Genomic DNA, 72,089 nt, shown 5'->3' on the forward strand with positions numbered 1-72,089 from the left:
TCTGCTCTCAGTCCGTAAGTTCGTGCGCTTTCTCCATTTTTCTATTTTAGCGTATTGAATTCAATTTGTAGATGCGTCGTACTCTTTTTACTCGCATAGCAGACCTCTAATTCATTTTTTAATTGTGCGAAGTCTCGAATTTTTCGCGTTTGGAAATCTAGCATCGCTCTGCCTTTTAATTTCGTGCATAATACTGCTCCTAATAGCGTTACTTCATCTAACGGGTCGATGTATTCTACTGCATATGTAGTCGCGCTCAAAAATTCTTGTAATTTATTGGGTGATCCGTCGAATTCCGGAATCATTCCACGAGCCTCTTTTAATGGTAAAAATCCGCGTCCTCTTCGATGTCGTACATCCTCGGGTATGAACTCGTATACGGTCTCGGTTCTTTCTCCCGGCGAAGTTCTATGCCCGTTGTTTTGTCGGGGTTGCGGTCTTCTAATTTTCAATTCGTATATCTCGGCATGCATACTTCTAATTTCTCGTCTAATTTCCTCTCTCATTTCCTGCAATATTTCCCTAAAGTCGTCGGCTGCTTCGTCCGTTTTTTTCTGCGGTTTGTGTTGAGCTCGCGCGTTTGATTGTGTCGCGTTTCTAATTGCTTCTTCTTGTAATCGCTTAATTCCCTCATCGATATCTTCCGATGTGATGGGTTGCGATGCGGAAGCGTTTGAGTTATACATGTCTCGAATGCGATAGATTTCGTCGGGGTCAAAGATACTTGAATCGTATGACGTTAATGAGAATTCGCGGCGGTGTATTAGTCTACTAGACGCGCTTATTGATGATTCGACCTCAACATCTAGTTCTATATTGTTCGCTATTAAACTGTTATCTAATTCGCCAAATGGAAATTCCGCTCTTGCCGGCGGCAATAGGCCGGGGTGGGCCCCATGGACCCACCGCAACAGCCGGCCGCCCGCCTGGAGGGGCCTTCCCACCTCTCCCCCCCACCGGCGCTGTAGCACCGGGTCGGGGGGGGGAAGAGGAGGAAGAAGAAAAAAGGGCGTAGCACGGGGGAGGGGGAAGGGGGCTCTAAGCCCCCCCACTGCCCCGCGAGGCCCGCCGGCAAGAGCGGGAGGACGGGGGGGATGCCACCCCCGGCGACTCCCGGCCGACAAGGCCCATGCAGGAGGTCCATCCTCCCCCCCCACACGTACCCGGCCAGGGCGAGCCCTGGTCTAAGGTGGTGGGGCGGAGGGAACGGACGGCTAGGGCGAGGGCCGCACAACAGGCCCAACCCCTAGCCAAGAAGGGAGCTGCCAGGCAGGCGCCTTCTCTTAGGCGCCAGAGGCAGCGGCCTAATGGGCGTCGGGGAGGAGACGCCTCTAGGCGCAGAGTGCCCCGTTCGGCTGCGGTAACGATTACCTGCGCCGACGGGGCATATCAGGAGACGATGACCGTGGCCCGGAGGGAGATCGACCTCCCCAAGTTGGGGATAGACTCCCTCCGCGTCCGTGAAGCCGCCACGGGGGCCATGGTCATCGAGCTCACCGGGTCGGGTGAGAAGGACGGGCCGACGGCGGCACAGAGGGCCGACGCCCTCTACGCGGACCTTTGCCGGGTATTTGCCGGCAAAGAGGAGGTCCGACTCGCCCGACCCGTCAGGAAGGCGGAGCTGCGGCTCCGCGGCCTCGATCGCTCCCTTACGGCCGCCGACATAGCGGCGGCCGTCGCCGGGGGAGGAGGCTGTGCGGCGGAGGAAGTGCGGGTGGGAGACATTAAGTTCCCCACCCGCGGCTTGGGCACTGCATGGGTGCAGTGCCCTTTGAAGGCCGCCAACAAATTGGCGGCAGCCCGGGCCATCCAAGTTGGATGGTCCCGGGCATAGGTGGAGCTGCTGGACAAACGCCCTCTCCAGTGTTTTAGATGCCTGGAGAAGGGACATGTCCAGCAGCACTGCAGCAGCCCCATAGATAGACGGGGCTGCTGCTACAGGTGCGGCAAACCGGGACACCTGGCGCGGGACTGCGCCGATAATGTCAGGTGCCCGGTTTGTTCCGGACTGGGTCGTCCGGCCGACCATAGGGTGGGAAGTGCGAGGTGCACCCCCCCCAAAAAACGGCCGGACCGACGACGGGAGACGCTCCCGGCGGCGAGTGCCGCGGCGGGATTTCGGCCGGCAGAACCGGCCGAGGGTACCGCAGCACCCTCCGACATCCGCAAACGCGGGGTGGAGGATAGCGGGGCCTCCTCGGAGGCCCCTAAGGAGAAGAGGCCACCAAAGGCCGGGCCTGTAGCCGCCACCCCACCCGCCCCTATGGCGGAGGTGGAGATGGCGGAACCGAGTGGCGTCAAATAATGCCCCCCCCCCCTTAGGCATACTGCAGGCCAACCTGAACCACGCCCGCCGGGCGCAAGACCTGTTCTTGCACAGCCTGGCGGAGCGTGGTTTCGGGTTGGGGATCGCGGCGGAGCCATATTATGTCCCGGAAGCCAGTCCATGCTGGATCGGCGACCGTGCAGGCTCCGTCGCGATCACGTGAAGGAATGACCCCACATTCCCGCCTTGCACACCGGTCGAGGCCGGGGCGGGAGTGGTGGTGGTCGGGTGGGGGCTTATCTCCCGTGCTGGGGGTTTACATCTCCCCCAGCGTGGGCCTTGCCCAGTTTGAGGCGTTCTTGGACGGGGTATCGGCATGCTTCCGCCGACAGATGCCCCGTCCCATTATTGTGGCCGGGGACTTCAACGCAAAGTCAACGCGTTGGGGTTCCTGGTTCACGAACGCCAGGGGCGAGGCCCTACAGGATTGGGCGGCGGCACTCGGCCTGTGTCTTATAAACACAGGGTCGAGGAGCACCCTAGTCCGGTGGGAATCGGTCCTGGACCTTACGTGGGCCACCCCCTCCGCCGCACGAATGATAGTAAGTTGGCTGGTGGCAGAGTGCGAGACGCTCTCCGACCACCTCTATATAGAGGTGGTCCTAAATGCCACCCGCCACGGGGTGCTCAGCCGCGCCCAAGACCGGGGAGATGCCCGGCCGAGGAGATGGGCCCTCAAAAAGATGAGCCCGGACAGGCTGATCGCAGCCGTTCTTGCGGCCGACTGGCCGTGTCCCGGGCGGGAAGGGCGGGGGATTAATGAAGAAGTTGAATGGTTCCGGGGCGCGCTCAGCGACGCTTGCGACTTCGTGATGCCCCGGATCAACCCCCGCCCGCGAAGGGCGGCGTACTGGTGGAGCGAGGAGATCGCCGAACTCAGGCGAATCTCCGTCGCCACCAGACGCCGCTTCACCCGGGCTCGGCGTCGACCCGACGCCGAGAGGACGGCAGAGGCGTATGGGGCGTTCCGTGCCGCTAGGAACGATCTCAGCGCCGCAATCAGGAGGGCCAAGGCCCGAGCATGGGACGAGCTCCTGCGCTCCTTGGACGCAGACCCATGGGGGCGCCCGTATAAGCTTGTTATGAACAAGCTGAAAGCTTGGGCGCCCCCCGCGACGGAAACTCTGGAACCCCAAGTCCTCGATAATATCCTGGGGACCCTCTTCCCATCCGAGGGTCCCCCCTTTGACGCGGGTGGTCGCCAAGACGCAACCATCCCGTGGTCGGAGGACTTGGAGGTTTCGGAGGAAGAGATGGCCGAGGTGATCCGGCGGTTGAGACTCCGGGGCAACAAGGCCCCGGGTCCCGACGGGATCCCCGGCCGGGTCTGGGTCCTGGCTTTGGCCCAACTGTCCGGGCGCCTGAGGCGGCTGTTTAACAGCTGCCTCAGGGAGGGCATATTCCCCCCAGCATGGGTGAGGGCCCTATTAGTCCTCATCCTGAAGGGGGGCAAGCCCAGCAACGCCCCTTCTGCATACAGGCCTATCTGCCTGTTGGACGAGGCGGGGAAACTCTTGGAGAGAGTGTTGGCGATCCGTCTCGTCCAACACCTGTCCTGGGGAGTGATGGACCTCCACCGAGACCAGTATGGATTCCGCGGGGGGCGATCGACCGTTGACGCGATCTTGCGCGTCCGGTCCCTCGCGGAGTCCATTATAGAGGAGGGCAGGGTGGTACTTGCGGTGTCGTTAGACATCCGCAACGCATTTAACACCCTGCCCTGGAGTATGGTGGGGAAGGCCGTGAACACCTTCGGCCTTCCCCCCTACATGGTGGAGGTCCTGAGAAGCTATTTCCGGGACAGGTGGCTGGAGTACCCCAACAACCGGGTACTCCTAAGCAGAAGGGGCGTATATTGCGGGGTTCCACAGGGGTCCGTGTTGGGCCCCACCCTGTGGAACCTCGCCTATAATAGGGTGCTGGGTATTGCCCTCCCCCCCGGCTGCAGTGTCGTCTGTTACGCCGACGACACTTTGCTATTGGTCGGGGGAGAGAGCTGGGGGGCTGCGGTTCATATCGCCAACGTCGGGGTAGCGTGCGCTGTCCGCGCGATCCGTGGCATGGGCCTGCAGGTAGCGCCTCATAAGACCGAGGCGCTATTCATGCATAGGGGGGAGCATGGGGCTCCCCCCGCCGAGGCCCATGTCATGGTGGGTGACGTCTCCGTCCGGGTGGGAGACAGGTTAAAATACCTTGGTCTCTACCTGGACGCGGCCTGGAGTTTTGGCGCGCACTTTGAGCTTCTGGCCCCCAGGGCGGAGTCGGTGGCACTTAGCCTCGGCCGACTCTTGCCCAATCTCGGGGGTCCGGATGGCCGGGTGCGGCGCCTATACGCGAACACCGTCCGAGCGGTGGCCCTTTACGGGTCACCGGTGTGGGCGGACGCCCTGGTGGCCAATCGGCGCGGCAGCATGCTGCTGCGCAGAGTATTTAGGAGGGTGGCCATCAGGGTAGTCCGAGGTTATAGGACGGTGTCGCACACGGCGGCCTCATTATTGGCGGGGATGCCGCCCGTCGAGCTCTACGCAGACATGTACGCGCACGTTTACGCGCGTACGCGAGAGCTCGGCGGGCTCGGCGTGGTTTTGACCCCTAAGGTCAAGGCCGCCGTGAGACTCCAGGCTAGGCGACGCGCTCTGGAGAGGTGGGACGAACACCTCTCCAATCCCCAAGATACATCGGGGGGGTGCGTCGTCGAGGCCATCCGCCCTCATTTGATCAAGTGGGTCACACGGGCGGGTGGCGAGATGTCGTACCGTGCGACACAAGTATTTACGGGCCACGGGTCTTTCGGCTCGTACCTGTGTCGCATCGGTAAAGAGGACAGCGCACGCTGCCACCATTGTACGGGGGGGGGGACGAGGACACGGCGCAGCACACGCTGGAGGTGTGCCCAGCGTGGGCAGAAGAGCGCCGTGTTCTCGTCAACGTAATAGGGGATATTGACTTCTCGCTCTCGAGCATCGTAGCGGCTATGCTCGAGAGCGAGGAGTCCTGGAGGGCGGTCTCCTCCTTCTATGAAGCAGTTATGCTCCAGAAGGAGGAGGCCGAAAGGGAGCTAGAGCGGCTTCCCGGAGAACACCCGGGGGGCCGCAATCGCGCCCGACGGGCCCCCGGGTGTGGGCCGATGGGAGCCGGGGCAGCACAAGCCCCCGGGCATCCCAGAAACCCACCCCAGCAAAGGGGGGGCGCACGCAGGGAGAGGGGACGGGGTCGCAACCGTCCCCATCGAACTCCCCCAGCGAATGCGCGGGGCCCGGACAACTCGGGGGGTCGTCCGCTATTTCGTCGCGGACGTCTCACCCCGAACTGGGCCCGGTGGTCGGAACCCAGGTGGGGTACCTGGGCCCGACCACGCCCTCCCCGGGAATAACACCGGGATGGCGGCGAGAAGGGCAGTGGTCCCCCTCTCGCCAAGATAGGATGATGTCCCCATCAACAACGGGGACACTGGTGGAGACAGAAACCGCTCTCCCAGCGGGCACGGCCCGTGGGCGGGGAATCTCTCTGATGTAGTGCATACGCCAGTTTCCAGAGAGGCCCCCTGAAACGCCCGAGATAGGCCACCCGAGGGGTTTTAGTGGGTAGTCCCCGGCCGTTTGTTTAGGCCGGGGGTAGTCCCACATAACCCCGCCTCGAACCCCATCGAGGCGGGGTATGCGTAAAGGCATTTCCCCTCCGTTACAAAAAAAAAAAAAAGGTCGGTGCGCCTCCTCAGGTTGCGCTTATCGTCGTCGCCTCGATATACCGGGTGTCTTGAAGTTCCTGCTAGACTTCCTTTTCCCTCGGTTGTAAGTGTCGACTGTCTGACAGAGTTATCCTTGCTGTCTCTCGTTCTGTCGATTCTACGGAATTTTCTGCCTCGTGGTTATGGACCTTTGCCGGTGTTGATCTTGTTAGAGCTGGCGTATCCCACCGCTGCCACCAATTAATGTTGTGCGTCTAGCCGCTAAGGAAGAAGTCTTTTGGGATTTGTACGCCCAAAGGATTAGGATCCACGCTCGAAATAAGACACTCCCGGACGTTAGGTATAATTTAGTATATTTTGCAAGATTTAATACACTTTCACTTATTCGTGATTAGAATAGTCGGGCGCGATACGTACGGTATTTCGATAATATTGAGCGAGCGAGTAGTCTGCGAGTCGTCTCGCGAGGTGCATCTCGCGCTTATTATATCTCTTAATTAATTAGGTCGTTGATTGGGGAGGAGTGTGGTGTCCCTGACCGGAGCATATCTCGTGCTCCGCTTGTCAGTCTGTCTCGTCAGCTGCTTACTCAGCTTCCAAGAACTTGACCGTGACTTCCTTCTGTTTAGTCACGTATCTTACTTTTATTTTATTAATATTCTTTTATTACTTTACTCTTTCCTAATTTTAGTTGATCTCTTTTCTAATTTTAATGCTTTGCTTTACTCAGCTCTTTCTTACACTTTTCTGTGTCACTTTATTGTTTTATTCTTTAATATATTAAGAATTTGGTCGGGTTACGACAATACTATCTGTTATAGCCCGAACAGGCTATACACGAATTATTAAATATATTATTCTAAATACATACTATTTTATATGATTTCTCAACGTGTAACGCGAATACAGATCACGTTACGAGCGTTGACCGAACAAAGCGCTCACAACGCGAGCCACGCGCGAAGCCTGAGCGACCGTGCAATCATTTCATTGCGAAAACGCGGAAATCAGGACAAGCGGAAGGACATTGCGAAAATGCAACGTAGAAGTTCTAATTAAAAGCGAAATAAAAAAGAATAAAGAAATTGCGAAAGTGCAAGCAAAGAAGTCCTACTTAGAACTTCTTAGCTTGCATCCGGATATTGCCAAAATCAAGCGACACGACACACAGCCTTGTCGCTAAACGACCCCCTCCCGGAAAGCCAAGGGGAGTTAATAAAAAGGCCCAGCTAACGAACGGCGGGCAGTCTTTACCATTAATATTACGCGGGCAGTCTTCATCATTAATTAATATTACGCTGATAGTCACAATAACTACCAAACGGGCAATCTTTATTCCTAATTACCTCCACGCGTGTGAAATCGCTAACAGTCGGCAGAAATACATACAAAGAAGCGAGAAGTGAGTCTCGAGACCGAAACTCGACTCTAGACACGCGCACGACAAGATATCCGCTATCGCGATATGTGACGCGAGCGAAAGTGCGGGAACATTGTAAATAAACCAAACCACAAATAAAGCTGATATTTATCTATTTATTTAATGTGGAAAATGTCTGAATTATTTAAATAAAGTTAGTGAAATTCTCGAGCGGAGCCCGAATTCCTAAATTCCTTCCGGCAAACGATTCCAACTACCGTGCCTCTCCGGAGACACAACATATCTTATGTTCCCCTCTAAACCATTCAATTTTTGTTCAAAACGTTTTTCTTTAAAATGCTTAGTTTTTGAAAGAAAAAGGGTGTACGGGTGGTCTAGGACACCCTGTATAAGAATGCCCAAATATAATAATAAGACAATACTTTTCTATAATTAAAAGTTTTTCTTCATTATTTTATATCAATAAATTATAAAATATTGAAGAAAAACTTTTAATTCTAAGAATTTTCGCGGTGTATTTAGAAAAGTATTGTCTTATTATTATATTTGAGCATTCTTACATATGAACGCTCCTGAGACGAAGCGTCGCGGTCCTTAGTTACGTATATCTGGCGATTTGTTGCTAACGCACGAGCGGTGAGTGGGGGGCAATAGGCGTGAGCCACGGAATCGGGCCGAAATGTGCAAGTAAATCCCAGCACTGGTGTAGACTAAAAATTTTTAGATCGAATTTAATCAGTAAAGTCAGCATTCATGTCGACTACACCTTGTAATTTTTTCATTTTTTCTCTAAATATATTTTTTACTTAATAATAACAAGTGAAAAACTTAATTTTAAAGATTTATTTTAAATAAATGCATTAGAACCATTATGTTATAAAGTGAACGAAAATACATGCTATTGATTGAAACATAAGTAAATTATTTTTGCTATGGTTAATGAAAATATTTATTGATTAAACACAATTTGTAGATTTAAAATTTATTAAATAAATTCAGCAAGAATATATACTTTATATATATCAATAACTGTGCAGTGAATTTTGTTCTTCAATTAGTAGAAAAATAAATATTAAAATTACAAGAAAATATAGTTTCACTAGCTTAATCGTTTGATAGTACAACAAATATCTGAAGCTTTATTAGTCACGATTAACAAAAGATATGAAAAATTCAAATTAACGAAAAATTTACTAGATTTTTATTGTCTAATATACAGGATGATTCAAAACAACCTTCTGTTCTTACAATGTCATATACTTGACACTATTCTAAGAAGATTTTTCCTTTGCTAAAATTTTTTCCGAGGCTTAGTTTTTAAATTATAAGACAAAATGTTAACGAATTACAGGCCGCGTACGCGAGGCAGGCAGGAGCGGCGCAACTCACCGTCCGATGCTGATGATTACGTGAGGCGCTCGCTGAGATCAACTATTTGCTACATGCGATGGGGTGTATGTGTGAAAGAGAACGTATACGCATATATACACACATACACATTCTCTCTCTCTTTCTCTTTTACACCCAGCTGATCGCACACACGCACTCTCTTTCTCTCTGTCTTTGTCTTTCTCTTTTACACCCATCGCGTGTAGCAAACAGCTGATCGCACACACGCACTCTCTTTCTCTCTGTCTCTGTCTTTCTCTTTTACACCCATCGCGTGTAGCAAACAGCTGATCGCACACACGCACTCTCTCTCTCTCTCTCTCTCTCTCTCTCTCTGTCTTTCTCTTTTACACCCATCGCGTGTAGCAAACAGCTGATCGCACACACGCACTCTCTCTCTCTCTCTCTCTCTCTCTCTCTCTCACTCACTGACTCTTACCTTGTATGTAGAGATTCGTTGCCCTCATACGACTCAAGAAGTAATATTTTTGTATGATACAACGAATAACTAACAAACTTTTTTCACACACGAATTGTACCACTTGTCGAACTTTTACGAATTAATCCACGCACTTTATCGATAAACTGAATTTATTAATGATTATAACGGTTAATCACAACTACTGATTACTACCGATTAATTATTAAAATAACTTGAAGAAAGAAACGCGTTATTCGATGCGGAGACTGCGCGACGACAACAAACAGGTTATGTTAGTACTAGCGTTGTCGGCTGCCGGCTGCCGAACGACTGAATGTATCACATTACGCGTGATCGACGCGGACGCTATCATGTGTCCTGTGATCGGCTAAAGCCTCCGACATTGTAAATTCGATAGTTTCGAAAATATGAAACTATAAAATATGAAAACATAATGACGTATAATAACATCGTTTTTTTTTATAATTTAATTTATTACTCGTTTTGCCTTTTTGCGCAAGCGAGACATGAGAAAAATTATTTTTATGTCTTTGCGAATACAAGGTGTTCCACGTAGAAATGTGTTGGTCGCTCTGAAAAGAGCGGATTGGTTTAAAGTCGAAAACATTTTATAAAAGGTGCTCAAAATGACCGCCATCCATCCTAACGCAAGCTCTCATGCGTTTTAATAAATTTTTTTCGACGTTTCCCATTATTTCGATATTCCAAATTGCATGTCGCAATCTTGTATGTAGATCATCGATATCCTCGGGAAGCGTTTTGTAAATGACATCCTTGCAATATTCCCATAAAAAAATCTAATGGGTTGAGATCCGGTGATTCTGCAGGCCAACGTATTGGGCTATACCGACCCATCCAACGTCCAGGAAACTGCTCGTTTTAAATAATTTGTAACGATCCTGGCGTTGTGTGGCCCAGCACCATCTTGTTGAAACACGATCTTGTTCCTCTCTAATAATGATACTTCTTTTAAAAAATCTGGCAGATTTTCTTCCAAAAATTCCAGATATGTTTGGCAAGTTAAAATATCTGGAAGAATAACTGGACCAAGTATTTCGGTTCCCATTATCCCAGCCCACACATTTATCTTCCAGCGAGTTTGGAAGTTTCTTAATCGCGTGACTCTGGGATTTTCTTCGCTCCAAAAATGCATGTTATGCGAATTGAAAATTCCCTCTCGTGTGAATAACGATTCATCGCTGAATATCACACGAGAAGAATATCTTGGATTTCGATTTACTTTCCTCAGAAAATTTTCGCAAAATGTACGTCTCGCTTGAAAATCTTCTGGTCGCAAATCTTGCACGCGTGTGTAGTGATATGCGTGCAAGTTTTCTTCTTTCAATATTCTTTGCACAGTTACATAAGGTAAATCGTGTTCTCGAGCAACCACTCGAATACTCGTTTCGGGTTTATGCTCGAAAGCAGGTACAATTTGCTCCGCGTTCTGCAAATTTCTTGCATCGCGATTTCTCCCAGTGTCGTGTTTATTTGCAAGGACACTGCCAGTCTCGTATAGCCTCTGAGCTGCTGCAAGTATGACGTGAGCCGATAGATGTCTTTCTTGATTTGGACATAATTCGGCATATCGTCTTGCAGCTAGATAATGCTGTCCTTGACATTCGCCAAGTGCCATCAGTATATCGTAATATTCTTCGTTTGTGTATGCTGCCATTTCGTCCTCTCAACGCTTCTAATAATCGAAGGATTATTGATTCTATTATCGATCGCTTTATCTTATTTATACGATCCTCACGGGAGGTCGATACCCCCTCCGCGCCTCCCGCAACGAATAGCAGGTGTCGTGTGTCGCGTGTCATTACCCGAATTGCGCTGATACATTCAGTCGTTCGGCAGGCGGCAGCCGACAACGCTAGTACTAACATAACCTGATTGTTGTCGTCGCGCAGTCTCCGCATCGAATAACGCGTTTCTTTCTTCGAGTTGTTTTAATAATTAATCGGTAGTAATCGGTAGTAGTGATTAACCGTTATAATCATTAATAAATTCAGTTTATCAATAAAGTGCGTGGATTAATTCGTAAAAATTCGATAAGTGGTACAATTCGTGAGTGAAAAAAGTTTGTTAGTTATTCATTGTATCATACAAAAATATTACTTCTTGAGTCGTATGAGGGCAACAAATCTCTACATACAAGGTAAGAGTCAGTGAGTGAGTGAGAGAGAAAGAGAGAGAGAGTGCGTGTGTGCGATCAGCTATTTGCTACACGCGATGGGTATAAAAGAGAAAGACAAAGACAGAGAGAAATAGAGTGCGTGTGTGCGATCAGCTGGTTGCTACACGCGATGGGTGTAAAAGAGAAAGAGAGAGAGAGAATGTGTATGTGTGTATATATGCGTATACGTTCTCTCTCACACATACACCCCATCGCATGTAGCAAACAGTTGATCTCAGCGAGCGCCTCACGTAATCACCAGCATCGGACGGTGAGTTGCGCCGCCCCTGCCTGCCTCGCGTACGCGGCCTGTAATTCGTTAACTATTTTGTTTTATAATTTAAAAACTAAGCCTCGGAAAAAATTTTGGCAAAGGAAAAATCTTCTTAGAATAGTGTCAAGTATATGACATTATAAGGACAGAAGGTTGTTTTGAATCACCCTGTATACATTGTATTTACATTATATCTACGTTCACATTGCATTTTTCAATTATCGAACTATTACAATACAAATGTAGCTTTTATTTATTTATTAATTTAAAGTTGAACTAATTTTTGGAATATTTAACTTTATTTTAACATTTTTTGTGTATCGACCTAATGAGAATAATAATATTATTAATAATAATATAAAACAATAGCAAAAAAGTATTGTTTTTTTATTATCATGACGGACATAAAATAATATTTTAATAAATAATAGACACTCCAGAAAATAAAAATGGAATGAAAATGAACGACTTGAGAGAATATATTATATTAAATTGTTTATTGCTTTTATTACAGCATTCCAATAGTTCTAAACAATAAACATAGTTTAACTTCTTCATCAAATGCAGAAATAAATCTTCAAGAGAATATTTTTACTCCAAATAAAAATGATGTTCATTCGCAAAAATTAGAAGATTGCAATGATGATAGTAGTAAACAGGGTTCAGAACAACCGTTCGTCCTTAAAAGATCATATTCCTGAATCAATTCTAAGACGATTTTTCCTTTATGAAAATTTTGTCTTCAGTTTTTAGATTATTACAAAAAAGGATTAGCGAATTACGGCACGAGTACAAAAGATAAACAGGGGCGGCGCAACTCATCGTCCGATGCAGGCGCTTACGTGAGGCGCTCGCTACAGCTGATCGAGCGCTGTAGCGCTGTGTGTGTGTGTGTGTACATACGTATTACATACACGCACATACACATTCACTCTCTCTCTCTCTCTCTCTCTCTCTCTCCTCCTCCTCTCTCTCTTTCTCGCTCTCTCGCTTGCTCTCGCATTCTTTCACTCATTCATTTATTCTTACCTTGTACAGATTCGATTTTTCATACTTCACAAATAATTGTTGCATGGCTGTGGATAGCACGAGAAATGTTGTATCGACACTTTTACGCTTTTCCTCATGCACTTAATCAATGAATTAGAAAAGTTAAATAACGATTATAACGATCACTACCGATCAATTATTCATTTAATCACTTGGGAAATATGTTAAATACACGGACGTTACTTGACGCGGAGACCGCAACAAACAGGTTATGTCGGTACTTGCGCTGCCGATCGCGAACCGCGAACGTATGTCACGTGATAGACGCGAGATGACACCATCTCTTGTGATTGACTAAAGTCTCTGCATTTCGAACGGAACAGTTTCGAAAGAAAAATATAAAATAAAAAAATAATAAAAAATAAAACATAACATTCGTTTTCTTTTTTTAAATAGCGTATTAATCGGATGTTTTGCTTTTCTTTCCCAAACAAGATGGAGAAAAATTGTTGTTTCTGCGAATAGAAGAAACAACAATTTCATGTAAGTTTCATGTAACAATGTAATAGTCGCTCTGAAAAGAGCGGATTGTCTTTGATCGCTCTGAAAAGAGCGGATTAGTTTTATAATAGATGCTCAAAATGACCGTCACCCATTCTATCGCAAGCTCTCATGCGTTTTAATAAATTTTTTTCGACATTCTTCATTACTTCTTCTTCGATAGCCCAAATAGCATGTCGCAATCTTGTCTCTAAATCGTCGACATCCTCTGGAAGCGTTTTATAAATTATTTCCTTTCAATATCCCCATAAAAGAAGTCTAGAGGGTTGAGATCCGGGGATCTCGCAATTCGGGCAATGAGATGCGACACACGACACCTATTCGTTGCGGGAGGTGCGGAGGGAGTATCGATCCCCTGCGAAGATCGTATAAATAAGATAAGGCGATCAATATTGGAATCAATAATCCCTCGATCATTAGAAGCGTTAAAAGGGCGATATGACAAACAAAGAATTTTACAATATGTTGGTGGCACTTGGCGAGTGTCACGGGTAGTATCACGTAACTGCAAGACGATACGAATTATATCCAAATCGAATAAAACATCCGTCGGCTGCCATCATTCTTCGAGCAGCTCAGAGACTATACGAGACTGACGGTATTCTTTCAAACAAACACGATACTGGGAGAAATCGTGATGTAAGAAATTTGGAGTGCATAGAGCGCGTTAAACGTGCTTTCGAGCATAACCCTGAAACGATTTGGGTGGTTGCTCGAGAACATAATTTATGTTATGCAACTGTACAATACTCAAAGAAGAAAACATGCACGCCTTTCATACACGCGTACACATGCGTATACACGCGTGCAAGATTTGCGACCAGAGGATTATCGTGCAAGACGAACATTCTGTGAACATTTTCTGAGGAAAGTAAATCAAAATCCCAGATTCTCTTCTCGTGTGATATTCAGCGATGAATCATTATTCACACGAGAAGAAATTTTTAATTCACATATATTTTTGGAGCGAAGAGAATCCCAGAGTCACACGACTCAGAAACTTTCAAACTCGCTGGAAGATAAATATTTGGGCTGGAATAATGGGAAATCAAATACTTGGTCCTGTTTTCTTCCAGATATTTTATCTAGCCAAACATATGTGGAACTTTTAAAAGATAATTTATCAGATTTTTAGAAGAAGTGCCATTATTAGAGAGAAACAAGATTGTATTTCAACAAGACGGTGTTGGATCACAACGCCAGAAATGTAACAAATTATTTAAATGATCAGTTTCCTGGATGCTGGATGAGTCGGTATGGCCCAATACATTGACCCGCGAGATCCCCGGATTTCAACACTCTAGGCTTCTTTTATAGGGATATTGTAAGGGAATAATTTATAAAACGCTTCCCGAGGATGTCGACGATTTAGAGACAAGATTGCGACATGCTATTTGGGCTATCGAAGAAGAAGTAATGATGTCGGAAAAAATTTATTAAAACGCATGAGAGCTTGCGTTAGAATGGATGGCGGTCATTATGAAACCAATTCGATCTTTTTAGAGCGACCAAAGACAATCCGCTCTTTTCAGAGCGACTATCACATTTTTACATGGAACATCTTCTATTCGCAAAAACATAACAATTCTTTTCCGTCTTGCTTGGGAAAGAAAGGCAAAACATACGATTAATATGCTATTTAAAAAAAAAACAAGTGTTATACGTTTTATTTTTTATTATCTTTTATTTTATATTTTTCTTTCGAAACTATTGCGTTCGAAATGCAGAGACTTCAGTCGATCACAAGAGATGATGGCGTCTCGCGTCTATCACGTGACACACGTTTGCGGTTCGCGATCGGCAGCGCAAGTACCGACATAACCTGCTTGTTGCGGTCTCCGCGTCAAGTAACGTCCGTGTATTTAACATATTTCTCAAGAGATTAAATAAATAATTAATCGGTAGTGATCGATTGTGATCGTTATAATCGTTAATTAATTTTTCTAATTCATTGATTAAGTGCGTGAGGAAAAGCGTAAAAGTGTCGATATAACATCGACACAAGTATCGATAAAACATTTCTCGTGCTATCCATAGCCGTGCAGCAATTATTTGTGAAGTATGAAAAATTGAATCTGTACAAAGTGTAACGATGCATCCTTTCACCGTTACCCGGCCGTCGATCCGCCGGAAGTCCGCTGCACGACAAACACCGGTCGGCATAATGCGGAGGCGCCGAGCGCACATTTTTAAAAGCAAAAGAATCGCGCCGATTTATAACCGCCGTTTAAACGCGCGATTACCCGGAACCGTCGCCGCGCTCGGGTAACCGTACCGACCGTTCCCGAAACTACCCGAGTCGCGCGCGCCGGTTCAACGTTAAACAATATGCCTTAAACATTAAGGCATATTACGCACGCACACACGCCGAAAAGGGGTATAAATAGGGCACGTTCCGACATCTCGAGACCAGATCTTCCGCAACCGCCAGAGTCTGTAAGACGCCTAGAAATCCGAAACGATCCTTAATAACACTCAAAGAGAGAGAAAACGGGGTTGAGAGTACTCAGCCTCCGCCGAGTTTGCGGCATCTCCGAGAGCGATCCATCCAGCCTTATACGAAAAAGGAAAACTGGGTTGGGCGTACTTAACCTCCGTCGAGAGTTTTCGGTACCCCGAATAAATCCGACCATCTACGTGCAACGGCGATCGTCCAGTGGTAGGGAGTTCCCTGCCATTGATGGGTGTTCCCGTCAACCGTTGCACTTCTGAAATTCCACGGGAAGACCATCCCGGACGAAACTATAGCGCGCTATCCGCGCAACGAAGTAATTCCGCGACCGCCATTTACGCGATCGGACTCGCCATTAATACGGCGCGCTAAGTCCCGCTCAGGGGGAGGATCTATATCCTGCCGCGACACCGATCGACGTACACGAATCGATACAGGCGCGTCAAAGGACCGCCCACCGGCCCGACCGAAATTATCGCCCGATAATTAGCGACATCTGCCGAAATCACGACCCGCGAGCCGTAATCGATATTATATCGAACCGCCGAAATCGCGTTCCGTGCCGCGCATACGTGCATTGATTCGGATGCATCGCACCCGACACGACCGCACCGCTATCCGACTCCACATCGTACACGCACCCGTTTGCATTCTTGTCACCCACATATCGCCATTTGCATTACATATATATGGTACTATCGATATTCTTATATTTTATTATACACATATATTATAAGTAGTATAGCTAGGCCGATTCTAACTCAGGTCCTCTGAGGGGGGGTGAGGGGCGAAGGGCGAGGGGAAGCAGGCGCGAGGGGTATGACGTCACGAGGGAAGGGGTATGACGTCACGGTGGGGGGGGTATGACGTCACGGTGAGGAGACCGCGGCAGAACGGTAAGCGCGGGGCCGCGGAGAGGGGGGAGGGCAACCGCGGCGGACGGTTGGCGCGGGGGCCGCGGAGAGGGAGGTGGGGGACCGCGGCGAAACGGTTGGCGCGGGGGCCGCGGGGAAGAGGGAACGCGAAGGTACGATGCCGCGAGTAGCTGTGACAGAGATAGCGCCAGGCGTCCGCAATGTGTAAGAGAGGGATAGCGCAAGGCGGTGCGAGAGAGAGAGAGCATACGCGAGGCGGTGCGAGAAGGATAGCGCGAGGCGATCACAGACACGAGGGAGAAGGATAGCGTCCGCATTGGTGTTGGAAAAGGATGACGTTCGCGGGAGAAAGAGATAAAGAGTGAGATAGCGCGAGGTATGCATGTACCGATGAGATAGCGCGAATCATGCATGTAGGAAAAGGAAAGAAGGTGCAGAAATAATCGATACTTTAATTGTAATAATAATAATAAGTTTATTTAATAATTGTATGTATAATACAATGTGTGTGTGTGTGTTAAAATAATAATAATAATAATTTAAAAAAAATAATAATAAAATAAAAATATAAAAATAATAAAATAAAATTATAGTAATAAGAGAAATATAAAAATATAAAATATGTATAATAGGGCGGCGCTCCTTCTGAAACAGAAAAACTGTGAATAGGTGCGAGAGGGATAGCGTGAGGAGTTTGTATGAGCGTGGGAGAGGGATAACGTTCGCATGGATGTGGCAAAAGGATAGCGTTCGTAAGATGGTGGGTATGAGATAGCGCGATGTGACCACATGCACGCATGTGGGAAAAGGACAGCGCAAGGCGTTCGCATGGATGTGGGAAAAGGATAGCATGATACGCCCATATGAGCGTAAGAAAAGGATAGCGGACGAATATGAGAGAGAGAAAGAGAGAAAGAAAGATAGCGCGGGGCATGCATGAGTAGGAAGAGGAAAAGAGAAGGAGCTGAAATAATCCGATATTTTTTAAAATATAATAATAATTTTATTTAAAAAAATGTGTATATATATATACAAATGCGTGTGCGTGTGTGTGTGTGTGTGTTTAAAAAAATAATAAGAAATAATTAAAATGATAATAAAAATAAAAATATAAAAATAAAAATAAAAATATAAAAATAAAAAAAAAATATATATATATATATGACGATACTCCTTCTGAAACAAAAAATTAAAGTCTTATTAATAAATCTATTGGTTAATATTATAAAATTTTTAAAAATGGATACTTACATTATCCTCCTGGAGCCGCAAGCTCTTCCTCCCAATCCTCCTCCCATTCTTCCTCCTCCTCCTCCTCCCAATTTTCATTCACCTCCTCCAACATTTCTTTTTCCGGCTCCCAATCCTGCTCTTCTTTATATGGTTCGAGGCCGAAAAGAGATCGTAAAAGAAAATGTCCTCGAACTGCGATGAGTGCACACATGCACACTCGCTGGCTTCGCGAGTATTGCCCCACAAATTGGCGTGCGCCCACCGCATTTCTCCGCGGATCCACCGCATGTACTGCCGATGGATAATGTCAATTTGCACGAACTGAAATATATTATTGATTAACAAATATCACACATAATGTCAAAACACTGAACACTACTTATCAGATTAAGGCGAAACATTTTTATTCACTGTTCTTGAAGACCGCTCGAAACTTTCTGACAGATGCAATGGGATAGACATTGTCTCAAACATTTTAGAGTAGGGGATGTATCACTTACAAAGAACGCTTACCTTCTGCACATGATAAGAAAACAAAAGTAAACACGTGGACAATTATCTAAAGTCTTTTAACTGTACATAATATATTATTATAATATGTAAACCACTATCGAACGGCTATTGAACGGCTATCGAACGGCTATTGAACGGCTATCGAACGGCTATTGAACGGCTATCGAACAGCTATTGAACGGTCATTGAACGGCTATCGAACGGCTTTGAACGACTATCGAATGGCTTTGAACAGCTATCGAACGGCTTTTGAACGGCTATCGAACAGCTATTGAACGGCTATCGAACGGTTTTGAACGGCTATCGAATGGCTATAAACGACTATTGAACGACAAAACAATTATTATAAAAATTATATGTCTATAGACATGTAACATCTGTAGCCTGATTAGGCGGCTGACGCCGCTATCTAACGTACTGAAATTTGATACTCGCGTACTGGGATAAGAAAAGGAAAAGGTAAGAATAAAAAAGAATAAAAATATATTTTAACAATAGTTTATTCTAAATAATGTTTGGGTGAATCCTTATGATTATTCGTCCACCAATTGAATATTTTAAATACATTTTGTAAAGCGCAATTTTTCAAATGTTTTTCACAGCACATAGTATTAGTAACATCTAGCTTATTTAACGAAGTGATATCTTCATAGTCCGCATCCAAGGTCTCAATAATAACATCGTTTCTCGTCAAGTATATCGACCAGCCATTCTCGTTTTTCGTGTCCTTTAACGTACACGACGTACGAGATGCTCCATCTTCCTTTTCCGTCACATCTATCACAGCTCTCGTAATCAAACGCCTAGCAAAGCTGTATGGAACGCTTCCATCCTCCCATTTAAATCCATGGTGATGTCCGATTAGCCATGAAGCTTGACATCTTTCAGATTTTGTAAGCGCACACCATGATACGGGACTTGCAACAAATTAGTGAGAGAGAACAAATCCATTTCTCAGTATCGCTATTTCCTTCACGATAAAGTTTCGCCCGATAATGAATCCACAAACGTTGGCGCAATCATGTTGATAATATTACCATACGATTGCAAGAATGATGTACGTCTGCTGACAAAATCTCAATCTTTAAATTCCGAGTTTAGATAGAGTTTAACGTTGGTCAATTTACAATCGTTAAATGTAGTAATATCTTTTGACGCAGCATTTTTTCTGCCAGTCTGCAGCGCAAAGATCACGTATCGCGGCTTCTTCAGCTGAAAGATGGCTTTCACGGTCCACGAATGCTTGGTCGTATTATGCAATAGAGGAAATTCGTATAGATCCCAATAGCGAAAACTGATATTCAAGTATCACCCGCTTTCCAACCAGTTATCGAATAACCAGTTATCAAACACCTTTGAACAGCTATCGAACAGCTACCAAATATCTATCGAACGTCTATTGAACAGCTATTGAATGGCTATCGAAGAGACATCGGACCACTTTGAATAACTATCAAACAGCTATCGAACGGCTATCGAACAGCTATTGAACGGCTATCGAACAGCTCTGAATAGCTATTGAACAGCTATTGAGCAACTATCAAAACAATATCAACTACATAAACGACAAATTAATTACTTATATACGAATAAAATAAATATTTTAAAAATTGTATGTCTATAGAAATGTATCAGTTATATTTTATAATAAAATTCTAAAAACTCACAATGTTAAGTAACAAATATATTATAGAGGGCTAACAGGAGCCGTGCGCAAGATAGAGGACGCAAAATAAATCTAAAGATTAAAATTAATAATATAATATATAAACGTTTCGGTTCAGTTTCGGACCATCTTTGGGCTATCATAGATATAAAAAATGTTAGAAGTCGTCCATAACTAAAAATTGATAAACGGTGTGATAAATATTACAAGAAAGGATAAAAACAATATATTTATATTTTAATTGAATGACTGACGCTGTTAACATCACGTACTGAAAGTTAATACTCGCCTACTAGGATAAGAAAGAAGAAAAGAAAGAATAAAAGAGAACAAAAATATATTTTAACAATAGTTTATTCTAAATAATATTTGCATGAATCTTTAATAATTCGTCCATCAATTGAATATTTTAAATTTGTAGAGCGCAATTTTTTTTAAAATGTTTTTTACAGCGCTCAGTATTAGTAACATCTACACGCGGGAGAACTGCGACACAACCGGTAGACGAGGGGTCCGCAGAAGGGGAGGGGAACCGTAGTGAAATCGGTAAGCGAAGGGTCCGCGAGATTGTGTGAGAAGGATATCATTCATAAATCGGTGCGACAAGGATAGCGTTCGTAAGACGGTGGGTAATTAATACGTCCGCGCGATATTAGCAACTTTCTCAAATCATCTAATAACATTTTCTTCTTCTTTTCCTGAAAAAAGTGGGAATAAATTTCTGGATACATTTATACTTTGCCAAATGTTGGAAAAGCCGTTGCCGTTTCTCAATGTTTTATGCATATCATATGCGTTTCGACAGAGCATGTTTGCAGTTGACAATAGAAGCAGAGAATAGAAAAAGAATAGCGCGAAGTACGGGTATGGGAGAAGGATAGCGCGATGTACCGCGTTCGCATGGGAGAAGGATAGCGCGAGGTATGGCATTCATAATAATAATAATAAATACAATTTTTATCCATTTATTGTGTGTGTGTGTGTGTGCGCGTGCGCGTGCGTGCGTGCGTGCGTGCGTGTTTGTGTAAAATAAAAGATAATCTCTGTCGTTACTGAATATGTCGTCACAGAAGTTTAATTATGATAAATTATCAAAAACGGCATTTGCTAAAAATAATGCAAATGGTTTTGTGATGAATTGCGATGATCGTAATTTTCTTATCGTCGTTATCAAAATAAAATTTATTATTCCAAGAATTCACGTTTGATATCGTATGATACAATAATTTTTCGTCACAAAACCATTTGCATTATATATCCGCGGTGGATCCGCGGAGAAATGCGGTGGGCGCACTCCAATTTGTGGGGCGATACTCGCAAAGCTCGCGAGTGTGCATGTTTGCAATCATCGCAGTTCGAGGACATTTTTTTTTTGCGACCTCTTTTCGGCCTCGAACCATATAAAGAAGAGCAGAATTGGGAGCCGGAAGAAGAAATGTTGGAGGAGGTGAATGAAAATTGGGAGGAGGAGGAGGAGGAAGAATGGGAGGAGGATTGGGAGGAAGAGCTTGCGGCTCCAGGAGGATAATGTAAGTATCCATTTTTAAAAATTTTATAATATTAACCAATAGATTTATTAATAAGACTTTAATTTTTTTGTTTCAGAAGGAGTATCGTCATATATATATATATTTTTTTTTATATTTTTATATTTTTATTTTTATTATCATTTTAATTATTTCTTATTATTTTTTTAAACACACACACACACACACGCACACGCATTTGTATATATATACACATTTTTTTAAATAAAATTATTATATTTTAAAAAATATCGGATTATTTCAGCGCCTTCTCTTTTCCTCTTCCTACTCATGCATGCCCCGCGCTATCTTTCTTTCTTTCTTTCTCTCTCTCATATTCGTCCGCTATCATTTTCTTACGCTCATATGGGCGTATCGTGCTATCCTTCTCCCACATGCGTGCATGTGGTCGCATCGCGCTATCTCATACCCACCATCTTACGAACGCTATTCTTTTGCCACATCCATGCGAACGTTATCCCTCTCCCACGCTCATACGAACTCCTCACGCTATCCCTCTCGCACCTTTTCACAGTTTTTCTGTTTCAGAAGGAGCGCCGCCCTATTACACATATTTTATATTTTTATATTTCTATCATTACTATAATTTTATTTTATTATTTTTATATTTTTATTTTATTATTATTATTATTATTATTATTATTTTAACACACACACACACATTGTATTATACACACAATTATTAAATAAACTTATTATTATTATTACAATTAAAGTATCGATTATTTCTGCACCTTCTTTCCTTTTCCTACATGCATGATTCGCGCTATCTCATCGGTACATGCATGCCTCGCGCTATCTCTCTCTTTATCTCTTTCTCCCGCGAACGTCATCCTTTTCCAACACCAATGTGGACGCTATCCTTTTCCCTCGTGTCTGTGATCGCTTCGCGCTATCCTTCTCGCACCGCCTCGCGTATGCTCTCTCTCTCTCGCACCGCCTTGCGCTATCCCTCTCTTACACATTGCGGACGCCTGGCGCTATCTCTGTCACACCTACTCGCGGCATCGTACCTTCGCGGCCCCTGCGCCTACCGGTTCGCCGCGGTCCCCCACCTCCCTCTCCGCGGCTCCCGCGCCAACCGTTCCGCCGCGGTCCCCCACCCCCCTTTCCGCGGCCTCCGCGCCTACGGTTCTGCCGCGGTCCCCTCATCGTGACGTCATAGCCCCTCCCGTGACGTCATTCCCCCCGTGACGTCACCCCCCCCCTCGTGACGTTATACTCCCCGCGCCGATGTCCTCCCCCCCCAGAGGACCTGAGTTAGAACCGGCCTAGCTATACTACTATTATACATTCGCGCAGGCACTCACTCGCTTCTCGTCTCACACGCACACAACTACACACACCCATACACATACACCGTTTATACACTTACACTCACGCTGTACACCTACACATTTATACGCAATAAATTATATTTTACCTAACAATACTTTCTTTCCTCTCTCGATATCCCTTTCACGTGCCCCGGATCCCGACCGAGTTATCCGCGACCGCCTCGCGAAAGCGGTTTATTACAACGCTATAAGTCACATATTTAGTCTATGTATTGACCTGCGCAACCCATGATGTTTTGCGAAAGGTCGCAAGTGCCAATAATAGTCTACCTTATTTAGCATCTCTTTTTAATAGTAACTGCACACACATCGATTCTTTGTATTGCATTATGGGTTGAGAAGGTTTCGTGACTTAACCTTCTTTTATGTAACCTTAGAGCTGACTAGAACAGACAGGAGAGCACTGCATGCAGCAATCCTGAGCGCATATTGTCTCTCGGGTTCAGTTGCTTTTTGGCATTTGTACGGGAGTCGACCTCGACGAGATCGCCCGAAACTGAAAGAGACGCTCAGAGATGAGCGAGAAGCGATGTGTAACGCGAATCCGTAGATCCGCTGGAGGACAAGGAGAGTTCAGAAAAGATTCGAGTGCAGATGATTTTAACTATTCGTTTTATTTAGAACAATAGGAGCGAGCGACGGCACGTATTCCGCGATTCCGACGGAAATCTTCAAATTGTCCTGTTAATTACTGCCCCTTTTTCGCGGTTCGGAAATCTTGATTAAGAGCTTCTTGCTAGAAACTCTCGCGATAACGGAAATCTTGACCGCGAACGCTGCATGGAATTTAGCGCGAGGCAGAGGACATTCGCGATGCGGATAACGAGCGTCGACTCTCGGACTCCAAACAATTAACAATCACAAACTCAATAATTATAGAGCAGGTAGTAATACAGACAATGAGGCGTCTTTCGCACCGAGTTCGATGCTCGATCGTATGCTAGAAGGTCGGTTGAGAATTTACAACGAGAATGACGAAAGCACATACGACACGAGCAAATTAAACGATAAGAGATGCGCGAACGAACGACACAAGCATAAATTACACGAGCGAAGGTAACAACAGCAGCGCGAATGGTCTATGAGTACCGCGACACGACACGAGCGAAAATACGACACGAGATAATATGACATGAGAAATTATGATCGATTGCTATCGACCAGCTCGAACCGTTGTCGGCGGCAGACTAATTTGTGAGATGTTCCCGAATTGATCGCCGTGAGAATATATGCGCGATCGAATGCGAGACAATTCGGAATTGAGACGAGTAAGTCACTGTAACTCCGATACGAGCGAGAATAGAGAAATAAAGTTGATCGAGCTCGACGAACGTCGACCGGCTCGAAACGTCGTTACAGGCAGACTAAATCGACCGACCGCGGAAACTCGCGTTTTGTCGATGGGAATAACAAGGTTTTTTCGACGTCGAACCTTCGAGATCCAGCTGTTTGTCACAGTTTTTCATTTCGAATATCACGCGATTATGGCTGATCGACGATGTTTACCCTCGCTCGTGTTTTGATTGCGGCTCTTACCGTTCAGATTTGTCGGTTGAATTTATAGTTTAAATTTATCGATTAAATTCAACGTTTCAATCTTGAACAGCATTGTTTACGCGTTTCTGACAGTGTACTGAGTCCCTGTCGGTTTTGGCTCAACTATTCCGTTCTTTCTGTAATCTGATAACGGTTTTGCGCTCTCCTTTTAAGCTAGTGCCAGATTATGCGCGTATTCGCAATTCGTGATTCGTAATTCACGAATCGTATAAAATTTATAACATATTGGTAATTCGTAATTTACGAACGGTATAAAGAAATCTTTGGTCGAATTTGACGAATCTTCTATCCAAACTATGCACGAATTATAAACGAATCGCAAATACATGCACAGTTTAGCGCTAGCTTTAGCCGGGAGACAAAATAAAGTCTATTTTGTATAATGGAACATTACTGAAGAAGAAGGGGGCTGTGTTGCCCGTCTGACTTAGACTGATGTGATACTGATATTTCTATAAATTCTCTTGATCAGACTGATTTAGACGTTTCAAGAATGTATAAAGAGGGAATATTGGACATTGTGCTTGATAAATCTTATACCAAAAAAAGAATACATGACGAAGTGAGCGGAGGTTTGTCCGGAAATATGACATTTATTCCTAGACATTTGTTGGCGAGAAGAGATATCATCCAAGGCGTTCCTTTTAATATTTCGATGACAGAAATAATCGAAGAGATAAACAAAGAACAAATTAATAAGATTAAAATAGTCAAAGCATTCACATTAAATAGGAAAGACAGATTTCTCACTAAATGGACAGACTTTCCTTCAATCTGTCTGGAGTTCAGGGATAAGGATTTTCCTAATCACGTGAAAGACATTGCTTCGTCTCTTTCCGCCAAAAGTGTCGTATCATGTATGTGAATAAAGAGAGAAAAAAGACAAGTTAAAAAAATTGTCCAACAATCCGCTAAAAATATTTTTTCAACTTTTCCATCTTTCAATAATAGACATTCCAGAAATTAATGTAACGATGTCTATGAAACAAAATCTGATAACGATGATTCTCTTTCGGAGAACATGTATGATGAATTTAGCCATTCCTCCTACGAGATTTTGATCAAGAGAAATACTGTTGAGATGAAAAATTGATTCTCATACTAGAAATTTCCCGCAAAATCAATGGTATCAGCAAGAAGACGGGTATCAAATTCTCGCAAACTACATTTATGGAATACGTGAAGATTAACTTTCGATTCGAGAGCTGCAGTTAACGATTCTTTATCAAATAAATGGTTAAAGGAACTCGGTCTAACAACATTTATTCTTAGACATTTGTTGGCGAGAAGAAATGTCATCCAAGGCGTTCCTTTTGATATTTCCTTTTGATATTTCGATGACCAGTATCCTGGATATGTCCAGCCTTTAAGAAGGCTTCCGTGTGATGAAAGGAATGGCGTTAGACAACATCTCCTTTATGGAAGCATATAGGATTGTAAATAGAACTTGGAACTCTAACATGTTATAGCCCGAAAAGGCTATACACGAATTAATAGATATATATTATTTCAGATATATATTATTTTATACGATAAGGCATTGCTCAACGTGTAACGCGAATACAGATCACGTTATGAGCGTTGACCGAGCGAAGCGCTGACAACGCGAGCCACGCGCAAAGCCCGAGCGACTGCGTAATCACTCTATTGCGAAAACGCGGAAATCAGGGCGATGAAAGTCAAACACATATCGACTTTAATAATGGCTGAGAATCTGTTTTTGATTACACTCTTATTCATCCGAATTTGGGTTTTCGGACAGAATAGAGTATCTTCCTTGACTTACGTGGAAATGATTACTTCCCCGTTATCCTATCCATAGATATGTCCATTGCATCTAAAATTATTTTTAGAAAGGCGCCTAGATTATAAGTAGTATACAATGTGTTACATTCTGGGTCACATTTTTTACTCTATCAAAATCAACTAAAAAAACATCAAAATCACTAATAAAAACAACAAAATCACACATAAAAGCAACAAATTAAAAAAAAGAAGACAACAAAAAGAAGAACTTTCAAAATATTGGCAGAAATCCTAAATTCCAAGAGTGTTAAACTCTAAATCAAGACCATTTATAATACAACGACTAAGTGTCTGAAAGACTAGCACCTGAAAGGTTTAGTCCGTAGGATGTTTAGTACGTAGGATGTTTAGTCCAAGGACGCTTACGAAGTGATTAGATCCTTCTTATTTATCCATTGGTTATGTGTATTATCAAAGCCTAACCATTTAACATAAACTTTATTTCCTTTTCTTTTTAATATTTTTTCAACTAAATAGAGTGATGAATTAATAAAAAATTTTATATAATAAATGGAGAGGAAACGTTCCACATGTCAAATCATTAAACCACATTGTAATTTTGTTAAATCAAATAATTTAAAATATGGAATCAGTTACACCTGTTACGAATGTAAAAAACTTCAAAATGAAAAAATTACTTGTGGTGTATGCTTTAAAGAAGTTCCAAAACGATATATGACTAGACATTTTAAACTAGAATGGCATATTAAATTAGACAAATTTATTAATGAACTATTACAAGGCGTCCTACAGACTAAACGTCCTACAGACTAAACCTTTCAGCTGCCTTTCAGGTACCTTTCAAACGCTTGACCTGAATTAAAAAGAATGTTTCCAGTATGGAAAAAAATATTAATTGAAAGAAAAAAATATATCTTAAGCAGGTTTACAAGTGAATTAACACTGTGCCAGTGACCTACTAAGACATTGCTGAAAGATGCAAAAACCTCTGTGAGGAAAATCACCTGACGGTATGTGCTCGCCAGCGCTGTTTTTTTTTTTTTTTTATTTTGAGTACATACCGTCAGGTGATTTTTTTTCTTTTTAGTTCCATTTAACTTTAATTTATTTCTTGATTCAAAGTTTAACACTCTTATAGGGGGCCCCTGAGGTATACATTCTTTTCTAATTCATATCTAATTTCCTAGATGTGACAGAGAGAATTGTATAGCTCTTGTCGAATGTTTCACATTCAAGAACCGAAAGTTTGTTGAAGAATTGGAAGGTTAAGAACTGAAGGTTTGCCTATTCCTATTCCTGGCGCCAGGACACACACATACAACGCCACTCAGTTATTTTTTACATGCCATATTATTTACCAAGCCGGCCGCACTTGGCAAATAAAATCTTGAATTGTTGGGATTCGAACCGGCAATCTCAAGATTACTAGGCATGTGTTATCTCCCTGAGCCATACGAAGATAACAGTTAAACATGACTAATTACTGAGTGATATGTGATCCGAGCGCTTCGACGCACCAGAAAGGCTTAGTCCGTAGGACGCTTGCACTTCAACGCTTAGTCTTTCAGACACCTTTCAGGCACCTTTTGATGCTTTCAAGTGCTTGAGCTGAATTAATAAAATGATGAATTATGTTCAGAACTTTCACAGATTTAAGAATGTTAAGAATGTTAACTCTAAAAATTATGTTGATAAAAATTTTCACTAATAAATGGAGCCATCAATTAGTAACGAATTTCCTTTTCATGAAAATATTTTTTCTCAACCAAGAAAAAGGAAAGATAGGATTATAAATAAATCAAAAGACTTTAAAGAATTACCAAATAATTATTGCAATGAAGAAGAAGAAGTAAAAATTGTTAGAGCTAAAGGCGTGTGGAATAACATGCTTGTTGATTATTCATTCTACTCGGATATAAATAGTTGTGATTTAAGTATATTTCTTAGAAGAACCAAACCATACGTAGAAGATAAAATACGAACCGGATTTAGAAAACATACAGCTGTAACAGTAAAATTAGTTGCAAAGGTGCAATATCATGTATTGGATTTATGTGGTAATGTAACTGACTTACACACACATTATTTTCATAGTAATGTTGAGCATATTTTATCTGAGGATATCATATCAGATATAATTAATTTTATGCATAATATCATTTTAAATAAATTTGCTAGCTTTAATGCAAAAAACACCAAGTTTACATTCGATAGAGTTATTCAACTTGATTTACAGTCCGATAAATACACCCCTCTTCGAGGTGGAACTTATGTTAAATTACCTAATTATATTATAGCAAAAAAATGCTGTGTTAATGTTAACAATACTAAAACTAATAAATTTAAATGCGAGAAGCAAGAAAATCTTAGATGTTTTGAGTATGCATTAGAGAGTATACTTAATCCTATTGATGATAATGCAAAAAGACCTTCTAATTATAATATATCGAGGTATGAAGTGTTAAATATGAATTATCCTGTACAAATTATAAAAAAAAATATAAAAAAATACGAAGATTTTTTAAATATAGCTATAAATGTTTTTAGAGTAGATGAGAATAATGATTCGTCGAATGCAAAGAGTCCGAAAGACGCCGAAAAGGCTAAGTCCGAAGGACGCATTCAAGAACCGAAGGTTTGTCGTTTACTATTGGTCAAGCTATTGTAAGTGATAATTATAAAGATAGAAAATGTATACATCTTTTAATATACAAAGAGCATGTAGTTGGAATTAAAAATATGAGTGCTTTATTAAGAGGATAAATAATAAAAAGACACAGAAAGCGATACTTGTGTGAAAAATGCAACGATTCGTTTGAGAAAGAAGAAAAGTATAATGATCATGTTGCTTTGTGTATATATGAAAAACAAAAAATAAAAATGCCCACTAAATTAAATAGACAATATTTTTCCATAGGTGCGGAGCAATATCACCCATATACAGTTAGTTCAGATTTTGAAGCAACATTACAAAAGTCAATTATGAAGCATGTTATTCACGAGCATAAGCCGAATAGTTTCTGCTTTGATACAATAGACGAAACACAATTAATAAATAATGGAAGTGTTGAACAGTTAATGAATGAATTTAACAACTTTATTGTTAAATATGCAAAAAGATATTATGAACTTAGAAAAGTAAATAAACCAATAGCAATGACAAAAGAAGATATTGACAATTTCAGAAAAGCTAAAAAATGTCATATTTGTAATGGTGAATTTTCTGACGAGGAAAGGCACCCGAAGGGCTTAGTCCAAAGGACGCTAAGTAAAGTAAGAGATCACGATCATTATACAGGACGTTATCGCGGGGCAGCCCATACCAACTGCAATTTAAAACTAAAATTACCAAATTTTGTACCAATATTATTTCATAATTTGAAATACGATTCTAAATTATTTCTAAGATGGATTCTGAAACTAGGAGCTAAATACACACGGAAAAATAAAAAAGCTCTAAATATAATGCCAAACACAAAAGAAAATTATGTTACAATTTCCATAAATAACGTAGTTGTTGATCAATATGAACAACAGTATGACGTATCAAAATGTAAAGAATGCAATCAAAAATATAAGAATGAAATTATTGAAACCTGTAAAGAATGCAATTCGAAAACCATCATTAAAAAGAAAGGAGATATTAATAATATACATATGGAGGTGAGATTCATTGATACATTTAGATTTATGGACAAAAGTTTAGATTCATTAATTAAAAACTTACTCGATGTAAACGACTGTTTTTGTTCACATTGCAAATCTGTCTAAGAAATAACAAATATGAAGTTACTTCCTATAAACGAACATGATGTACTTAAAATGATTGGAAGATGCAAAAAGTGTAATGGAAATGTATTTAAGCCAATTGATTATTCCAAATTTAAAACTATGTTAAAGAGATTTAAAAAAGAAGACTTACATTTAGTTTTACAAAAGGGAATTTATATGTATGAATGGATGGACTCTTATGCTAAAATGTATGAGTTATATTTACCTAGCAAAAGTAAAGAATGGTATTCAACTTTAAATGATGAAAATGTGAGTCCTTCTAAACTTAAATTTGCACATAAAGTATACAGACATTTTAAATGTAAAACTGTAAAAGAATATCATAATTTATACTTGAAATTAGATACTGTTTTATTACATGACGTTTTTGACAATTTCAGAGAAAAATGCTATAAAGAATATGGTCTTGACCCTGTATATATCTGCTCCACATTTTGCTAATGATGCTTCATTAAAATACACTGAACAAACATTAGAATTATTATCAGATAGAGAAATGTATGAAACATATGAAACTGGAATAAGGGGTGGAATATCTATGATTCCACACAGATATGCACTAGCTAATAATTGTTACTTTTATGATAATAAAATTGGAAAGACTGTTAAACTATCCAAAGAAAAAGCGATAGAAAAAGGTATATATAATAGTAAAAAGCATGTTAGCTATATTTTATACTTGGATGCTAATAATCTATATGGATATGCGCTTAGTCAACCTCTTCCTATAGGAGAATTTAAATATGAAGATGTAAATGATTTAACTCTTGAAACAATTAAGAGCTTACCCTATGACGGAGAATATGGTTATTCGTTTCTCGTTGATTTGGATATCCCATTGGAATTACATGATAAATTTAAAAATTGTTCAATGTTACCCGAACATTATGTACCTAGTTATGATGAATTATCCGAATATCAAAAAGAAATGATATCTAAGGGAATTGGTAAAATACCAACTGGCACTAAACTTATGTGCACGTTAAAATCAAAGAATAATTATTTAATTGATTATAGAATGTTACAAGAATGTCTTAATCAAGGAATAATCTTAAAAGACATAAAAAAAGTAATATCATTTAGGCAAAAAGCATGGTTGAAACCCTACATTGACTTAAACACAAAACTTAGACAAGAAGCTAAAAATGGATTTGAAAAGGACTTTTTTAAACTCATGAATAATTCAGTATATGGAAAACAAATGGAACAGGTAAGAAACAGATGTCAAGTGGATTTGTTTTATTCATATAAAAATTTTGCAAGATGTAAAAATTATGAAGATAGGCAAATAATAGATGATGATAAAGTTCTCGTGTATCGGAAAAAGAAAGAAATAACATTAAATAAACCCATATATGGTGGGTTTGTTGTTTTAGAGTTATCAAAGTTATTGATGTATAAGTTTTATTATAATTTTTTGAAAAAAAAGTATAATGATAAAGCTAAATTGTTAGGAACTGATACTGATTCATTTATTATTTATGTGGAAACAGATGATCTTTACATGGATATAAAAAACAACATACATTATTTCGATACGAATGATTATAAAATCGATTGGATGCCACGAGTAAATAAAAAAGTAATTGGTTTATTCAAAGATGAATATCTCGGAATACCCTTAAGAGAATGGGTTGGATTAAGATCTAAAATGTATGCTTTTAGATATGACGAAACTGAAACAAAGTTTTGTAAAAATACTAAAAAGTTTATAACAAAAATAAAAGAGAAAAAAGTATGTAAAGGAATAAAAAGATCAAATATAAAAAAAATGAAATTTGATATGTACAAAAACTGTTTGTTTGAAGGTAAAAGCACAACTGAAACTGTATACAATATTACATCAAAAGAGTTGAAACTTTATACTATTAAAACAAATAAAATAGCATTATCAGCATACGACGATAAAGTATATTTAAATAATAATATAGAAACGTCTCCTTTTGGTTATGAGAATACCAGATAAAACCTGAAAGAACGTCTGAAAGAACGTCTGAAAGACTAAGTCCAAGCGACGCGTCTGAAAGACTAAATCTGAAGGATGCTAAGTCCAAGGGATGCGTCTGAAAGACTAAATCTGAAGGATGCTTAGTCCGTAGGATGCACTTCATGTAAGTCAATCATTACGCTCACATTTTTTAAGGACGTCCCTTGGACTAAGCCTTTCAGGCGCTTGACCTGAGTTAAGTTCAGACCCTCTCCTTCGAAAGTAAGTTTTAATTTATCAAATAGACCTATGTTATCTCCAAAACGAAAATACATTACATTAGCAGGTTTAATATAAGCAGGTAATTTATTTACAACAAATCTAAATATTGGTCCTTCCACAAAATTTGAATATACACACATATCAATGGTGTCCTTTGGACTTAGCGTCCCTTGGACTAAACATCCTTCATACTTAGCGTCGCTTGGACTTAGTCTTTCAGACGCATCCTTTAGATTTAGTCTTTCAGATGCTTGACCTGAACTAAGAGTGACTCCCTTCTGGTTTTCACCTTTGAATACAATTTCTTTACCCGACTCTATAACAGCATATTGTGGAATATCAAGGGCTTGACCTGAAATAAATATTTTACCAGAATGGGCTATTATTAATTTTACAGGACTATATACCCTTGTTTCATTATTATTCTTCTCAAATTTAAATTTGTTTATATCAAAAGCTAACGGTACTTCTTCTATGAGATTTATTCTTTCTTCTTCTATAAGATTTTTTAAGTTTTGAATAGTAAATACATCCTGGATTTGTAAACCTAGATTAATTTTACCAGGTTCTTTTTTAATAAGAGAAAGTCCTTCATTTTCAGAGTTTAACACCCTTGATTCTATTGCGTCAAATATTTTGTTCACTAATTTATCATTTTTATCAAATTCAATACTAATAGAACTCACTTCTAAATCAATTTTATATTTTGGTGCCCAGTTCTTTTTTTCTGTTTCTAGAATATTTTTAACTTTATATATGACATTCTTTTGAATGTCTTCAGCTGAATTAAGACCTTGACCTAAATTAATAGTTATTGTATACTTTGTTAGTATCCTTCGGGCATAGCCTTCCTGGCACCTTTCATGCGCATCCTCTAAATTTAGTTCTTCCGGCACAAATAAAAATGTAATTTCAGATGATAAAGCGTTCTTCGGACTTAGCGTCCTTGGACTTAGTCTTTCAGACACATCCTTCGGACTAAGCGTCCCCTGTACTAAGCATTCTTCGGACTTAGCGTCCCTTGGACTTAGTCTTTCAGACTCATCCTTCAGATTTAGTCTTTCAAATACCTTTTCGGCGCCTTTAAGGTGCCCTTCAGATACCCCTTTAACGCTTAGATTTTCTGACGTGTTATCATATCCAGGAATATACCCAGTAAGCAATTTGTTAACAAATTGTCGCCAAATTGGCATCAAATTCGCTCAAAACTTGGTAACAAATCCAGTGCCATCTGTGTCCGCATTAAGCTTGTGTTTTGGTGACAAAGCTTGTTGACATAACCTGACAGCAAATTGACGGCAAAAACCGAGCAAAGCTTGACATGATTTGACGCCAAATTGATGGCAAAAATCGACCAAGATCTGCGCAAGACAATCTGATAGCAGATTGTCAGCAAAAACCGAACAAATTCTGCAGCTTTTGGCCATTCATATAAAAGTATATATTTAAATAGATTTAAAGCCTTAACCCTAAGTAACAAAATGATGATAAGTTTTGGTCATAAAATGACCATTAGATAATTAGACATTATATAAAACCCTATATTAATATGTTAAAACATATAGGTAAATTCAAATAACTTAATTTATAAAATTAAAGATCTTTTTGGACAGAAATTGTTTGAATAAGTGAAAATCGAACAAATATCTGTCCGATTTGCAAAAAATCAATTCAATATCTGAATTTCCTGTATAAGAATTGTGTCAAAAATTGAACTGACAGAAATATATATATATTATAATATTATTAGCATTTTGTAGGCTTTATATACACTCATGATAAGAATTTGAATACGGGTATAGATAATGAATAACGCGCCGCATAGCGATAAGCGACTGAACTATTTTATAATACTTTGTAATAAGCTGCAGATTTTGTTTGGTTTTTGCTGCCAATTTGCCATCAAATTGCGCACTCTAGATCCTGCTCAGTTTTTGCCGACAATTTTTGCCGGCAATCTGCCAGCTTAATCGGTAATAACAACTCTTGTACCAAATTTGTAGCCTTTTTGCTGACAATAATTTGTAGCAAGCACTTGGCAATATCTGTTAGAACAGACCTGGCTGACTGGGTATATACCCAGTAAGCAATTTGATAACAAATTGTTGCCAAATTGGCATCAAATTCGCTCAAAACTTGGTAACAAATCCAGTGCCATCTGTGTCCGCATTAAGCTTGTGTTTTGGTGACAAAGCTTGTTGACATAACCTGACAGCAAATTGATGGCAAAAACCGAGCAAAGCTTGACATGATTTCACGTCAAATTGATGGCAAAAATCGACCAAGATCTGCGCAAGACAATCTGATAGCAGATTGTCAGCAAAAACCGAACAAATTCTGCAGCTTTTGGCCATTCATATAAAAGTATATATTTAAATAGATTTAAAGCCTTAACCCTAAGTAACAAAATGATGATAAGTTTTGGTCATAAAATGACCATTAGATAATTAGACATTATATAAAATCATATATTAATATGTTAAAACATATAGGTAAATTCAAATAACTTAATTTATAAAATTAAAGATCTTTTTGGATAGAAATTGTTTGAATAAGTGAAAATCGAACAATTATCTGTCCGATTTACCAAAAATCAATTCAATATCTGAATTTCCTGTATAAGAATTATGTCAAAAATTGAATTGATAGAAATATATATATATTATAATATTATTAGCATTTTGTAGGCTTTATATACACTCATGACAAGAATTTGAATACGGGTATAGATAATGAATAACGCGCCGCATAGCGATAAGCTACTGAACTATTTTATAATACTTTGTAATAAGCTGCAGATTTTGTTCGGTTTTTGCTGCCAATTTGCCATCAGATTGCGCACTCCAGATCCTGCTCAGTTTTTGCCGACAATGTGATGTCAGTCATGTCAGCAAGCTTTGCTCGGTTTCTGCCGCCAATTTGCTGTGTAGTTATGTTAGCAAGCTTTGCTTGATTCTTGCCGGCAATCTGCCAGCTTAATCGGTAATAACAACTCTTGTACCAAATTTGTAGCCTTTTTGCTGACAATAATTTATAGCAAGCACTTGGCAATATCTGTTAGAACAGATCTGGCTGACTGGGTATCTACCAACCCTATTTCACCAAACTTTATGTGTTTAAGTTTATCAAAACTAAAAGATACACCATCTTTTAAATTTCCTTTCAGTTTGTACAGCATTTATTAGCAATTAATTTAATTAATTTAAAATTAATTAAAAATATTGAACTATCATTCTACTCATAACCATATCATAAGCTATAGTCTTTTGGTTTACAAATACTACATAACAATTTAATCCCTTGAAAGATTTGGAAGAATCAGCAATTAAAATTTTTGGTAATTTCTCCACAGTGGAAATACTCTTTGGTTTATTCCTCAAATCAATATTAAAAAAGCAATTATATTTTATAAAATTGTCAACCGTGTGAAACTGAGAAATCATTCTATCAGGATCATATAATGCTTCATCGTATTCTGAACTTGAACGATATAACTCATAATAATCTCCTTTTTCAATTTCATAATTTTGAGGTTCGGAAGGATGTCTTGCTTCTCCATACAATATTTGAATATTTTTAATATTAGCATGGTCCCAATTTGTTGGATTCTCATTTTGGTCGTACAGAAATTTATCTTTTATAAAGAAAACAAATGCCCAGTTTGGTTCCTGAGTAAAAACAAAATCATTTAAGGGCATACGTAAAGTACCCAGACAGCACAAGGATGTCCTTAGGACGTCCAAAGGGCATCCAGGACATACATGTAGGATATCCTGAGGATGTCCTATTTTAATCCTCGGATCTCCTCTGGATGTCCTGAGGAAGAGTAAATGATAGCCGTATACTAGCCTCTGGAGAATCCAGGGAGATCCTGTGGAACATCCTAAGGATTTCTATGGGATATGTTAGGGATATTCTTCGTACGTTTCAGGGAGCAAATTTTGAAAATTGTGTCCTGTTATTTATTGCCAGTACTGAAAATCTAATATTGAAAATAGTTCACGTTCTTTGATATTTGAGACTTTTGTAGTCTACATGAATATTAAGTTTGGCCTCTGGGTTTGAGTCGTGTAAATTCTTTATTTGATTTCTAAGTTTCGTGAACATTTCAGTTTACTTCATCAAGAAAAAAGTATCAGGTTGTTTTTCCTAATGAAGTGAAATGTTTACAAAACAAAAATCAAATGAAGAATTAATGCGGCACAAATTAGGAAGTCAAAGTTAGCCAAATCTAAAATTCATTTTATATATACTATAGATTTTCAATACTGGCAACAAAGAAATGCAATCTAAACTGTGTTCTTGTACTGCTTAATATTTGCAAACCAATCATGTAAGATGATCTAAGCAATTAGTACATTAAATGGAAGGCACTGACTGCAGTGAAAAATAATTGATTGAAAAGATGTCGAATTCTATTGGACATATTTGATGTTTAATCGACTTATTTGAATTATTTCTCACTGGGGTATCTCTTTTCCTACATTACCTCCGTTATCTTTTTTTTATTTAACATATTAAATAATGTGTCATCTTACATGTAGTTAGTTTCAAAATATTAGACAATAAGAATGCATATCTAACATTTTTTTAAATATTTTGTTATATATCACTTTAGAATATTTATTCAAAACCAAATTACAAAAACAAACTATTTCGTATTGTGTTACATCTGAACTTTTTTTTTATTGTTTTTAAATCATATTGAATAATTACAAACAAATTATATTAATTTATTAATTATGTTAATTATGTGTAAAAATTACAAGTACTTGTAATTTACAAAAAACAAAATTTGATAGAAAACGGCTCAGTAATAATAAACTTATATCTTTAACTTATATCCTTTAAGTAAGTTTATTTGCATAAAAAAAAATGTTTTTTTTTGTGCAAATAAATTTATGCGAAAAAACTTGAAATTATACTTAAACTTAAAGTTAAACTTTAAACTAAAATTAAAAGAAACGTATATAAGAATTTTTCTATTAAATTACAGCATAACTGATATATAAAATATGTGAACGCTTTCAACATTTACACTAAATTTATATTCACAAAATAGAGAAAAAAATAAATGTACGTTATCCTTTTTACTTTGTATTTAAAAACTTATGCAAATTTTAAAATATGAATTTTAAATAAAAAGTAAGATAAATTAACAGGAACTTCTCTAATTAATTTAATTAGTTACTAATATATTTTAGTTACTATTAGTTATTAATATATTTAATTAGTTACTAATTAATCTAATTAAACTAATATATAAAATATATGAATACTATCGTGATATAATTTATAAAAAATAAAATTGTACTTAACTCTCGTAAGAATAAACAGACTAATAATTGTAAACAAATTAAGATTACTTTCCAGATAATGACAAATCGACGTAAGTATCAAAGTCAGTATTTCTATTTTTGTTTTTTATACAATCAAAGTAATAAAGGCAAAATTACTTTTGTATCAATTTGTCGCTAACTAGAAAGCAACCTGAGTAAACTCGTAACTATAAGAACATTTAAGCAAATTTGTTTACATTTAAAATAAAAAAAGAAGTAAGTTTTTTTGTTTTATGCAAATAAACTTATGAAAATTAAAACAAATTTATAGGAATTATTCTATCCAATTATATTTTAACTGATAGAAAATATCTTATAATATAAAGATTCATTAATATTTTTAGAAAACAATGAAATTGCACTTGACTTTTATAAAAATACATTTAAAAAAATGTAATTATGGATAATTTCATTTTTGTAAGTGATATATAAAATAAACTTTACAATACTAGCAATTACCTCTCTGAAATACAAGTATTCCACATTAAATATTATCTCACAACTAGGAGCAGCTTCGTCATGTTCTTCATATACAGCTTCTTCAATATGATTCTCATTACATATCGACGTAAACATTCAAATTTTGTTTTTCTATTAGATAATTCCGATAATTCTAACTTAATTACATTCTAATCACAGAAAAAAACAATAAATTATCAGATGACTACAAATTTAGTAAAAAACTGATATTTAGTACAAATAGATATAAAAATCTTTCTTGCACGTAAAATAATAGAAAAAATAACAGTAAATATTTTTGTGATTTGTTTCGTTTTACAAGGAACAATCTGTTGATCTACACGCATAAAATGTCTCAAATCGCACAAATTCGTTTAGTCCATTTTGGTTTTGATTGTATGATATTAATAAGTTTGATATGCCTACTCTGGAATGTTAATATATCACTTCTCTCTTTCAATATTCATCATATGAAACATATATAATAATTTATACATTTGTGTCATCCGTCCTGTAAAAATTAATTTAAAAAAAATTAATTAATAACTTATTTAATAAATTGAAATTTTAGAATAAGTCCCAAATGCACACACAGTGTAAAATGAATCACCAAGCAGATGAGTCAAATCTATCCTAATTCTCCTTAACTAAGCAATCTGATTGGTGATGTCTGTTTTACACACTGCGCATCATCTTTCCCAAAATTTAATTTGAAAAAAGGTTTTAAAATATAATTGAATATATATATATGGATAATTGATCTGTGAATTTGTTCCACTAATTGAATATAATAATCCATTTTGCTTTTCAAGATTGCTTTTCAAGAATACTGTTTAAATATGATGTAAAGTATTGCGATCTCTCTATGTTATGCTTTAAAAAATACTTTCAAAAAAAACAAAATTCTTCATTTTATTTCTCAGACAAATTATTCTGCATCTTTAAATTTCTATAACAATGTTTAAGAGTCTATACCCTTAGGGCCACTGTACAAGCTTTTCCGTAACACGTTACGTTACATTAAGTACTGACCATAAACCTACATTCTTACGTGATCTTGAACTTCAGTCAACATACAAAGAAAAGTAACATAGTAATGTTTTTGTTACGTTACAATTTTCTTTATGCGTTGACTTAAGTTTAAGATTATGTACGAATCTAGGTTTACGGTCAGTACTTAACATAACGTAACGTGTTATGGAAAAGTTTGTGCGGTAGCCCTTATATATATAGGATAATATTTTACCTCTATTGTGCCAATAATAATTTTAGGTAAATATCCCAACTTTCCACACAATATCACTTTGAGTATCTTCTGTCTTTCCCACTTTCACAAATGCCACGACTCGCACTATAAAAAAATACAGAAAATATATAATAATGTATATATAATGTATTTATATTAGCTGGGCTCAGTTGATTTTTATTTTTAATTAATATGGGGTGTTTTCCAGCCAGGAACATAAATCGACACAAGTCGACTTGTAGGATGATTTTCGTAAGCTGATATTGTATTGAAAATCGTTTTTACTCAAATTTTAAAATGCTACATAGATTTATAATTACCAAATAAGCAAATCTTAATTCGTGATTATAAATTTAAGACTGCTATGAAAATCACCGAAGAGACTTGTATCGATTTGTATCGACTTGTGTTCTTTGTTGGAAGCGTGTGACTTATATTACACTTCCACATGCGTCATATCCGACTCATTCCATCTTCATGCGTAATGAATTAGTTTACAGTTTTATTTAATGAATTAGTTTACAGCTTTGTTTGTTTTATTACTTACCAAAACTTTCGTTCACTGCGACGATATTGTTGTTTCGCACGTGCATTGTTCTGCCTGCTAGTACTCGCCCACCATGATACTATTTCCCCAATATGATATTTGCGCATGCGCGTTTACTAAATGCAGTGCGCGATATTTAAAAGAAAATTGCCATTCTTTTATGTGATTCGCTTCTTCTGCTATTAAGAATAAGACACTCATCACATGATATTATGATAATTACATTTAATATTATGGATTTTCAAATTTATATATAAGATGTCCCATTTTAATTGATATAGCTATAAATATCTCGAAAAGTACTAAGAATATTTTAGATAAATGTTTCAGACAAAAATTGTTCAGTTCCGAGAGAAATATACATTAAATAAAAAAACACTGTTATATATCTCCAGTATTTATTGTATAAATATTTATGCAAAAATTTAGACACATTCTAGGGAAATCCACAGGATATTTCTAGGACATCATATATCTATTTTCTGTATATATAATTAGGTTTGTTCGTTTTATCTAAACTCCTTAGCATTTTCTGCACTTGAAATGAGATAAATGTTTAAATGTTGAGATTAATATTCGGATGTTTGAGAGAAAAAAAGCAAAGGACCTAGTACAAAAAAATAAACCTAATGTACTTAGGATGTCCTGGGGAGTATCTCAGGACATCCTAGATATGTTTGGAATAATTCTGGGACGCTGCGAACTATCTGGAATAACAGGCCAGATATCCTACATCCTGTAGCTATCCAGTGGACATTCATGGGACATTTATACCTTATAATATTTAAAATTTCTAAATTATATTAAATATCATATATAAGTAAAATAATCATATATGCACATTAAATTTTCATAAAATATATTATTTTAAAACGTCCTAGAAATGTCCTGAACCGTCCTGGACATATTCAGGATGATCCTGAGGACGTTTTGTGCTGTCTGGGTATTTAAATCTGGTAATCCTCGATATTCTACACACTGGAAGCATTTATATGTAAACCCATATTTACCAGCTAAACTAAAATGTTTCAATTCGTCTATCAAGTTTGTCGTTGTAATTTCATCATATTCAATATACCAAACTTTTAAACGATAACTTTCTAAATTAATTTTTCCGCGAGGTGGGGCTATTTCGGCGTCACTAAATGTAAACAATGAGTCACTCAAATCATCTTTTAAAGTCATTACAATGTGTATGTCTACACCAAATATAGGCCCACTTATATCATCAAAGAAACCAGGAATTAAATCTCCCAGATCAATTGTAGGATAAAACAAACCATCACCCCCCAGTAAGCAATTTGATAACAAATTGTTGCCAAATTGGCATCAAATTCGCTCAAAACTTGGTAACAAATCCAGTGCCATCTGTGTCCGCATTAAGCTTGTGTTTTGGTGACAAAGCTTGTTGACATAACCTGACAGCAAATTGACGGCAAAAACCGAGCAAAGCTTGACATGATTTGACGTCAAATTGATGACAAAAATCGAGCAAGATCTGCGCAAGACAATCTGATAGCAGATTGTCAGCAAAAACCAAACAAATTCTGCAGCTTTTGGCCATTCATATAAAAGTATATATTTAAATAGATTTAAAGCCTTAACCCTAAATAACAAAATGATGATAAGTTATGGTCATAAAATGACCATTAGATAATTAGACATTATATAAAATCATATATTAATATGTTAAAACATATAGGTAAATTCAAATAACTTAATTTATAAAATTAAAGATCTTTTTGGACAGAAATTGTTTGAATAAGTGAAAATCGAACAATTATCTGTCCGATTTGCAAAAAATCAATTCAATATCTGAATTTCCTGTATAAGAATTGTGTCAAAAATTGAACTGATAGAAATATATATATTATAATATTATTAGCATTTTGTAGGCTTTATATACACTCATGACAAGAATTTGAATACGGGTATAGATAATGAATAACGCGCTGCATAGCGATAAGCGACTGAACTATTTTATAATACTTTGTAATAAGCTGCAGATTTTGTTCGGTTTTTGCTGCCAATTTGCCATCAGATTGCGCACTCCAGATCCTGCTCAGTTTTTGCCGACAATCTGATGTCAGTCATGTCAGCAAGCTTTGCTCGGTTTCTGCCGCCAATTTGCTGTGTAGTTATGTTAGCAAGCTTTGCTTGATTCTTGCCGGCAATCTGCCAGCTTAATCGGTAATAACAACTCTTGTACCAAATTTGTAGCCTTTTTGCTGACAATAATTTGTAGCAAGCACTTGGCAATATCTGTTAGAACAGACCTGGCTGACTAGGCCTTAATCAAACCATATTTTTTCTCAGCGATAAAACCACTTGCTTGACCACTTCCTTCACCTTCGTTTGAAATATTAGCGCGCTTTTTCAATGTACTAACATGACCAACGTTATAATTATTATCCAACTCAGTATTGAACATTGAAACTTTAATCAAACTCCACATGTACGCAAAATAATTGTTAACTAAAAAGCTAGTTGTACCTTCAGGATAAGCACTTCCATCTTCCTTTGTAACTCGTATTTTTGGTAAATTTCTTGTTTTGTTTGGCATAAAACCATGTTTATCATTAAATTTTATATGAAAATCATATTCCTTGCCATGCCTTTTAATTTCAGGATAAATATACTTGTATTGTAATTTCACAATTTTATCTTGATATTTTTCAAACGAAAGGTCTTGAAGTGAACTATGTTTTGATGCCATTTATAAGATTTATTTTTTGAGAGCTTTTATATACTATGATTTCTTTGAATCACATTTGTAACAATTTGCTATTAAAATATATGTTATATTTTATGTATGTAATCTTCATTTACATTTTTATTTTCTTTATGCTCACGCATTGATTTTGTTTTTGTCTTACACTTTAGGTAATATATCAATGTCATTTACTTTTAAAAAGGCTTAGTCCAAGGGATGCTTAGTCCAAGGGGTGCTTAGTCCAAGAGATGCTTATAGTATAAAACATCCTTAATATCACCTATTCCAATTGTTTTTATTATATCTTTCCATTTTATTTTTTTAACTCCCAACAAATAAAGAACTATTATACATAAATAACCACAAATAGCTGGATCACTTTTCTTTTGTACTTTCTTTGTATTTATAATGAGTCTATTTCCTCTGAAATAATTTTTCAATTCTATAGGTGCATCTCCTCCTACAGAATCAAAATAATATATATGATTTTTATTTTTGAAATAGCAAACCCAATGAAAAAAAAGATTAACAATACCACACTCATTTTTTCTAATTTTCTTAGGTAATTCATTTAAATTTAAATAGACGTTTCTAAAATTAGGTATTTTAAGTTTTTTTACATATTGTTTTATATCATCATCTGATAAAGCTTTTAATATTAAATTTTCAACTTCTTTTTTAGATAGGTTGAGTTCTGCACCTTTATTATTTTCCATTTGTCTAAATACTTTATTTGCATTTCTAATAGATAATGATGGAAATAGTCCATAATAATCAGTATTTGTTTTTTTAACATGTTTTGAATTCAATTTAATTTTTTCACCTGTATCATAAAACCAAGCTTTCTTCAATTTTTGTTTTTGATAAGATGATAGGTTTAATTCCATTTAATAACGATATTTAAAGAGTGATGGTTGATATTTTGGTGTGTTGAAAGTTTCTTCACGTGGGATATCGAAATTATAATGTACAAAGGGCTTGACCTGAATTAATGGCATCATTTTATCTGCCTGAGTTTTATCTACATGGGTTAATCCTTCTTCGCGTCCTTCGGATGCCTTATTATTTCTAATCTGTTCTTTTAATGTTTCATCCAGAAATTTGTTCTCTTTAACTGTTCTATATATATCCATACCCGAACTCATAAGATAATATAAACCAGCGAAAATCATTGGGAGAGCTGCTAACCAAGGAAAACCCCCTAAGTTCTTAATAGTTTTGCCAAATGCGTCCTTTTCACATTCAAGAACTGAAGGTTTGCTTGACATCAATCCAGTTGTTTTATATGGATGATTTTGATCTTCATAATATTTTAAAATGTTCTTAGCTAATTGTGGATTCTTTTTATATATTTCCAATGCCCTCTTTAATAATGATAACAAATCTTTTTCTCTCATGTATCCCATTCCTAATTTTGTTTTTAATTTCATGGCATTTGTAACAACCCACGCCCAAAATCTTTCCGACTTACTAGCATCTGGTGACAATATTCTCATCCACGCTGCTTCTTGTAAAGTTTTATCTGCTTTCTTTATTTTACTATAATCTACATTTGGGTTTGTATAATAAAAAAGATCATGTTGTTTGCAATGTTCATCTAAAGGATTTATTCCTTTCCACCCCTTTTTTAATCTCTCCTCAACATTCGTAAAAGGCCCACAAGCATTATATCCCAGTAAATGCATTTCTGGAACCTTTCCGGTTAGTTTATTTGAAAGTTTATTAATAAAACCACCTCCTTTTTTACTTCCTTTGCTAATTTTTAATTCACTCATTTCTTCCCATAAATATCTCAAAATATATTCCCATTTTGTATATTTATTTGAAGCTGGTCCTTTACTAGGATCATTATCTTTATAAATTGCATTAGTTTTATAAACTATATTCTTATATTTTTTTATAGCATCTTCACCATAAATATCTTTGAAATTATATGGTACTTTTTTTTCTGTTAATAATTTTATTAAAGGATTAGTAAGTTGAGTTACTATTTTTATATTATTATCATCATAAAAAACAAGATTATCATTTTGTGTTACTCTTACAGTTTTATTCCCTATCATTAACCTATCATCATTGTCTCTGTCACGCCAGAATCCAAACGTTTCATCATAAAGATGGTTTTTATATTTATTCCATAAGGGGCCCCCTTCTTCTTTAATTCTTGGTGACATTGGAAAAGCTGATTTTTTATATGAATGGCTCGAGCTAACAGATTGTACCTCGTCCAAAGGATGCGTCTGAAAGACTAAGTCCGAAGGACGCTCGAAGGTCTCTTCAAATACTTCATCACTATCGTCAGTCTCTGTATAACCTTTAAGGAGTTTTATTATTTCTTCAAGTTTAGTATCTTGATAAGGTTGTACATCTGTGGCGTCCTTCGGACTTAGCGTCTCTTGGACACCTTTCAAGTGCCTTTCAGGTGCAGATTTTAAACTTGAGTCCAGTTTATCAATCAATATGTTAATTTCTTTATTCGTTTCATCCAGTCTAGAAGTTATTGGTTTATTTTTTTCCTCTAAATTTATACTTTTTTTAGTATTTAAATTTCTTGCATTTTGAAATGTTTTTCTTAATTCATTTTGCTTCTTTTCTATTTCAGCCAGTTCTTGTGGAGTTGTACCCATCATTTCATATGTACTTTTAAATGATTTATTTCCAAAATTAAACCCCGTTTTCATGTTAAAAACTGGAGATTTGCATTCAAGAACGGGAGGTTTGTTAAGTGGCTTTAACATCTTATGAGTACAGTCTGTATTTAACATCTTATGTGTACATTCTGTATTTAACGGTTTTGTATTTGACGACGATGGTGAAGCGTCTGAAAGACTTAGTCCGAAGGACGCATTTGACAATTCTGAATCAGTATTTAACAGTTGTCTTTTGTCTGACACATTACGTAAATTTCTTCCCATTTATAATAATAATATTAATTCATTATTTTTTTGAAAGAAATATTTATCATTTTTTGTTTTATCAATTCCCAAAAATCCATGTGGTTCTGACCAAGCTTTTTTACAGAACTTACAAAACTCTTCATATGTTAATTCAGAAGCCAATTCTTCATGTATTTTTTTGAGATTATCTCCAAACTCATTAAAAATAAACCACAGATTTGAATTTTTTCTAATTATAGGGTTTATTTTAGTGTATTTATGATATAATCCGAGAATACTAATATTTTTATGCCTTCCTTCACAATAATATCTTATTATTTTACTTTGATCTTTTAACATTCCATCATCAAAAATTACTAAACTATTTGATGCACATTCTTCTACTGGTAAAATTTTTTCCCAATTATCCTCAAATAAATAATCAATATCATATTTATCTTTTTCCAACTCTTTCTCTAATCCTACATAAGTAGGTTGGTCTATAGATGGACTATAAACATATAATTGTCTATATGGTAGCCATTTGTTTGCGACAAAGTTAGTAGATAAAAATGTTTTTCCACTACCCGATTCACCTAGAATTATACCACGTACTACATCTGGAAAGAATCCACCACCTCTTTTATATTTATCTATAAAATTAAAATGTTTCATTTTTAGGTGATGTTTAGACATTTATTAATAATAATAAATGGAAGAGTATTTTAAAAAACGAATGTATGTTTATCGAAAAAGTTATAAGTATTTTTTTAAATGTAAAATCGCTATATCACTTAGTAAAGCAATATTTGCGGCATCAAGTTTATCAGGTATTGCTGTTACACCATTATTTGCAATAAGTGCCATATCTGTTATAATTGAAATATTAGATAATGAATTCAAAACATCATTAAAATTAATGGATAGGCTTGATGAATATAAATTATCATTTAATTTTTATTGTGAGTTATTACATTTATTTGAGGCTCAACAAATATCTGAAGAAGAAATTCATTTACGTGAAAAAGATTTTATTAAAAATTTGAAATACTTTCCACGTGAAAAGTACTTAAAACAAATGAAGATAAATGGTTATTCTTCAATGAAATAAATGACCGTTAGTAAAAACGATATTATTGATGAATTACACAAACCAGCAAGGAGAAATTATCCAAGAAGATCTACTATTACATTAGGAATTGATGATCTTTGGCAGGCTGATCTTGTTGAAATGGATTCGGGTAACTTAAAGGGAATATCCAAAATTAATAAGGGATATAAATATTTATTAACAATTATTGATACTTTTTCCAAATTTGCTTGGGCAATTCCTGTTAAAAATAAAACTGGAGAAAGCGTATCAAAGGCAATGAGTATTTGTTTTAAAAACCTATCGAATGTGTCCTTTGGACTTAGTTTTTCAGATGCGTCCTACGGACTAAACCTTTCAGGTGCTTCACATTCAAGAACCAAAGGTTTGTCTCAAGGGGTTGACCTGAACTCACAGCATAAACCACCCAAAAATCTACAAACTGATAATGGGAAAGAATTTTATAATAAAGATTTTAAAAAACTCATGGAACAAAATAAAATTAATCATTATTCGACATATAGTGATAAAAAAGCTGCAATTGTTGAAAGATTTAATAGATCACTCAAAGAATTAATGTGGAAACAATTCAGTATACAGGGTAATTACAAGTGGGTTGATATATTACCAAATTTGCTTAATATTTATAACAATAGAAAACATAGAACTATAGGAATGACACCATGTGAAGCGTCTCAAAGACTAAGTCCGAAGGATGTGTCCGAAAGACACCTGAAGATGTGCCCAAAAGGCGCCCGAAAGGCACCTGAAAGACTAAGTCCAAGGGACGCTAAGTCCGAAGAACGCTTAGTCCGTAGGACGCGATTCAAAGTTGGTGATTATGTAAGGATTAATAAATTAAAACATATGTTTGAAAAAGGATATACACCTAATTGGTCAACTGAAATATTTGTAATAGATAAAGTTTTTAAAAACATACCTCCATATTATCATATTAAAGATATGAAAGATGAAGAGATTAAAGGAACCTTTTATGAACAAGAACTACAAAAAACTAAAATTCCAACTAACATCTATTTAGTTGAAAAAATATTAAAAGGAAAAGGAAATAAAGTTTATGTTAAATGGTTAGGCTTTGATAATACACATAACCAATGGATAAATAAGAAGGATCTAATCACTTCGTAAGCGTCCTTGGACTAAACATCCTACGTACTAAACATCCTACGGACTAAATCTTTCAGGTGCTAGTCTTTCAGACACTTAGTCGTTGTATTATAAATGGTCTTGATTTAGAGTTTAACACTCTTGGAATTTAGGATTTCTGCCAATATTTTGAAAGTTCTTCTTTTTGTTGTCTTTTTTTTTTAATTTGTTGCTTTTATGTGTGATTTTGTTGTTTTTATTAGTGATTTTGATGTTTTTTAGTTGATTTTGATAGAGTAAAAAATGTGACCTAGAATGTAACACATTGTATACTACTATTATACTTTATTAAGACAGATTTAAACATTTTTCGCAAAAAACTGGTAGAACGAATTGATGAATTTGGGCAGATACTATTTGAGCAAATGGATGTTATTGTGAAATATTCATGTCTCACTTTGCTAATTACGGATGTTATTGAAGAAACTACTTTAGATCGACACTCCAAGAAAGATCATCAACCATCCGATAGCTATTTTACTTACAAAAAAAACATTCCATGTTCATGGTGAGACTAAGAATGTGATAAATTAATTAGACTCAAAAAGACGGAGTTCTTAAAATTCAAATTCACAATAAAAAAAGAGGATTAATTATTATTATTATTAATTATTATTATTAAGATTATTAATTACTTAGAAAGGTAACAATGGCAATATGAGTCAAATGCAGGAGTAGTGTATATAAGAGAGTTCTAGCGTATTGAACTTAGTTGCAGCGCCGTTATAACTCAGGTCCTCTGAGAGGGGGTGAGGGGCGAGGGGAAACCGGCGCGGGGGGTATGACGTCACGCGGGGGGGGGGGCGGAACGGTAGGCGTTGGGGCCGCGGTGAGGGGGGAGGGGATGGAGCGGGTACGAGCCGAGCGCCATTTCCCAGGCGATCTCGTCGGCTCGTACCCGCTCCCTCCCCTCCCCCCTCACCACGGCCCCAACGCCTACCGTTCCGCCCCCCCCCACATGACGTCATACCCCCCGCGCCGGTTTCCCCTCGCCCCTCACCACCCCTCAGAGGACCTGTGTTATAATGGCGCTGCAACTAAGTTCAATACGCTAGAACTCTCTTATATACACTACTCGCAAGTATCCGGGCGCAATAAGTTTATTTTAACCAAGAGTTAATATAAGTTATAAATAAAGTAGACGGAATTTCGGCTCTTTTTTGAAGCCATCTTCAGCGTACTAGTTTAAGTCATAAATTCCTACACGGTTTGCATTATATATAAGTCCGAGAATTAAAATTACATATCAATATACAATAAAATATTATAAAATCGATGTGTCTGGGCACGTTATATGTAAGGTCAAAAAAATAAATAAATTAAACATTGATAATCTATAAAGATGAAAGTAATATAATCGGTGTGTCTATTGCCATCGCCGAAACTCTCCTTGAATATACAAGAAATTATGTACGTCACATTTCCAAATGTCTATAATATATAAACGACTTATGTGGCCAGTGACGAGAGAGCAAATATGAAATTATAAGATTACTTACACGCACACGAGTATTCAGTTAACATAGCAAGAAGTGATCAGCGGAGAATTACAATTATCTAATGACACCACGATTCTTAATGATATACTAAGAAAAATCATCGGGTAGCAATCAACGGTGCAAATAAATAAACATCAATTAATTCAATATTAAAATAAATAAATAAATACTACACATCGTCAAGTAGGATAGTTATACGGTACAAATGAACATGGTAAAAACATCTTATAGAGTTGGTTAAAAAGAAACAAAAAATAAGAAATAAAAAAATAAAAAAATAAATATAGACAATAACTAGATACAGAATATGAAACTCTGCGACATTGAAAATTATAATTTGTGAACATTATAAAGTCAAAATAAAATGTATAACGGAAATTGAATCAGAGTAATAAAATAATGATATGCGTTTTTTATATTTTGTTAAAATTTAATTTTTAAATTAAACGGTATGGAGTTATATATAAGATGTCCTAGACCACCCGTATATCCCTTTTCTTTCAAAAACTAAGCATTTTAGAGAAAAATTTTTGAACGAAAACTGTATGGTTTTGAGGGAAACATAAGATGGTGTCATTGGTTTGACCTTGGATGGCATCGTTAAAGTCAAGTCAAGGACACTATTAATTTCTTAAATGAAACCCTTTTTTTTTTTTTTTTGTAACGGAGGGGAAATGCCTTTACGCATACCCCGCCTCGATGGGGTTCGAGGCGGGGTTATGTGGGACTACCCCCGGCCTAAACAAACGGCCGGGGACTACCCACTAAAACCCCTCCGGGTGGCCTATCTCGGGCGTTTCAGGGGGCCTCTCTGGAAACTGGCGTATGCACTACATCAGAGAGACCCCCCGCCCACGGGCCGTGCCCGCTGGGGGAGCGGTTTCTGTCTCCCCCAGTGTCCCCGTTGTTGATGGGGACATCATCCTATCTTGGCGAGAGGGGGACTACCGCCCCTCTCGCCATCATCCCGGTGTTATTCCCGGGGAGGGCGTGGTCGGGCCCAGGTACCCCACCTGGGTTCCGACCACCGGGCCCAGTTCGGGGTGAGACGTCCGCGACGAAATAGCGGACGTCCCCCCGAGTTGCCCGGGCCCCGCGCATTCGCTGGGGGAGTTCGATGGGGACGGTTGCGACCACGTCCCCTCCTCCTGCGTGCGCCCCCCTTTGCTGGGGTGGGTTTCTGGGATGCCCGGAGGCTTGTGCTGCCCCGGCTCCCATCGGCCCACCCCCGGGGGCCCGTCGGGCGCGATTGCGGCCCCCCGGGTGTTCTCCGGGAGGCCGCTCTCGCTCCCTTTCGGCCTTCTCCGTCTGGAGCATAACTGCTTCACAGAAGGAGGAGACCGCCCTCCAGGACTCCTCGCTCTCGAGCATAGCCGCTACGATGCTCGAGAGCGAGAAGTCAATATCCCCTATTACGTTGACGAGAACACGGCGCTCTTCTGCCCACGCTGGGCACACCTCCAGCATGTGCTGCGCCGTGTCCTTGTCCCCCCCCCGTACAATGGTGGCAGCGTGCGCTGTCCTCTTTACCGATGCGACACAGGTACGAGCCGAAACACCCGTGGCCCGTAAATACCTGTGTCGCACGGTACGACATCTCGCCACCCGCCCGTGTGACCCACTTGATCAAATGAGGGTGGATGGCCTCGACGACGCGCCTCCCCGATGTATCTTGGGGGTTGGAGAGGTGTTCGTCCCACCTCTCCAGAGCGCGTCGCCTAGTCTGGAGTCTCACGGCGGCCTTGACCTTAGGGGTCAAAACCACGCCGAGCCCGCCGAGCTCTCGCGTACGCGCGTAAACGTGCGCGTACATGTCTGCGTAGAGCTCGACGGGCGGCATCCCCGCCAATAATGAGGCCGCCGTGTGCGACACCGTCCTATAACCTCGGACTACCCTGATGGCCACCCTCCTAAATACTCTACGCAGCAGCATGCTGCCGCGCCGATTGGCCACCAGGGCGTCCGCCCACACCGGTGACCCGTAAAGGGCCACCGCCCGGACGGTGTTCGCGTATAGGCGCCGCACCCGGCCATCCGGACCCCCGAGATTGGGCAAGAGTCGGCCGAGGCTAAGTGCCACCGACTCCGCCCTGGGGGCCAGAAGCTCAAAGTGCGCGCCAAAACTCCAAGCCGCGTCCAGGTAGAGACCAAGGTATTTTAACCTGTCTCCCACCCGGACGGAGACGTCACCCACCATGACATGGGCCTCGGCGGGGGGAGCCCCATGCTCCCCCCTATGCATGAATAGCGCCTCGGTCTTATGAGGCGCTACCTGCAGGCCCATGCCACGGTCGCGCGAACAGCGCACGCTACCCCGACGTTGGCGATATGAACCGCAGCCCCCCAGTTCTCTCCCCCGGCCAACAGCAAAGTGTCGTCGGCGTAACAGACGACACTGCAGCCGGGGGGAGGGCAATACCCAGCACCCTATTATAGGCGAGGTTCCACAGGGTGGGGCCCAACACGGACCCCTGTGGAACCCCGCAATATACGCCCCTTCTGCTTAGGAATACCCGGTTGTTGGGGTACTCCAGCCACCTGTCCCGGAAATAGCTTCTCAGGACCTCCACCATGTAGGGGGGAAGGCCGAAGGTGTTCACGGCCTTCCCCACCATACTCCAGGGCAGGGTGTTAAATGCGTTGCGGATGTCTAACGACACCGCAAGTACCACCCTGCCCTCCTCCATAATGGACTCCGCGAGGGACCGGACGCGCAAGATCGCCTCAACGGTCGATCGCCCCCCGCGGAATCCATACTGGTCTCGGTGGAGGTCCATCTCTCCCCGGGACAGGTGTTGGACGAGACGGTTCGCCAACACTCTCTCCAAGAGTTTCCCCGCCTCGTCCAACAGGCAGATAGGCCTGTATGCAGAAGGGGCGTTGCTGGGCTTGCCCCCCTTCGGGATGAGAACCAATCTGGCCCTCACCCATGCTGGGGGGAATATGCCCTCCCTGAGGCAGCTGTTAAACAGCCGCCTCAGGCGCCCGGACAGTTGGGCCAAAGCCAGGACCCAGACACGGCCGGGGATCCCGTCGGGACCTGGGGCCTTGTTGCCCCGGAGTCTCAACCGCCGGATCACCTCGGCCATCTCTTCCTCCGAAACCTCCAAGTCCTCCGACCACGGGATGGTCGCGTCTTGGCGACCACCCGCGTCAAAAGGGGGACCCTCGGATGGGAAGAGGGTCCCCAGGATATTATCGAGGACTTGGGGTTCCAGAGTTTCCGTCGCGGGGGGCGCTCAAGCTTTCAGCTTGTTCATAACAAGCTTATACGGGCGCCCCCATGGGTCTGCGTCCAAGGAGCGCAGGAGCTCGTCCCATGCTCGGGCCTTGGCCCTCCTGATCGCGGCGCTGAGGTCGTTCCTAGCGGCACGGAACGCCCCATACGCCTCTGCCGTCCTCTCGGCGTCGGGTCGACGCCGAGCCCGGGTGAAGCGGCGTCTGGTGGCGACGGAGATTCGCCTGAGTTCGGCGATCTCCTCGCTCCACCAGTACGCCGCCCTTCGCGGGCGGGGGTTGATCCGGGGCATCACGAAGTCGCAAGCGTCGCTGAGCGCGCCCCGGAACCATTCAACTTCTTCATTAATCCCCCGCCCTTCACCCCCGGGACACGGCCAGTCGGCCGCAAGGACGGCTGCGATCAGCCTGTCCGGGCTCATCTTCTTGAGGGCCCATCTCCTCGGCCGGGCATCTCCCCGGTCTTGGGCGCGGCTGAGCACTCCGTGGCGGGTGGCATTTAGGACCACTTCTATATAGAGGTGGTCGGAGAGCGTCTCGCACTCTGCCACCCGCCAACTTACTATCATTCGTGCGGCGGAGGGGGTGGCCCACGTAAGGTCCAGGACCGATTCCCACCGCACTAGGGTGCTCCTCGACCCTATGTTTATAAGACACAGGCCGAGTGCCGCCGCCCAATCCTGTAGGGCCTCGCCCCTGGCGTTCGTGAACCGGGAGCCCCAACGCGTTGACTTTGCGTTGAAGTCCCCGGCCACAATAATGGGACGGGGCATCTGTCGGCGGAAGCATGCCGACACCCCGTCCAAGAACGCCTCAAACTGGGCGAGGCCCACGCTGGGGGTGATGTAAACCCCCAGCACGGAGATGGGCCCCCACCTGACCACCACCACTCCCGCCCCGGCCTCGACCGGTGTGCAAGGCGGGAGCGTGGGGTCATTCCTCCACGTGATCGCGACGGAGCCTGCCCGGTCGCCGATCCAGCATGGATTGGCTTCCGGGACATAATATGGCTCCGCCGCGATCCCCAACCCGAAACCACGCTCCGCCAGGCTGTGCAAGAACAGGTCTTGCGCCCGGCGGGCGTGGTTCAGGTTGGCCTGCAGTATACCTAAGGGGGGGGGCATTATTTGACGCCCCCCGGTTCCGCCATCTCCACCTCCGCCATAGGGGCGGGTGGGGTGGCGGCTGCAGGCCGGGCCTTTGGTGGCCTCTTCTCCTTAGGGGCCTCCGAGGAGGCCCCGCTATCCTCCGCCCCGCGTTTGCGGGTGTCGGAGGGTGCTGCGGTACCCTCGGCCGGTTCTGCCGGCCGAGATCCCGCCGCGGCACTCGCCGCCGGGAGCGTCTCCCGTCGTCGGTCCGGCCGTTTTTTAGGGGGGGTGCACCTCGCACTTCCCACCCTATGGTTGGCCGGACGACCCAGTCCGGAACAAACCGGGCACCTGACATTATCGGCGCAGTCCCGCGCCAGGTGTCCCGGTTTGCCGCACCTGTAGCAGCAGCCCCGTCTATCTATGGGGCTGCTGCAGTGCTGCTGGACATGTCCCTTCTCCAGGCATCTAAAACACTGGAGAGAGCGTTTGTCCAGCAGCTCCACCTGTGCCCGGGACCATCCAACTTGGATGGCCCGGGCTGCCGCCACTTTGTTGGCGGCCCTCAAAGGGCACTGCACCCATGCAGTGCCCAAGCCGCGGGTGGGGAACTTAATGTCTCCCACCCGCACTTCCTCCGCCGCACAGCCTCCTCCCCCGGCGACGGCCGCCGCTATGCCGGCGGCCGTAAGGGAGCGGTCGAGGCCGCGGAGCCGCAGGTCCGCCTTCCTGACAGGTCGGGCGAGTCGGACCTCCTCTTTGCCGGCAAATACCCGGCAAAGGTCCGCGTAGAGGGCGTCGGCCCTCTGTGCCGCCGTCGGCCCGTCCTTCTCACCCGACCCGGTGAGCTCGATGACCATGGCCCCCGTGGCGGCTTCACGGACGCGGAGGGAGTCTATCCCCAACTTGGGGAGGTCGATCTCCCTCTGGGCCACGGTCATCGTCTCCTGATATGCCCCGTCGGCGCAGGTAATCGTTACCGCAGCCGAACGGGGCACTCTGCGCCTAGAGGCGTCTCCTCCCCGACGCCCATTAGGCCGCTGCCTCTGGCGCGTCCCCCCGGCTTGTCGGGGAGGAGGCGCCTGCCTGGCAGCTCCCTTCTTTGCTAGGGGTTGGGCCTGTTGTGCGGCCCTCGCCCTAGCCGTCCGTTCCCTCCGCCCCACCACCTTAGACCAGGGCTCGCCCTGGCAGGGTACGTGTGGGGGGGAGGATGGACCTCCTGCATGGGCCTTGCCGGCTGGGAGTCGCCGGGGGGTGGCATCCCCCCCCGTCCTCCCGCTCTTGCCGGCGGGTCTCGCGGGGCAGTGGGCGGGGGAGGGGGGGGCTTAGAGCCCCCTTCCCCCCCGTGCTACGCCCTTTTTTCTTCTTCCTCCTCTTCCCCCCCCCGACCCGGTGCTACAGCGCCGGTAGGGGGGAGAGGTGGGAAGGCCCCTCCAGGCGGGCGGCCGGCTGTTGCGGTGGGTCCATGGGGCCCACCCCGGCCTATTTCCGCCCGCAGGTCGACAAGGGCAGCGATCTGATCGGTGTACCACCGATACCAAGCTCGCTCGCCCTCACCGACCACTCCCGGCGGGTAGCTCTCGGAGAGCGGCGCAGAGGTACCCCTCAAAGGGGGCCTCATCGCCGCATTACCCCGGCCACCCGCCAACGTTGGGGACATACGTCCCATACCCCCCCCCCCCCCCGAAGACGTTGGGGACCCCCGTCCCATAACCCACCCCCGCGATGGGGACCTCTGTCCCCTTCCCGCGGCTGGACGTTCCAGTCTAATTGGAACGTCCAGCTCCTCCACCAACTTCACTCGGGGAACCCGCCGCCTTTTGCGGGGAGACCCCCCGGGCGAACCGGGAAGTTCTAGTCGGGAGGGGGGCTTCGCGCGACGAGTCGCGTCGAGCTCCTCCTTTAGCTCGCGGATCTCCCGTTGGAGATCCGCATTGCGGTCTCCGAGGGACTTTATGTCCCTGCGGAGGGCCGCTAGCTCCCCTTTCGCCTCGTTCTGTTGGGCTCTCTCCGCCAGGGTGCTGGCCGTTACCCTGACAAGGGCCGCGGCCTCCCTGAGCCTCTTCTGGAGAGAGCCCTGCAGATTTCCGGAGCAGACGGCGATACGGTCTATGGCAGCCGCCTACTCCATACTCCGCGCCGCGATATCCGGGGTCGGGGCATTCCAAACCTCTTCGGCGCATTCCGCCTCATAGGCCCGAAGGCCCCTATTTGGCGGAGGGAGGGGAGCATCCTCCGATAGGGCTTTCTGGGCACTACGCTCCCTCTCCTTCTCCTGCTTGCGGGCGGCCTCCTCCTCGCGTTTCTCGCGGAGGCCTACGAACTCGCCCGTGGTGGGCGGTCTCCCGCGTCCCGTCTTCTTTGGGAGGTCGTCCACCTCCATTGCGTCCTCTTCGGGAGACGCATGGTCCTCCGTACCCTCGCTGGCCAGCGAGGTCCTGGAGGAGGAGACGGGGGTGGAGCGATTGCTGCCCCCCCCGCGACGCACCTTCCACCTTCCCGCCATCTTGGCGGGTGAGGCTCTGGCCCCGACCCACCTTGTCCCGACTATACGGGTGCGCCCTCGCAGACGTGACCGAGCGCGACCGGGACCCCGACTTTGATGAAGCCGGGCCCGGCCAGTCGATCCTCCGCACGACCACCCTCACCTCTCTATCATCGGCGATAGTCCGCTCGCCAGGGGTGCTCGTCGGCAACACCCCTGGTGGCCCGTCGTTGGATGACGACGAGGGGGGACCGGGACTGTATCCCCCCCCGCCGGTCGCTGTGGGATCCGAAGCCCACTGCGGCAGTAAACGTATTATTAAATGAAACCCTCTATTTTTCATTACAATTTCTTGTAACTTATCTTGAAAGATTTCCAAAACACTATAATAAAGTATTTTTTCATTAAGTACTTTTTGAGTTATTTTATATTTTATTCTGAAATATTTTGATATAAAAAATAAAATATTTCGTAAAATATTCAGTTTTCAATAATCTTACCGTAATATTTTTATGTACAGAATAATGAGACAAATCAATTAAAACAAATAATTATTTAAAAAATACATTGTAAATAATTTTCTTAAAAACAATTATATTTTTATACTAATTGATTTGTCTCGTTATTCTGTACATAAAAGTATTATGGTAGTAAGATTATCGAAAACTGAATATTTTACGAAATATTTTATTTTTTATATCAAAATATGTCAGATTAAAATACAAAATAACTCAAAAATTACTTTATAAAAAAATACTTTATTTTAGTGTTTTGGAAAGCTCAAGACATAAGAATATGCAATAAAAAATAGGGGCTTGCATTTAAAAATTTAAGGTGTCCTCGATTTGACTTTAACGATGCCATTCAAGGTCAAACTAATAACACCATCTTATATTACCCTCAAAACCATACAATTTTGTTCAAGACGTTTTTCTCTGAAATGCTTAGTTTTTAAAAGAAAAGGGGTGTACGGGTGGTCTAGGACACCCTGTACAAACTACACTTAAAATTAATTGAGTCGGTTATATTTTGGAGAGTTTATCGAGTACGGTGAAGTATGTTTCGGGGAGACATTCCATGTCTGTCTGTAAATTTAAACTATTTTTCTGCCTTTTTATGTGTAAGACCTCAAAAATCAATCTCTTATACAGATGTGGTTCACTTTCCAATATTTCTATTTTATTCCAATTGAAATCATGGTTGTAAGTGATTCTATGATCGGTTATAACGGAGTGGGTCGTGTTTTTCCGAAAATGATTTTTATGTTCTCAAATTTGAGTTTGAAGTTGTCTCTTTGTCTGTCCCACATAAGACGCGTCATAGTTATCGCAATTAATTTTGTATACAACATTGCTGCGAGACGAATGTGAGTAGGGATCCTTATATACTTTAATAAATCTGTTCAATTTCTTAAAGCTGCGATATGAAAGTTTTATATCCTGATCTCTTGTAATATTCTTAAATTTTTCTGATATCAAAGGCACGTAAGGCACCATGAAAAAGGAAACTTTCTCAGGCTCATCACTTATTTCATCGTTGTCAAAATTGGAATTTGTTTTGTAGATAAAGGTTTCAAGTCGTTCATGTATGACATTAAAAATGAAACTAATAGGATAACTATTGTCCAACAGTATCTCAACCATGATTTTTAAGTTCTTATAATGGCATGAAGGTTGTGACAATAACATTATTCTGTCGAATAGACCAATGACCGTACCTCTTTTTTGGCAAAGCGGATGGTTAGATAGAAAATGGAGGTATCTCTCAGGAAAAGTTGGTTTGTGATACCAATCGAATATCAAATGATTTTTGACTAAAACCATTGAGACATCCAAAAAATTCGATCTATTCTCTTCTCCGATCTCCATTGTAAATTGTAAGCATGGATGGAAGGCGTAGAAGGTGTTTAGAGTGTGATCACAAAGGGTTAAGGGGACAGCCAGAGCAATGTCGTCCACGTACATGACAAAAAATAGGGGTGTGAATGTTAAAGATTTAAGGGCTCTAGATTCCAAATCCTGCAATACTATGTCCGCTATGATAGGAAAAAGAGGGGACCCCATAGGGGTGCCGAAAGTTTGCCGATAAATTACTCCGTTGAACATGAAGTAAGTGGAATATAATATCAATCGACACGTATCGACCGGGATTCTTGTGCGTGGATCGGAAAGAAGGGCTTTTCGTTAACTCACTTCGTCGCAAGCCTTCACCGGGAGCACACCGAACGCCTAACGCTCATAAAGTTATAGTTAAACGATAATTCGCGTGTCCGCTCATATCTTGCTGTCGCGTGCGATTACCTAAGACGGTCCGGGAGTTGGTGTCGAAAGGAATAAACCCTTTTCAACAAACTAAACCCGCTTAAATCATTTACGTCCTATCTCTCCGATCGGCGAAACAAATAAATTCTGTTAATGTGGACGTGTAATTCGAAGGCGCGGCTACAGTCGGAAAGTTCCTTTACGAGTTCAAAGCTATTAGTAATATGACTTTGTGCGGGTGGAAAGCTTTCTAGCATTAGACAGTGAATATAAGACACTAAGTTTTATAAAGGACTATTAAAGGACGATTCGATAAGTCAGAAAAGGCAGTTTGGTTTGTGGATTTTCGGAAGTCCATATGCTTTAGATAAGACACCATCGCTGCACATCTGTGATCTATAGGTTGAGGGCGAAATGTATTCTGAGTCTTTCCATCTTTTTAATAAGTCTCGTAATTTCGATGTGAGTTTTTTTAAAGGGTCCCTTTTAACCACACAATAGGTATTATTGTCATTTAATAATTCATCGATCTTTGTGAAATATATGTCTCTATCCAGAGCCACCGTAATGTTACCTTTATCTGCGCGTATAAGAATAAGATTGTCATTATTTTAAGAAATTTTTTGGTAGTGGAGATGAGTTGTTTCAAATGTGTATTAACTTCACTTTTCGTAGTCGAGTAATTAGGAAAGTTGTTGATGATATTCACTGAGCGATTTCGAATGGTTAATTGTGTTGCCGAGGAGAGCTTTATAAGATTGCTCTCATATTTTTTATGAACGCCATTGTTAGTTTGTCAAGATAGAAAGACTGAATTTTTCTCCTAATTGCAAAATGCATTGAACATCCTCCGGAATGTAAGTAGATGAGCGGTTAACTAACTATTTTTTATTAATCTGTGAGAAAGGGTTTGGTTTTTCTTTAAAGGAATGTGGATTTAATCTGATCTCAATATCGTGACATTGTGTGTTGTTAAGATTATTAAATCGTTTGAAGGAAAATTTTTTATATTTATTTTCGGCGGAAATTGAGAAGGAAAGCAAACGTAATGTATCGGTTTAATATCCCTAATTTTATCTTTCTGTATGGACTGTAAACGTTCAAACTTCCTGTTGAGGCTGTCATGATGGTTAACAAAAAATATATATTAGACAACAAGGATCATTATTTACATTTTTTGTTAACCATCATGACAGCCTCAACAGGAAGTTTGAACGTTTACAGTCCATACAGAAAGATAAAATTAGGGATATTAAACCGATACATTACGTTTGCTTTCCTTCTCAATTTCCGCCGAAAATAAATATAAAAAATTTTCCTTCAAACGACTCAATAATCTTAACAACACACATAGTCACGATATTGAGATCAGATTAGATCCACATTCCTTTAAAAAAAAACCAAAACCTTTCTCACAGATTAATAAAAAATAGTTAGTTAATCGCTCATCTACTTACATTCCGGAGGATGTTCAATGCATTTTGCAATTAGGAGAAAAATTCAGTCTTCCTATCTTGAATAATGACAAACTAACAATGGAGTTCATAAAAAATATGAGAGCAATCTTATAAAGCTCCCTTCGGCAACACAATTAACCATTCGAAATCGCTCAGTGAATATCATCAACAACTTTCCTAATTACTCGATTCCGAAAAGTGAAGTTAATACACATTTGAAACAACTCATCTCCACTAACAAAAAATTTCTTAAAATAATGACAATCTTATTCTTATACGCGCAGATAAAGGTAACATTACGGTGGCTCTGGATAGAGACATATATTTCACAAAGATCGATGAATTATTAAATGACAATAATACCTATTGTGTGGTTAAAAGGGACCCTTTAAAAAACTCACATCGGAATTACGAGACTTATTAAAAAGATGGAAAGACTCAGAATACATTTCGCCCTCAACCTATAGATCACAGATGTGCAGCGATTATCTAAAGCATATGGACTTCTGAAAATCCACAAACCAAACTGCCTTTTCTGAATTATCGTATCCTCCTTTAATAGTCCTTTATATAACTTAGTGTCTTATATTCACTGTCTGATGCTAGAAAGCTTTCCACCCGCACAAAGTCATATTACTAATAGCTTTGAACTCGTAAAGGAACTTTCCGACATATACGTCGATAAAGATTTCTTCTTGATTTCCTTAGACATCATTTCCTTGTTTACTAATATTTCTGTTGAAATGGCCATTGACAGTGTCGCTTCCAAATGAAACTCTATTTCTACAAACTGCAATATATCAAGATTCGAATTCATTACGGCTGTCAGATTGATATTATATTCCACTTACTTCATGTTCAACGGAGTAATTTATCGGCAAACTTTCGGCACCCCTATGGGGTCCCCTTTTTTTCCTATCATAGCGGACATAGTATTGCAGGATTTGGAATCTAGAGCCCTTAAATCTTTAACATTCACACCCCTATTTTTTGTCATGTACGTGGACGACATTGCTCTGGCTGTCCCCTTAACCCTTTGTGATCACACTCTGAACACCTTCAACGCCTTCCATCCATGCTTACAATTTACAATGGAGATCGGAGAAGAGAATAGATCGAATTTTTTGGATGTCTCAATGGTTTTAGTCAAAAATCATTTGATATTCGATTGGTATCACAAACCAACTTTTCCTGAGAGATACCTCCATTTTCTATCTAACCATCCGCTTTGAGAAAAAAGAGGTACGGTCATTGGTCTATTCGACAGAATAATGTTATTGTCACAACCTTCATGCCATTATAAGAACTTAAAAATCATGGTTGAGATATTGTTGGACAATAGTTATCCTATTAGTTTCATTTTTAACGTCATACATGAACGACTTGAAACCTTTATCTACAAAACAAATTCCAATTTTGACAACAATGAAATAAGTGAGTCTGAAAAAGTTTCCTTTTTCACGGTGCCTTATGTGCCTTTGATATCAGAAAAATTTAAGAATATTACAAGAGATCAGGATATAAAACTTTCATATCGCAGCCTTAACAAATTGAACAGATTTATTAAAGTATATAAGGATCCCTACTCACATTCGTCTCGCAGCAATGTTGTATACAAAATTAATTGCGATAACTATGACGCGTCTCTCTTATGTGGGACAGACAAGAAGACAACTTCAAACTCAAATTTGAGAACATAAAAATCATTTTCGGAAAAACACGACCCACTCCGTTATAACCGATCATAGAATCACTTACAACCATGATTTCAATTGGAATAAAATAGAAATATTGGAGAGTGAACCACATCTGTATAAGAGATTGATTTTTGAGGTCTTACACATAAAAGGGCAGAAAAATAGTTTAAATTTAGAGAGAGAAACGGAATGTTTCCCCGAAACATACTCCACCGTACTCGATAAACTCTCCAAAATATAACCGACTCAATTAATTTTAAGTGTAGTTTGTTTATAACTCTATACCGTCTAATTTAAAAATCAAATTTTAACGAAATGTAAAAAACGCAGGTCATTATTTTATTACTCTGATTCAATTTCCGTTATACCCCAGACAGCACAAGGATGTCCTTAGGACGACCAAAGGGCATCCAGGACATACATGTAGGATATCCTCAGGATATCCCATTGTAATCCTCAGATCTCCTCTGGATATCTTGAGGAAGAGTAAATGATAGCCGTATAATAACCTCTGAAGAATCCAGGGAGATCCTGTGGAACATCCTAAGGATTTTTATAGGATATGTTAGGGATATTCTTTGTATGTTTCAAGGAGCAAATTAAAAAATTTAAATATAAATTATAATTGTTTTGTTATTTACTGCCAATATTAAACATCTAATATTAAAAATAGTTCACCGTTCTTTAGTATTTGAGGCTTTCGTGCTATACATGAATATTTTAGGTTTGGCTCCCGGGTTTGAGTAGTGTAATATTTTCTAAAACAATCCAATATCTGAATTCCCTATGTTGGGATTGCATCAGAAATTGAACTGATAGAAAATAATTACATTTGTAATTTCCTCATCAGTTGCTCTTTGCAAGCTTTATATAATTCTCATGACCAAATCTCAAATACGAGTTCGCGTGTCGCATAGCGGTAAACCAACGAACTAGCGGTTGAATACTATTGTTTGTAAAGTTTTTGGAATGTTGCGAACAGTAACATTTCTCATGAAATATTAAATAAATAATAATTTTGGATATATGAAAATGTGCGCATCAAATTCAATTATTAATATTAAACGAAATTAATGTTAGCAATTAATTGCACATATATATGTTCTCTGGAAATCCAAAAGACATCCAATATAATAGACAGGGCAGATATATCCTACAGACATCCAGGGGTTACCCAGTGGACATTTATAGGACATTAATACTTATTATAATACTTAAGATTTCTAGATTATATTAAATAGCTGACACAACTAAAAATAATTATGTATGCATATTAAATTTTTATAAATATATTTATAATAATATCTTAAAACATCCTACAAATGTCCTGAACCGTCCTGGACATATTCAGGATGATCCTTAAGATGTTTTGTGCTGTCTGGGACATTTTATTTTGACTTTATAATGTTCACAAATTATAATTTTCAATGTCGCAGAGTTTCATATTTTGTATCTAGTTATTGTCTATATTTATTTCTTTATTTTTTTATTTCTTATTCTTTTGTTTGTTTTTAACCAACTTTATAAGATGTTTTTACCACTGATATATACACATAGATCATAGATAGTTGATGCGCTTGCATTTGTGTTCCCAATTGAAGGCCGCCATTCCAGACAGCACAAAACATCCTCAGGATCATCCTGAATATGTCCAGGACGGTTCAGGATATTTGTAGGATGTTTTAAGATATTATTATAAATATATTTATAAAAATTTAATATGTATACATAATTATTTTTAGTTGTGTGGGCTATTTAATATAATTTAGAAATCTTAAGTATTATAATAAGTATTAATGTCCTATAAATGTCCACTGGATAACCCCTGGATGTCTGTAGGATATATCTGCCCTGTCTATTATATTGGATGTCTTTTGGATTTCCAGAGGACATATACATGTGCAATTAATTGTTAACATTAATTTCGTTTAATATTAATAATTGAATTTGTGGCGGCGGCGACCGGTGAGCTTGGCACGTTGCGGGCCGGTGGTTGTTCCTCCTTCTGCCGGCGCAGGACCCTCTCGTGCTCGACCGCTCGGGCGCTTAACTCGGCGACACTGGTGGCTTCTGTCGCCCGAATGTATAGCTGGTAGCTGGAGTGTAGGTTGTTGTATAGTAGGCGGGCCTTCTCCCGTGGGGTGTAGCCCCCGGCGCGCCTCATCATCGTTAGCAGGTCCGTGGCGTATTGGTCGAAGGGCTCCCCCGGTCTTTGTCTTCGGGCTTGGGCATCTTGCCGCATTTGGCCCTGATAGTCGGGTGGGAGGTACTTTAGTCGGAAGGCAGCGCAAAAGCCATCCCAGATGGCCCACTCTTCGTGGTTGTTGCGGTACCACAACAAGGGGTTCCCGCCTAGCATTTCGGGTAACCCGAGGAGGAAAAATTCGTCAGCGCAGCGGTAGGATCGTTTCAGTTCCTCAATTCGCTCGATAAACGCGAATGGGTCCTTGCCTTCGAAACATAGGCCCCACTTACGGATTCGATCTAGCATCGCGGTCGGGTCAGGTATGTTCGGTTCGGCATGGTCGGGGGTCGACTCGGTATGGTCTGGGATAGGCTTAGGTCGTCCCGGCGCCGTTTCTTTGTGGTTCGGCATGTCGGCGTGATTGTGTTCGAAGAACAGCCCGGGGTTTTTCGTTACGAATTGACGCAGGCGATGCCGTAAGCTGTCGATGTTTCCGGTACTGTCGATACCGTGGGAGAGTAAAATGGTCGCGAGCTGGGTTTTTGTTAGCAAGTATATCCAGGAGATTTTCATCGGGACACGCATGTAAGCTGGAGTCTCTACTGGGCAGGTCCCTGTTCGGGCGCCATTTATAACGCGGTCACCTCGCTCGACGCTCGGATCGGCTCGTCGGTGTCCGGGTTCGAGAGGAGAGACTCAAACTTACGAGACACAGTGAAGGTTGAAACGATACTTTATTCAGTGAGAGAAAGATAGATATAGCGTGCAGGGCCGGGTGGTGTCGTGCGTGGAGCGGGGTTGCTGGTAGCAGGATGCGGGGCGCAAAGCAGAGGCGCAAAGCGGCGAGAAGCATAGGACAGGCTCGGCGGGTAATCGTTCCCGGTCTTATTTATAGGCGCTAACGGCGTGATTAGAACTAGAGGACTTATTACAAACAGGCCTTACAACTAGCGGACTTAGTATTATACAGGGCTTATTATTAACAGGTCTTATAACTAGCGGACTTAGTACTAGACAGGTCTTATTACTAGGATGCGGTTACAACTAGCGGACTTAGCACTAACAGGCCTTGAGACTAGCAGGTCTATGACTACGAAACTTAGAACTAGCGGACTTATCTTTATCGTGCGACTAATATTTACAGCGCGGTCGGTACATGCACTTAGGTATTGCCGGCAGGCTCGAGTGTCACGTCGAGCACTGCCTTGGCAACGGAAGTCGGTTCAACCCGACGAGGCTGAGTACAACCTCGGCCCGAGGTAGGTAGGAGCCGGTGCAACCCGGCAGGGCTGAGTGCAACCTCAGCCCGTGGAGCGGTCGAGACAGGAGTCGGTTCAACCCGACGGGGCCAAGTACAACCTTGGCCCGAGGTATAGAGAGCCGGTTCAACCCGGCGGGGCTGAGTACAACCTCTGCCCTAAGAGGTGTTAGGTAGTGGTTAGATCGGTGTCAGGAGCTGGATGGCAGGACGGGATCTGGTCCCGATTCCTCGGCCGGCCGGGCTTATATACTCGGCCGGGGCCTCCCACTATACTGTCGGCCCGGGAGTGGGGTCGATTCCGCGTGGGGACCGTGAGAGAGATAGGGCGAGTCGAGAAGCGAGAGCGCATGCAGAGCGAGAGCGTGTGTATCGGTGAGCGAGAGCGCATGCTGAGAGAGGCGGCGGCGGGACAGGTAGGGCTGGGTGAATAAGCAAGCCGTGTATAGGTAGTTATATATTTGTCGGACGCAACAGGTCAGGCCTGTAGTAACGATCCTATCGTTACAAATTTGATGCGCACATTTTCATATATCCAAAATTATTATTTATTTAATATTTCATGAGAAATGTTAGTGTTCGCAACATTCCAAAAACTTTACAAATATTCAACCGCTAGTTCGTTTGTTTACCGCTATGCGACACGCGAACTCGTATTTGAGATTTGGTCATGAGAATTATATAAAGCTTGCAAAGAGCAACTGACAGGAAATTACAAATGTAATTATTTTCTATCAGTTCAATTTCTGATGCAATCCCAACATAGGGAATTCAGATATTGGATTGTTTAGACAATATTACACAACTCAAATCCAGGAGCCAAACCTAAAATATTCATGTACAGCACGAAAGCCTCAAATATTAAAGAACGGTGAACTATTTTTAATATTAGATTTTTAATATTGGCAGTAAATAACAAAATATAATTTTAATTTACATTGAAATTTTAAAATTTGCTCCTTGAAACATACGAAAAATATCCCTAACATATCCTATAAAAATCCTTAGGATGTTCCACAGGATCTCCCTGGATTCTCCAGAGGTTAATATACGGCTATCATTTACTCTTCCTCAGGACATCCAGAGGAAATTTGAGGATTACAATGGGATATCCTGAGGATATCCTACATCTATGTCCTGGATGCCCTTTGGACGTCCTAAGGACATCCTTATGCTGTCTGGGATGTTAAAGGAAAGTTGTCACGTATGCGCGTTTAATCGTGTTCAAGCGTGTTGATCCTATAGAGTTGTGTGTGTTAGAGCATTTATAGGAGAGGAATGCAGAAAAAAAATATAATTGTTATAATATATACAAAATTCTGCTTTTAAATTTCACGAATTAAAATGGGACGCTGTTATTTTTGTAATAATACAAAAACTCATGAATCTGGATTAACATTTCACAAGTAAGTGTATTGCATTGCTTTATTTATATTGTATTTACAATATAAAGGTTATCTTTGCCTTATCTGAAGTAAAAATAATCAAATTGAATTGTTAATTCAAAATGTCAAATATTCTTAAACATATTGTAGGTTTCCTCTAAACAATCAACATCTTTTGAAACAGTGGCTAAATAATTGTCCTATAACAAATTGGGCACCAACCAATTCGATCATTTTATGCTCTAATCATTTCATAGAAGATTGCTTTGACCGTTCAGGATTGAAAATACGATTGAGATCGAATAGTATTCCAACGCGTTTTGATAATCCTCATTCCTTCTGTATATATTGCAAGCAGAAGCGTATATATAAATCAGGATATTCCAGGATTCCTTTTTGAAGTAAGATTAAATATTTTTTTAGATTATAAGTATATTATAACTTAAAGTATTTACTAATTTTTGTATGTATTATAAAAGTTTCCATTGGATAAATCAGATATTTTACAAAAATGGCTTGATAACATGGGAATCAAGAATTGGACTCCAAACGACAGCAATCTTTTATGCTCAGAACATTTTGAGCAAACTTGTTTTCACAAAACAAAAGGAAAATATTTGAAGTTAAAAGATGGAAGCGTTTCAACAATATTTAAGGTTGAATGTTTCAACAATGTAAAATCAGGTAGAATCTTTATTTTTATGAATTTCTCTTCAGTTATTAAAATAAAAACTCAACAAAGTTATATTCTTTTTAGCTATGTTGACATCAACAGAAAATATTCCTCCTTGTGAAACAGAATTTAGTCAGAAGATACAATTTAGTGATAATGATAAGTTTGATTTTGATAAGTGTGACTCTCCACAACAGGCTTCTTGCAATGAATCAAGAGATCAGATCCAAATACACTCAGCGGGTAACTATTTTTTCATTAATCTTATTAGAAATTGAAGAGTTAAATAATTTATTCTTTTTTTAGATCAAAATATTAGTGATATTTGTATAAATGAAAATATGTCTATTTCTGAGGACTCGTTTATCATCTGTGATAAAACTAATGGTACGTAATAACAAATAAGATAATAATTAGTATTAAACAATTCCTTCTAAAAGTTTTTTCATTTTTTACAGATGAAAATGTAGACAGATTATCGATATCTAATAATACCGGAATTATACACTCAGTAAATCATGATCATCATTATGATACTTCTCCATCAACACTGCGTAGGAAATTTATAAGAAGTCGAGGAATATTAAAGAATAAGGAACATATAATTAAACTTCAAAACCGACAACTTCAACATCTTCGAACACGCATAACGAGTTTAAAAAAAGTAATAACGGAATTACGACGTCAGCGCATCTTCTTCTTCTTCTTCTTCAGCCTGCAAACGTCCACTCCTGAACATAGGCCTCTTCCTTCTCCTTCCAAGTCGTCCTTTCCTGGGCAGCCTGCATCCAGTTTTTGCCCGCATGGCGCTGGATGTCATCTCGCCATCTTAGTTGTGGTCGGCCAACGCTTCTGGATTCTCTAGGTCTCCATTGCATCAGTGTTTTCGTCCATTTGATGTTATCTCTTGCGACGTGGCCTGCCCACTGCCACTTCAGCCTCGCCACTCGCTCCACCACATCTGTGATTCTTGTTCTTCTTCTGATCTCTTCGTTTGGTATATGGTCCCTCAAACTGATCCCCAACATGGCTCGCTTGATGGCTCTTTGGCAGACTCGGAGACGATTTGCGCTGCTTACTGTAAGGGTAGCAGTTTCGAGGCCGTATGTCGTCACCGGTAGGATACAGGTGTCATGAACCTTTCTCTTGAGGTTTGTGGGGACTCTAGGGTTCCTCAGGATGTAGCTGAGTTTCCCGAATGCTGCCCAAGTTAAGCCTATTTGCCTGGTGACCTCGGCTGTTTGGTTTTCTTTTCCAAGCTTGATGTTGTGTCCCAGATATACATATTCTTCAACTATTTCTAGAGTGTGATTGTCAATAGTGACAACCATGTTCTTCGGACTCATGATCTTGGTCTTCTGGAGATTCATTTTTAGACCAACAGCTTGTAAGGCCTCCTTCAGTTCCTGGAGCATGCTCTCGAGTTCCCCGGCGCCGCTACTTATGAGGATGATGTCATCTGCAAATCGCAAGTGGTTCAAGCGCTTCCCATCTATGTTGATGCCCTTTTACTCCCATTTCAGGTTCTTGAAGATGTCCTCTAAGGCCAGGGTGAACAGCTTAGGCGAGATGGTGTCCCCTTGTCTAACACCCCTCCGACCGGTACCTTCCCCGTGACCCAATCTTCCTCCATCTTGACATGCAGCGTGGCGTGTTCGTAGTTATGCCTGATTAAGTTGGAGTATCTGGAGTCAATGCGTGCGTTATCCATCGCTCTCAGCACTGCCCAGGTCTCTATAGAATCGAAGGCTTTCTGGTAGTCCACGAAAGCTAGGTGCAGTGGCACGTTGTATTCCGTGCACTTTTCAATTAGTGTGCATACCGCTTGAATATGGTCGGTCGTGCTGTAACCTTTTCTAAAGCCTGCTTGCTCGACTGGTTGGTAGAAGTCGAGTCTCTGGCTAAGGCGATTTGTAATGACTTTGGTCAACAGCTTATAGAATATTGAGAGTAAACTGATCGGCCTGTAATTTTCCATATTTGTGCAGTCGCCTTTCTTGAAGAGCAGAATGACCTTTGCGTTCTGTTATGAGTCCGGAATTTTCCCTTCGTCGAGACATTTGTTGAGCAAAATCAGAAGTGCTTTCTCCAGAATCTCTCCTCCCGCTTTCAACATTTCGCTCGTAACGAGGTCCTCTCCTGGCGCCTTGCAGTTCTTCGTTTGTCTCAGGGCTTCTCTTAATTCCGGTCCGTCAATTTGCTGCAGTTCCTCGGACCCTACGTTCTGGACACTTCGTCTTGGTTCAGCCCGTTGATATTGTTGGACTGGGCTGTATAGCCCACGATAGAAATCTTCAATAACTGCTGCAACTTGGCCCTTATCGGTGACCACTTCGTCGCCCTCATTCTTCATCCTGTGGATTACCAGCTTTCCCTTTGACATATTGAAACGCAAGACTTTCATGTTAAAGTTGTCCGCAATGGCTTCGTTGATTTGTTGCGTATTGTAGGCTCTGTGATCCCTTCTAATTGCCTTTTGCACAGCCTTGTTGAGATCTCTTGGTGAGTCTCTGTCAGTGTTATTCCGCTCTTCAATAAGTCTCTCAGTGTCCGGGCTGATTTTTGGGTTTCTCCGCGGGCGAAGTGAACATACTTGTTTCACGGCAGTTCGGATGCTGCTCGTGATCTTACTTGTCAGCTCCCTGAGCGGCAATCCTTTCAGATCCTCGACTGGACAAAGCTTTCTCTCGATGACTTACATCGAGGAAGGAAGAAGAGTATAACACTTAGTTATACTCTTCTTCCTTCCCCTTTAGCTCAGCCATAGTTGGTCGTATTTTCTTTTCCATTAACCTTTTTCGCTCTAGGCGAGTGTCTACTTGTATCTTGGTCCGCACCAGTCTGTGGTCGCTGTCAGTGTCAAAGCGGTTCAAGATTGACACATCAACACAAATGCGTTTATCAGTGACCAGAACGTAATCAATTTCATTTTTAGTGCTGTTGTCTGGGCTTTTCCATGTCCATTTTTTCTTAGGATGTTTTTTGAAGAAGGTATTCATGCAGTTGATTTTTTCTTTGCTGAGGAAGTTCATCATTTCTTGCCCACGCTGGTTTTGTTCCCCCAAACCGAAGATGCCGATGTACGGAGGATCCGTTTGGGTCTTCTGTCCAATTTTTGAGTTGAAGTCGCCCGTCATTATAGTGAACCTCGTTTTTTCGGCGCTCTTTGCTGTTGTCAGGTCTTCTAAGAATTTTTCATGTTCCTCGTCCGTAGAGGCTGACATGGGTGCATATGCCTGTATTAGCTGAGTGTTGCACTTGCTGTTCAGTTTCATCACAAGGTAGAGTATCCTCGCCGATATCGCTCTAGTCTTGGTCACGAGGTGTTTGATCTTTTAATTTACCAGTAGGGCCACGCCGTCAACGTGTGCATTCACATCTGAATTTTTCTGGAAGAGGACATGTCCAGATTTCAGGGTGGTGACCGTTTCGCCCTTCAGTCTGGTTTCACTCAAACCGATGACGTCCCATTTGATCTTGTTCAGTTCCTCCTCCAGCATGGAGAGATGTTCTTCAAGTCTCATTGTGCGGATATTGTATTCAGCAATGTATAGCATCTTGTTATGTTTTATTTTTCCCTATTAGTCGAGCTTTTGCCTCCCCCAGAATCCCCGAGGCAGATTATCGTGACAGTGCGAGATTTTGAGATTGCAACTCTATTCGCCTAGGGTAATTTGTTTCAGAGTTCGACATTTTCATGAGATAAGGTGTTGGCAATTAAAACGCCGCGCTTGCCGAGCGTGGTGGCGAGTACCTGTTGGTCCATGGGAGCTGTTTTATTTCACTCCTACCCTTCAAGCAAACTTGACGAGCATTCCCCTATCCGCCACCCAGGAGACGCGCCCTTAGGGGGTTACAGGTTCCCCCCAGGGCGTCAGCGCATAGTATCAAAAAATTGTTTGAGCTGTCTTGATTCAATATCAGATCTGGGTGTAAAACAATTTGTAGAGCGTGCTATAAAAAATGGTAAGTCGTTGAGCAAACGTCAATACCCACCAGCTTTGCAAAGTTTTGCGTTAACTCTACATTTTTATTCACCTCGTGCATATAACTATGTGCGTGATAAGATGAACATGGCTTTGCCTGCACCAAGTGTATTGAGATTGTGGTACAATTCCATCGATGGAGAGCCGAGGTTTACTTCGGAAAGTTTTAAAACGTTAAAATATAAAGTTGAAAAGGCAAGCATAGAGAATAGAGAAGTTATTGTTTCATTTATTATGGATAAAATGGAAATAAAAAAAGGAACTCAGTGGAGTAGAGATGGTAAAGTACGTGGACATGTAAATTTTAGAGCTGAATTTGAAACAGATGATAATTTGCGAGAAGCTAAAAATGCTTTAGTTTTAATGGTTGTAGCTCTTGATGATAATTGGAAGTTGCCTATTGGTTATTTCTTAATCGATGGAATTGACTCTGAAACATCATCAGGTTTAGTAAATACTAGTTTAATTAAATTGCATGAAATTGGAGTTAAAGTTGTATCTTTAACTCGGATGGTACTAGTAAGCACTTGTCTATGGTACAAATACTAGGTGCTAAATTTAAGAACATTAATTTTATTCCTTATTTATACCTTATTTTTTTCATCCTATAACTCAGAAATATGTTTATGTTACATTTGATAGTTGTCATATGCTCAAATTAATTCGGAATGTACTTGGTGATTGGAAAATACTTTTTGATAGTGATGGTAACAAAATTGAGTGGAAATATATTGTTTCTTTAGCGTTCCTGCAAGAAACTGAAGTATTACACGGAGGAAATAAATTACGATTAAATCACATAAGATATTTTAAAATGAAAATAAAAGTTAATTTGGCTGCTTAAACTTTGAATCAGAGTGTTGCTAATACTTTAGAGTTTTGTATGAACGATTTGAAATTACCAGAATTTCAGGGCTGTGAAGCGACAATTCAATTCATTCGTTCCATAGATATTTTATTTGATTTTCTGAATTCGCGTAATCCTTACGGTCAAGGATACAAAGCTCCTTTGAGGTGAAAGAATGAACACATATGGCGGCCACGAATAGAACAAATTTTAATTTACATTTCGACGTTGAAAAATGAAAATGGAGTACCTTTATTTCAAACGCAATGTAAGATGGGCTTTTTAGGAATTTACTCAGCTGCTCAAGCTGTTATTAAAATTTTTGATAATTATGTTAAACCTGATAATTCTCAGCTTCGATATTTATTGACATATAAATGGAGTCAGAACTATTTAGAATTATTTTTTTGCGCTATTAG

The 72,089-nt window shown here is 40.5% G+C and overlaps 3 protein-coding genes and 1 long non-coding RNA gene across 5 annotated transcripts; 2 read left to right on the forward strand and 2 right to left on the reverse strand.

Moving 5' to 3' along the window:
* Positions 1 to 17,811: 17,811 nt before the first annotated feature.
* Positions 17,812 to 39,849, reverse strand: LOC138938666 (uncharacterized). 2 transcript variants are annotated; one of them, XR_011447739.1, is made up of 3 exons: positions 39,767 to 39,849; positions 39,220 to 39,324; positions 17,812 to 18,108 (listed from the first exon to the last, which is right to left on the reverse strand). It is a non-coding gene; the product is annotated as an uncharacterized lncRNA (long non-coding RNA). The 2 variants fall into 2 exon arrangements; XR_011447738.1 differs by lacking the exon at positions 17,812 to 18,108 and adding an exon at positions 37,258 to 38,484.
* Positions 39,850 to 46,466: 6,617 nt separating this feature from the next.
* LOC138938958 (uncharacterized) lies at positions 46,467 to 47,594 on the forward strand. The gene has a single exon (XM_070306377.1). It carries the CDS (start codon positions 46,467 to 46,469, stop codon positions 47,592 to 47,594), a length of 1,128 nt encoding a protein of 375 aa, XP_070162478.1.
* An 18,529-nt stretch (positions 47,595 to 66,123) lies between these two features.
* Positions 66,124 to 67,702, forward strand: LOC138938959 (uncharacterized). The gene is made up of 5 exons (XM_070306378.1): positions 66,124 to 66,185; positions 66,315 to 66,554; positions 66,640 to 66,848; positions 66,940 to 67,080; positions 67,296 to 67,702. The coding sequence occupies exons 1-5, from the start codon at positions 66,124 to 66,126 to the stop codon at positions 67,700 to 67,702; spliced, it is 1,059 nt and encodes a 352-aa protein (XP_070162479.1).
* Positions 67,703 to 68,863: 1,161 nt separating this feature from the next.
* LOC138938961 (craniofacial development protein 2-like) lies at positions 68,864 to 70,112 on the reverse strand. Its single transcript, XM_070306379.1, has 2 exons — positions 69,574 to 70,112; positions 68,864 to 69,347 (listed from the first exon to the last, which is right to left on the reverse strand). Exons 1-2 carry the CDS (start codon positions 70,110 to 70,112, stop codon positions 68,864 to 68,866), a joined length of 1,023 nt encoding a protein of 340 aa, XP_070162480.1.
* Between the last annotated feature and the right edge of the window lie 1,977 nt (positions 70,113 to 72,089).

This window comes from Polyergus mexicanus, unplaced genomic scaffold (genome assembly GCF_030449975.1).
Source record: "Polyergus mexicanus isolate NDT 795.1 unplaced genomic scaffold, iyPolMexi1.0 SCAF_13, whole genome shotgun sequence".
Classification (NCBI taxonomy): Eukaryota; Metazoa; Arthropoda; class Insecta; order Hymenoptera; family Formicidae; genus Polyergus; species Polyergus mexicanus.

Coding starts and splice junctions, on each gene's coding strand:
- LOC138938958 (XM_070306377.1), top strand. CDS start 46,467: ATGACCGTTAGTAAAAACGATATTATTGATGAATTACACAAACCAGCA.
- LOC138938959 (XM_070306378.1), top strand. CDS start 66,124: ATGGGACGCTGTTATTTTTGTAATAATACAAAAACTCATGAATCTGGA. Junction 66,555..66,639: donor AAATCAGGATATTCCAGGAT/TCCTTTTTGAAG, acceptor GTATGTATTATA/AAAGTTTCCATTGGATAAAT. Junction 67,081..67,295: donor GATCCAAATACACTCAGCGG/GTAACTATTTTT, acceptor CATTTTTTACAG/ATGAAAATGTAGACAGATTA.
- LOC138938961 (XM_070306379.1), bottom strand. CDS start 70,112: ATGAAACTGAACAGCAAGTGCAACACTCAGCTAATACAGGCATATGCA. Junction 69,348..69,573: donor CTAAAGGGGAAGGAAGAAGA/GTATAACTAAGT, acceptor TAACACTGACAG/AGACTCACCAAGAGATCTCA.